Source organism: Sorghum bicolor, chromosome 4 (genome assembly GCF_000003195.3).
Source record: "Sorghum bicolor cultivar BTx623 chromosome 4, Sorghum_bicolor_NCBIv3, whole genome shotgun sequence".
Lineage (NCBI taxonomy): Eukaryota > Viridiplantae > Streptophyta > Magnoliopsida > Poales > Poaceae > Sorghum > Sorghum bicolor.
Genome location: NC_012873.2, coordinates 49881042 through 49952704, shown reverse-complemented (window position 1 = coordinate 49952704; position 71663 = coordinate 49881042). Strand labels below are relative to the sequence as shown.

General features: G+C 41.5%; 4 protein-coding genes and 1 long non-coding RNA gene across 8 annotated transcripts; 2 read left to right on the top strand and 3 right to left on the bottom strand.

Moving 5' to 3' along the window:
* LOC8056794 lies at positions 33872 to 36847 on the top strand. 3 transcript variants are annotated; one of them, XR_002452038.1, is made up of 10 exons: positions 33872 to 34042; positions 34533 to 34612; positions 34701 to 34762; positions 34867 to 34936; positions 35007 to 35062; positions 35309 to 35648; positions 35725 to 35791; positions 35895 to 35978; positions 36154 to 36414; positions 36495 to 36847. It is a non-coding gene; the product is annotated as an uncharacterized LOC8056794 (long non-coding RNA). The 3 variants fall into 3 exon arrangements; XR_002452037.1 differs by having other exon boundaries at positions 33874 to 34042; positions 34533 to 34607; positions 35020 to 35062; XR_002452036.1 differs by having other exon boundaries at positions 33874 to 34042; positions 35020 to 35062.
* LOC8059589 (probable U3 small nucleolar RNA-associated protein 7) lies at positions 37992 to 46042 on the bottom strand. 2 transcript variants are annotated; one of them, XM_021459998.1, is made up of 8 exons: positions 45722 to 46042; positions 45544 to 45612; positions 45315 to 45404; positions 44243 to 44375; positions 43788 to 43906; positions 40626 to 40693; positions 39949 to 39997; positions 37992 to 39332 (listed from the first exon to the last, which is right to left on the bottom strand). In XM_021459998.1, the coding sequence occupies exons 1-8, from the start codon at positions 45749 to 45751 to the stop codon at positions 38310 to 38312; spliced, it is 1581 nt and encodes a 526-aa protein (XP_021315673.1). In that variant the 5' UTR covers positions 45752 to 46042; the 3' UTR covers positions 37992 to 38309. The 2 variants fall into 2 exon arrangements, with proteins under 2 accessions (XP_021315673.1, XP_002452164.1); XM_002452119.2 differs by having other exon boundaries at positions 45544 to 45609.
* LOC8056793 (serine/threonine-protein phosphatase 7 long form homolog) lies at positions 52368 to 54813 on the top strand. Its single transcript, XM_021459535.1, has 8 exons — positions 52368 to 52624; positions 52711 to 52905; positions 52998 to 53370; positions 53445 to 53573; positions 53659 to 53861; positions 53925 to 54216; positions 54307 to 54399; positions 54475 to 54813. Exons 1-8 carry the CDS (start codon positions 52374 to 52376, stop codon positions 54811 to 54813), a joined length of 1875 nt encoding a protein of 624 aa, XP_021315210.1. The 5' UTR covers positions 52368 to 52373.
* LOC110434807 lies at positions 55805 to 56977 on the bottom strand. The gene is made up of 3 exons (XM_021459534.1): positions 56857 to 56977; positions 56431 to 56767; positions 55805 to 56346 (listed from the first exon to the last, which is right to left on the bottom strand). Exons 1-3 carry the CDS (start codon positions 56947 to 56949, stop codon positions 55805 to 55807), a joined length of 972 nt encoding a protein of 323 aa, XP_021315209.1. The 5' UTR covers positions 56950 to 56977.
* LOC8059588 (glycerophosphodiester phosphodiesterase GDPD1, chloroplastic) lies at positions 61559 to 65734 on the bottom strand. Its single transcript, XM_002452118.2, has 7 exons — positions 65315 to 65734; positions 62968 to 63027; positions 62777 to 62857; positions 62480 to 62680; positions 62307 to 62402; positions 62007 to 62203; positions 61559 to 61899 (listed from the first exon to the last, which is right to left on the bottom strand). The coding sequence occupies exons 1-7, from the start codon at positions 65597 to 65599 to the stop codon at positions 61671 to 61673; spliced, it is 1149 nt and encodes a 382-aa protein (XP_002452163.1). The 5' UTR covers positions 65600 to 65734; the 3' UTR covers positions 61559 to 61670.

The window sequence follows — 71663 nt, the reverse complement described above, 5'->3', positions numbered from 1 at the left end:
CACCGTTGCTACCACGACCATGCCTATACCGTTGCCATCGCCTCCAACTATGCCGGCTCCAACTCTACCTCTAACACCACCGCCAACACCTACAACCACGTCGTTGCCGCCAGATCCTCCTACTAGCCACCACCTACGCCACCACCATGGTCTCTATGTTGACACACTATGCGGATAGGAGCAGCAGTGTTGACGACTCTATTCTATTTCGACGCAATAACTATCATGCGGATTAGGTCTGGGCGTTCGGTCTGACCGAACCGAACCGATCGGTTCCTCGGTTATTTTGAAAGTTCGGTCATCACAAAACAAGGACCGATCGGTTAGTTAAAAAAATAAAGACCGAGCAATTTCGGTCTCGGTTAGTTCGGTTCGGTCTCTGTCACGACCGAACTAACCGGACTAGCACATTTGTATCAAATTTCAGCAGCATGTTTGCACAAAATAATACAAATATCTTGGTTCTCCTTATTCAAATACTAACTATAGTAGCATCTCACAACTCACAAGTCACAAACTCACAATGACACAACAAAAACAACACACAATCAAGTCTTTTAAAAGATAAAAAAATAGTTTAGGACTCCCAACAGAGAATTTCGGTTAGTTCGGTTAGTTCGGTTAACCGACACCTATACCCGAACTAACCGTATAAAGTTCGGTTAGTTGGAAGCCGGGACCGAATTTATGACCGAAAAGTTCGGTCTCGGTTAGTTCGGTCTCGGTCTCGGTTAGTTCGGTTCGGTCTTCGGTCTTCGGTTAATTACGCCCAGAGTGAATGCGGATAGGCGCAGACGCTATGTGAACAAGTCAGTCCTTAATCTCAATGTGATGTAGTTACTATAAATAGATAGAAGATACACATTATTCAACAACACAGTAGTAACCTAGTGGTAAGCACCTCTTAGTGGAGTCAAAAAGGTCCTAGTTTCAATTCCTAGATCCACTACAAATTAGAGGACAAGCAGGTGGGTCCTATCTTTCCTAATTTTTTTTATATATTATACCTACCCATGGAGGATCCACATGGACGTCCATGTCAACTCCATGTTGGACGCTCATCTGTGACCAAACCAAGCCATCTATCATGGATTTACAACTCAGTTCCCATACTACTCTATGATGTCCAACTATGACAAAAATAAAACTAGCCATCATAGTTGTATGACCCAAAGAATGAACCGTCATAGATAGTAGAATTCTATGACATTTCTGAGAACGTCACCACAAAATAGTCATGGAAAGCACCATTTCTTGCAGTAGTGATCATCCGATTATGTGAGTGAGCGATTCTAGTGCGATTGCATCGTGAGGTTGCATCGAGTGGCACTAGGTGTTTGTGTTGAAAGTCGGTGGTGCTTGTTACTCTTGGAGGTTGCCACCTCCTAGATGGCTTGGTGGCTTGTGACTCTGTCGAAGCATGCAAGGAGATTGTGTAGTGCTCTAGAGAAGAGATTATGAGGGAAATTGTGCTCGCGCCATGGGGATTGTGAAGAGAAACTCTAGTGGAGCGTGTCATTGAGCTACCACACTTGCGGTAGGTTCTTGCGGTGCCCTATGTGAGGGCTCGGTTTGTGGGAATACCAATTAGTCACCGAACCACGAAGTGTTGGTCGTCACAATGGAGAAAAATAAAAGTAGCCATCATAGTTGTATCACCCAAAGAATGAACCATCACAAATAGTAGAATTCTATGACCATTTCTGAGAACATCACCACAAAACTACCATGGAAAGCACCATTTTTTGTAGTAGTGATCATCTGATTGTACAAGTGAGTGATTCTAGTGTGATTGCATCGTGAGGTTGCATAGAGTGGCACTAGATGTTTGTGTTGCAAACCGGTTGTTGATATTTGGTAACGCAATCAGGGAATGATCCGCAATCGCACGGATATCGGTGAGCGTTTCACCCGGGAGGTTTTCCAGAGTTATCGTATTTATATTTTTACCACTGGGAGAAAGGGTGCATCTGACTAACCAAATCTATTGCTACTACCCCTTTAGGCTACAAAGAATGTTTCTCGATGTGAGTGATGTATAGAGAAGACTGCAACCGTAGTCTCGTTCTAACCTTGGTAAGGATGATCTACTGTTCTATTGGGGAGGCTCACAGAATCGAGACAACACAAAGGATGTTCGACCCGCACCTATAAACCTACCCGTTCTGCTAACAAGATATAGGATACAAAGGTAACTCGGAAATGTCACGTTCCTCGCTACTACCACGGTCCAGCTAGTCAGGGGATATCTATGAGTACCCTAGCCTAAACACCACGTTTACGCTAGCAAGTGATTACTCTAATACTCAACCGGAAGAGGATTAAAGTAAACTCATAAACCAAAGAACAATAAAACAAGAACTTACTAGTATTAGAAGTCGAATTACTAAAGAATCTTAGAAGCAAGCCTCGGGTTAGAAGACTTGATCCCGTAGGTACAACTCGGAGTAGACACCGACAGGCCGGCCTTCCTCCGATCTACACCTCCACTCTATCTCTCTCAATCTAGTAGAAACTAGAAGATCTATTTCTACTTTACATTGGTTGCTAATCCTAAAAAGAAATATTATTTAGAGAAGAGGTTTTCCTTCGAGGGCACCCCTCAATCTCTATGATAATTTCTTGTCTTCTCCAGGGGCCAGGGGGATCTCCTTATATAGTCCTCCTCTATGCATTTTTGGGTCGGTAGGCGAGGTGGTACTACATTATCTTTGATCTATTAGGTCGGTGGAACGTCGTGTGCGAAGAGAGTCCCGAAAGGCTTCCAGAGGTGGGCGGGCGCCCAGGTCCTCAGGGCGGGCGCCCTGGGCCTGGCCCCTTTCGGCCTCTGCTTTCTTCCCATGGCTTCTGGAGTCTTCTAGATGGTAGAAAATTGCGCGGTGCGTTGATATCTCTATGTAATCCCGATATGTGGGCCTTTCTTCCTTATTTCCTGATAACCCCCTGCAGAAATAGACAAACACCAAAACTCGTGGAATTCTGTCAGATCAAACCCTAATTCTAGGTGTTGGTTGCATTTGGATCCTTTTCTTTATTTATTTGATGATTATATTTGGTACTTAAGGACTGTCAACAACTCCCCCAAGCTTACCTCTTGCTCATCCCTGAGCAAGGATGAACTCAAGAGTTTCTGCAGTGGTTTCATTTCTTAAAAGTACACACGCATTCATGCAAGATCTCATCTCTGAGTTAGAATAAACTGTTAAGACTTAAAACTTACTCATTTTACCTTTCACCATGGGGCTTGTAACCGTCACTTGTGTCTTGAGCAGTTAAAAGATAGAACGGTCAAGTCAAGCGCCATGTCTCTTATTCTTGATCAGCTATAGCTCTGGGGTTTTTGCAGATTTTCAAATAAAACTCAGAGATTCCTTATATAATTCTCTCAGATCTCTCTTTTGTGGTATTTCTGGATCCTTACCAAGGCAGTAATGGTATATGCCTTCTCTCAAAGTATGTGGTATTTTTGGTATGAGGCATAGTGATATTGCCTTCTCTCTCACCCTACTCTAATAAGGTTTTGATATCTGGAGCTCATAGGTGGGAGACAGATAATACATACTTACAAGACATTTATTGCATAGTCAAACCATGGATCTAGAGAAACAAGTCAATAAGTCAAATCAAGATGTGCATGTGTGGCGAATGAATGGTGTATGGTGATGATGATGATAATAATGGTGAAAGTCTAATTCTACTTTTGCTCTTTTAAGGGGATACATACCTTTCTTGCACTTTGAAGCTTTTTGGGGAGAATGAGATGCTCTATATTTTCTTTTTCTTTCCTCTCAGGTGGGTATCTTGTACCCCTAATTCTACTGTCGGACACTTGTCCATTTTTACCTCTCGTCTCACTTTTTCTTTTTCTTCGAGGTTCCGGGCACTTGCCCCTTTTTATTTCCTCGTATTAATATTTTTTTCTTTTTTTTAGAGCACTCATCTCCTGAAATAATGTAGCAAGTGGTAGTAACCAAAATAACTGGAGCATTTATTTCACAGGGAATAACAGGGATAGGAAAATGTTTTTGGCTATTCTCTCCCGGATTAGGAGTAGAATAATTTTGGGTGAATCTGGAGATGGAAATGAGTGGATATATGTGGATGGTACTTCCGGAGTAGAAGTAGCATGTATGAGTGAACGTGCAAGTGAATCTTGATTTTAACCACATGACAAGCTCCTAAGGGTCTACACAGCTTGACCACACTCAATGCTCATAAGCAGTAAAAAGTAAATATGTGGCTCAAAGTCTAGCAAGCATGTATATATGGCTGTGGTAGGAATTTAAACTCTCATCATATAGGAACTCATCATGTGTTATTTTAAAGATTTTTTAAAGATAAAATTCTCCAGAATTCTAGCATCTCTAGGAACAGATAAACAGCAGCTCAACCTTCCCATATCATATCCGTTAACGACTTAGACTTTAGATCAAGTACTCTTCCCACAAGTTCAGGTTTAGAGCAAATCTTACTTCATAACAGTCATGTCTAAACTTGAGAGAGATTTCAATTTTAAGAACTAGTCATGGCAGAGCAACTATTCATCATTTCCATGTGAGAGTTTATCATGAGGGTTCATAGCAAACTTTATTTATTTATTTATTTAGCAAACTAAGCAAAAATATATAAAAGCACAAAATCTTTATTTGGGTTTTCATGATTATGCATCTTTTATTATTTGAGTAAAGTATAAACGCGAGTAGAAACACTTAGCTGGATAAATGGGGGTGCTCTCCCCCAAGCTGGATTTTGACGTAATTTCTTCTGATGTAGCTAGCAGGTGGCAGAGGTGTATTTGAAAGTCAGTAGCATTCTGACAGCGATTAGAATGTCCTCCGTCTGCTAGTCTTCTTGATTCTTAAATTTTGTGGAGCTCAAATAGACAACAAAGCTTTGTGGAACTGGTTAAGTGTTAGCATAAATATCTAGCCTTTATCATGTTGAGCCTCCTCAATAAATATTACTTATTTAGCAGGATCATGCACTTATTATTTTTATATTTTTATTGTAAGATGAAAACTTATTTATTTTATTTTTATGCCACCACAGTGAATGTACTTATGGGTTTTATGCCATGAACATACTCATATGGGGCTTACTATATTTTCTTTTCAAGATAGCATGAACCTGATTAACTAAGCAAACTATTGAATGGAAAAGGATAACTACCAAGTTTACCTATTGGCAAGGCGTTCGATGTTTTTAAGTCCTCGGAACGGGACTCTCCGTTTTCTCAGTCGTCCTGGGATTCGTTGGATGGCGTAGTCGGCGATTTCGGCGGTGCCTCCTCTTCGTGTGTAACTATCATCTCTCTCCACACCTGACTCGGTGCTACGGTCTCCTCAGGACAGTTCTATTAAAGCTGTATGTCTTCAGACCTTATCACTTCTCCTTCATAGTCTACCCATTCGTCCTTGATGATTTGCCTCCTCTGGTTTCGGTTGCGTCGCCTTCTTCTTGTCTTGACCTGCTTAGAGTCTTCAACTAAATAGTTAGGGTCAGTAAAATAGCGGCCCACCTTCTCAGAGAGGAAGTGCATGTGGACTTCTCTGGTTCCAATATAGATGGTAGCCTTGATAGTGTTTGAGGAACGGTCTTCCAAGGATGGTAGGTGGATTATACTCGTCTTCTACCATGTCAATGACTCGAAAATCATCTGGAGCTGAATATATTGGTTGTAGGGGCATAGTTCCATGCAGGAGCTGATAAGTGACTGCGGCCATTATGTTGTCGTCAGATCCGGTGTTGTAGAGTGTCTTCTAAAAAGGGTATCTGTTGATTGTGCACTCAATGCTTGGAACATCAGGGTCGTACTTCTTGATCAAGAAAGGTGACTCGAGTCGACGATCTTGACCTCCTTGAGCTGCAGTGACCATCTCAGCTGACTCGGTCCACATTTGCTGTTCTTGTTCCTCCTGTTGGTCCTCTTTCTTGGTTTATGTCAGGATTGCTCTGAAGTTTGTGCAGTCTTGTTCCTGAAGGAAAATCTCCTTCTTCCCCTTGATGTAGAGACTGATCTTGGCAGCATTAGCGTAGATGACAGCTCTGGTGTTTAGGAATGGCCTCCCTAAGATGATGGGTGCCCTCTCCTTAGTACCAGTTGTTGACGGTCCTTAAGTATCAAATTTAATTATCAAATAAACAAAGAAAAGGATCCAAATGAAATCAACATCTAGACTTAGGGGTTTATCTGACAGAATTCCACGAGTTTTGGTGTTTGTCTATTTCTGCAGGGGGTTATCAGGAAATAAGGAAGAAAGGCCCACATGTCGGGATTACATAGAGATATCAACCCACCGCGCAATTTTCTACCATCTAGAAGACTCCAGAAACCACGGGAAGGAAGCGGAGCCCGAACGGGGCTAGGCCCAGGGCGCCCGCCCTGAGGACCTGGGCGCCCGCCCACCTCTGGACTCCGTTCCGGACTCTCTTCGCACACGATGTTCCACCGACCTATTGGATCCAGAATAACATAGTACCACCTCGCCTATCGACCCAAAAACGCATAGAAGGGGAGGACTATATAAGGAGACCCCCTCTGGCCCCTGGAGGAGACAAGAAATTATCATAGAGATTGAGGGGTGCCCTCGAAGGAAAACCTCTTCTCTAAATAATATTTCTTTTAGGCTTAGCAACCAATGTAAAGTAGAAATAGATCTTCTAGTTACTACTAGATTGAGAGAGATAGAGTGGAGGTGTGGATCGGAGGAAGGCCGGCCTATCGGTGTCTACTCCGAGTTGTACCTACGGGATCAAGTCTCCTAACCCGAGGCTTGCTTCTAAGATTCTTCACTAATTCGACTTCTAATACTAGTAAGTTCTTGTATTATTGTTCTTTGGTTTATGAGTTTACTTTAATCCTCTTCCAGTTGAGTATTAGAGTAATCACTTGTTAGCGTAAACGTGGTGTTTAGGCTAGGGTACTCATAGATATCCCCTGACTAGCTGGACCGTGGTAGTAGCGAGGAACGTGACATTTCCGAGTTACCTTTGTAGATCACATCTCGTTAGCAGGACGGGTAGGTTTATAGGTGCGGGTCGAACATCCTTTGTGTTGTCTAGATTCCGTGAGCCTCCCCAATAGAACAGTAGATCATCCTTACCAAGGTTAGAACGAGACTACGGTTGCAGTCTTCTCTATACATCACTCACATCGAGAGACATTCTTTGTAGCCTAAAGGGGTAGTAGCAATAGATTTAGTTAGTCAGATGCACCCTTTCTCCCAGTGGTAAAAATATAAATACGATACTCTGGAAAATCTCCCGGGTGAAATGCTCACCGATATCCGTGCGCTTGCGGATCATTTTCTAATTGCGTTACCAAATATCAACAAGCATTTCTGGCACCGTTGCCGGGGAGAAAGACGGTTTGCTGAGATAACTTTGAGTCTTGCTATTATCTTGTATTATACTTTTATACTTTTATTCTTTTATCTTTTTATTTTTATGGATAACTCAAATTCCATACCTATTATTAAATTCTTTGCACCTTCGGAGACCAGCCATAGACCATGGGAGTCAACACGTCCTGCCCCTAATTATGATCTGTGTCCGGAGTTGATTGCAATATGTCAAAACCAACCCTTTTCTATAGCTGAGGTCATATCTTTTAATCAAAAAGATAATGCACTTTTAGCTACACCTAGGGAATCTATTAATCTTTCTATAAATTCTGGTTTAGACCTAGCCCTACAAGACCATGTTTTTCCTAGATATTTTCACATTGGTCTTAATCATATAACCTTTGGTAGAGTCCTTCTTTCTTTATCTATTAGTAAAGGAAGGTATGTCTTCATTTGTGGACATCCTTCTTGTACTAGTCTTCATAAAAAATTCCTAGAGATAGAGAAGGAATCATCTCCCAGACAAGGAAAGGAAGTTTCAATAGCCAATTTCCAAACACTTCAATCCCATGATTCAGCTATCAAACCCTTCCTTGAGCTTAATAAATACTACTATGCTCTTTCTCTTAAACCTCCCGATAATCCTATGAATCTCTCTAGACATCCCATGCATAAGAAGGAGGATCGAGAAGAGCAACATCAATGGCTAGAGGGCATTAAAAATCCATGTGCTATCACCATTGAATGGATAGATAAAACAAACTTGAGAGACAATCCTAGAGGAATTTTTAGCATTCATGAAGAATCATCCTTGGAGTTTGAGAATGAGAGAAACAACAGTGAGCATGGAAGTTATTTCATAAATACCTTACCCAGTCCTTGCTCATATAAAACATCTCTCCAATCAATCGGTCTCTCCATCATCACCACATTTGAGATCTCCAACCCCCTCTTCTTTTCTATTTATAAAAACTTTAAAAGGGCGGTTGTCGATGCATATGTCTATAATAAATATTGTAGATCTCGATATAGGTAGGTGTTGGAGGGGAAACCACTTCACCAACATAACTTGATGGTTTCCCAAGGATAAGCTTAGCAAGCACTTATCAGATCGTAACATGAACTTCTAATTATTTACAACATTGCCTTGTGTATTGAGCATATTGAGATAATTGTAGAAATATTCCTTCGGGTATTCTTGCCACTAACCTTTCTAGGATTGGAGCAAGAAGATCGGATGAATGACAAGCACAAGGTATGTCCAACCAATCATCATGCAACATTGAATTAAATTTATCCAATCTTGAATTTTGCAAAATTCAAGCTTGGGGGAGTACTTCACATAAAAACATCATTTGCCATGTTGCTATGTTGGTTGTCCTTACCTTTGAGACATGCTCAATTTGTTAAATACTAATTACACTACTTCACCTCCACTTGAGTAGATCGCTATAAATGCTCTCATGCTACCTTTATTTGCTTTAGTATATGTCTAGGTTTGGAGTAGTTTCATTTATCTCTTAAATCAAGCATGGTGCTTAGTTTAGGAATGATGATCTTACTTCCAAAGGATTTTTAAATTAAGCATGGTGCTTAGGTTAAAATGCCCTCCTAAATCAAATTAGACATGGTGTCTAGGTTGATTTTTGAGCCGATAGTATGCTATAGTAGATATGGGATATTTTGTTGGACTAACCCCTGCAGGAAAACTTTCAATATCAACCTGGGAAGTCCTGAGATACAAACTCATTGGAGATAAAGGAGACACATGAAGTTTAACAATTTGCACAAGAAGGACATAGCTCATTCATCATAAAGAGATGATCCATGGAGGGTGCCACAAACACGATGCACAACCGCTAAGAAAGGAAAGCTTCCACAAGGTGATACTGTACCGTCACTCTTCAAGTAAGGTAACATTTTAAGGTACTTGACTATCACTTTTATAAGCTTCTCCTTGGTTCCAGCGTTCACATAAAATAAAGAGACAAACATGTATGATTTGTAGCTCCAAATTAATCAACCCAATTAATTCAACATGTTTAGTCCTTTAATCTTTGTTCTTAGTACTACCTTCGTGATCCCACACTCTTAATCATATAAGCTAAAGTATTGCACATTCAATCTTTGGAAGATATAAACAAAACATAAATATAGATAGATTATCTTTCCATTAGGTTGAGTCATCTGATCTAACAAATGTTTTAAATGCTACACTCATGATCCATCAACTTTGTCTTGCTCACTATGCTTAAGGTTAGAGAAGAACAAATACACTTTTGGTTCTGTTGGTGTTTTCCACCAACAGGGCCCATGCACTTGATCTCTGCCTTGTCTCTATGAGCAGGACACATTTTGAGAAACGTGAAGGCGTTTGACAACTCACAGATTCCATCAAGTGAAGAACCGGGATCTACGAGCACAAACACAATGAAGATCAGACACTTAGTTTCCCAAAGGAATATTGAAGAACCTCTGTGTCCGAGTTGGTACCTTGTACACTCCAGCAAACTTCATGGTGATAGAGACTGGCACTGAGGAGAGGGCACCCATCATCTTAGGGAGGCCATTCCTAAACACCAGAAGTGTCATCTACGCTAATGCTGCCAAGATTAGTCTCTACATCAAGGGGAAGAAGGAGACTTTCCTTCAAGAACAAGACTACACAAGCTTCAGAGCAATCTTGACATGAACCAAGGAAGAGGACCAACAGGAGGAACAGGAACAAGTAAATGTGGACCGAGTCAGCTAAGATGGTCACTGCAGCTCAAGGAGGTCAAGATCGTCGACTCAAGTCACCTTTCTTGATCAAGAAGGACGACCCTGGTGTTCCAAGAATCGAATGCACAATCAATAGATACTCTTTTCAGAAGACACTCTACGACACCGGATCTGACGTCAACATAATGGCCGCAGTCACTTATCAGCTCCTGCATGGAACCATGCTCCTACAACCAAGATACATTCAGCTTCAGACAATTTTCAGGTCATTGACATGGGAGAAGACGAGTATGATCCATCCACCATCCTTGGAAGACCGTTCCTCAGCACTATCAAAGCCATTATCTATATTGGAACCGGAGAAGTCCACATGCACTTCCCCTCTGAGAAGGTACGCCACTACTTTAATGATTCTAACTATATAGTTGAAGATTCTAAGCAGGACAGGACAAGAAGAAGACAACGCAACCGCAACCAGAGGAGGCAAATCATCAAGGACGGATGGGTAGACTATGAAGGAGAAGTGATAAGGACTGAAGACATACAACTTGAACAGAACTGTCCTGAGGAGACCGTAGCACCGAGTCAGGTGTGTAAAGAGAACATAGTTATACACAAAGAGGAGGCGCCACCGGAATCACCGACTACGCCACCTAGCTAATCCCAGGACGACTGAAAACACAAGGAGTCCCATTCGGAGGACTTAAAAACACCGAACGCCTTGCCAAGAGGTAAACTTGGTAGTTATCCTTTCCCTTTCAATTATTTCAAATAGTTTACTTAGTTAATCATGTTTGTATTATCCTAAAAAGAAAATAAAAATGTGAAAAACAGTAAGCCCCATGTGAGTAGACGAGTGGCATAAAACCCATAAGTACATTCACTGTGGTGGCATAAAAATAAAATAAATATTTTTCTACTTTATAAAAACAAAAATATAAAAACAGGGAGTAATAATTATTAAGGAGTCTCAAGATAATAAAGGCTAGATATTTATGCTAACACTTAATCAGTTCCACAAGCTTTGTTGTCTATTTGAGCTCCACAGAATTTAAGAATCAAGAAGACTAGCAGACGGAGGACATTCTAATCGCTGTCAAAATACTGCTGACTTTCAAACACACCTCTGCCACCTGCTAGCTACATCAAGAGAAATTACGTCAAAATTCAGCTTGGGGGAGAGGACCCCCATTTATCTCGATAAGTATTTCTATCTATCTTTATACTTATACTATATTAGAATATAAATACACATAACTATGAAAAACCAAATAAAGATTTTATGCTTATATATATTTTGCTTAGTATGTTTAATAAATAAATAAAGTGGCTATGATAATCTGTATCTAATAAAACTTAAGCATGGATATGATGAATAGTTGCTCTGCCTAATTTGCAAATTTGAAGTTCTCTCTCAAGTTTAGATATAACTGTTATAATTCAAGGCTTGCTCTAGACCTAAACTTGTGGGATGAAAACTTGAGCTGAAGTCTAAGTTGTTAACGGATACGATATGGGAAGGTTGAGCTGCTGTTTATCTGTTCCTAGAGATGCTAGAATTCTGGAGAATTTTATCTTTGAAAATCTTTAAAATGTTGCATGATGAGTTCCTGTATGATGAGAGTTTAAATTCCTACCACAGCCATATATACATGCTTGCTAGACCTTGAGCCACACATTTACTATTTACTGCTTATGAGCATTGAGTGTGGTCAAGCTGTGTAGACCCTTAGGAGCTTGTCATGTGGTTAAAATCAAGATTCACTTGCACGATTACTCATACATGCTACTTCTACTCCGGAAGTGCCATCCACATATATCCACTCATTTCTATCTCCTGTTTTACCCAAAATTATTCTACTCCTAATCCGGGAGAGAATAGCCAAAAACATTTTCCTATCCCTGTTATTCCCTGTGAAATAAATGCTCCAGTTATTTTGGTTACTACCACTTGCTACATTATTTCAGGAGATGAGTGCTCTAGAAAAAAAAAGGGAAAAAAAAGAAGAAGAAAAAAAATAAATAATATACGAGGAAATAAAAAGGGGCAAGTGCCCGGAACCTCGAAGAAAAGAAAAAGTGAGACGAGAGGTAAAAATGGACAAGTGTCCGACAGTAGAATTAGGGGTACAAGATACCCACCTGAGAGGTAAGAAAAAGAAAATATAGAGCATCTCATTCTCCCCAAAAAGCTTCTAAGTGCAAGAAAGGTATGTATCCCCTTAAAAGAGCAAAAGTAGAATTAGACTTTCACCATCGTTATCACCATCATCACCATACATCATTCATTCGCCACACATGCACATCTTGATTTGGCTTATTGATTTGTTTCTTTGGATCCATGGTTTGACTATACAATACATGTCTTGTAAGTATGTATACTTTATCTCCCACCTATGAGCTCCAGATATTAAAGCCTTATTAGAGTAGGGTGAGAGAGAAGACAATGTCACTATGCTTCATACCACAAATACTACATATCTTGAGAGAAGGCATATACCATCACTGCCTTGGTAAGGATCCAAAAATACCACAAAAGAGAGACCTGAGAGAATCATACAAGGAATCTTTGAGTTTTATTTGAAAATTTGCAAAAAACCCCAGAGCTATAGCTGATCAAGAATAAGAGACATGACACTTGGCTAGACTGTTCTATCTTTTAACCACTCAAGACAGAAGTGACGGTTACAAGTCCTATGGTGTAGGTAAAGTAAGTAAGTTTTAAGTTTTAACAGTTTATTCTAACTTAGAGATGAGATCTTGCTTAAATGCGTGTGTACTTCTAAGAAATGAAACCACTGCAGAAACTCTTGAGTTCATCCTTGCTCAGGGACGAGCAAGAGGTAAGCTTGGGGGAGTTTGTTGACGGTCCTTAAGTATCAAATTTAATTATCAAATAAACAAAGAAAAGGATCCAAATGAAATCAACATCTAGACTTAGGGGTTTATCTGACAGAATTCCACGAGTTTTGGTGTTTGTCTATTTCTGCAGGGGGTTATCAGGAAATAAGGAAGAAAGGCCCACATGTCGGGATTACATAGAGATATCAACCCACCGCGCAATTTTCTACCATCTAGAAGACTCCAGAAGCCACGGGAAGGAAGCGGAGCCCGAACGGGGCCAGGCCCAGGGCGCCCGCCCTGAGGACCTGGGTGCCCGCCCACCTCTGGACTCCGTTCCGGACTCTCTTCTCACACGATGTTCCACCGACCTATTGGATCCAGAATAACATAGTACCACCTCGCCTATCGACCCAAAAACGCATAGAAGGGGAGGACTATATAAGGAGACCCCCTCTGGCCCCTGGAGGAGACAAGAAATTATCATAGAGATTGAGGGGTGCCCTCGAAGGAAAACCTCTTCTCTAAATAATATTTCTTTTAGGCTTAGCAACCAATGTAAAGTAGAAATAGATCTTCTAGTTTCTACTAGATTGAGAGAGATAGAGTGGAGGTGTGGATCGGCGGAAGGCCGGCCTATCGGTGTCTACTCCGAGTTGTACCTACGGGATCAAGTCTCCTAACCCGAGGCTTGCTTCTAAGATTCTTCAGTAATTCGACTTCTAATACTAGTAAGTTCTTGTTTTATTGTTCTTTGGTTTATGAGTTTACTTTAATCCTCTTCCGGTTGAGTATTAGAGTAATCACTTGTTAGCGTAAACGTGGTGTTTAGGCTAGGGTACTCATAGATATCCCCTGACTAGCTGGACCGTGGTAGTAGCGAGGAACGTGACATTTCCGAGTTACCTTTGTAGATCACATCTCGTTAGCAGGACGGGTAGGTTTATAGGTGCGGGTCGAACATCCTTTGTGTTGTCTAGATTCCGTGAGCCTCCCCAATAGAACAGTAGATCATCCTTACCAAGGTTAGAACGAGACTACGGTTGCAGTCTTCTCTATACATCACTCACATCGAGAGACATTCTTTGTAGCCTAAAGGGGTAGTAGCAATAGATTTGGTTAGTCAGATGCACCCTTTCTCCCAGTGGTAAAAATATAAATACGATACTCTGGAAAATCTCCCGGGTGAAATGCTCACCGATATCCGTGCGCTTGCGGATCATTTTCTAATTGGGTTACCAAATATCAACACCAGTCTCTATCACCACGAAGTTTGCTGGAGCGTACAAGGTACCAACTCGGACACAGAGGTTCTTCAATATTTCCTTTGGGAAACTAAGTGTCTGATCTCCATTGTCTTTGTGCTCGTAGATCCCGGTTCTTCACTTGGTGGAATCTGGGAGTTGTAAAACTCCTCCATGTTTTGCTTGAAGTGTACCTGTTCATAGAGACAAGGCATAGATCAAGTGCATGGGCCCTGTTGGTGGAAAACACCAACAGAACCAAAAGTGTATTTGTTCTTCTCTAACCTTAAGCATAGTGAGCAAGACAAAGTTGATGGATCATGAGTGTAGCATTTAAAACATTTGTTAGATCAGATGGCTCAACCTAATGGAAAGATAATCTATCTATATTTATGTTTTGTTTATATCTTCCAAAGATTGAATGTGCAACATTTTAGCTTATATGATTAGGAGTGTGGGATCACGAAGGTAGTACTAAGAACAAAGATTAAAGGACTAAACATGTTGAATTAATTGAGTTGGTTAATCTGGAGTTATAAATTATACATGTTTGTCTCTTTATTTATGTGAATGCTAGAACCAAGGAGAAGCTTATAAAAGCGATAGTCAAGTACCTTAAGGTGCTACCTTACTCGAAGAGTGACGGTACAGTATCACCTTGTGGAAGCTTTCCTTTCTTAGCGGTTGTGCATCGTGTTTGTGGCACCCTCCATGAATCATCTCTTATGAGCTACGTCTTTCTTGTGCAAATTGTTAAACTTCATGTGTCACTTTCTTCATCTCCAATGCGAGTTTATCTCAGGACTTCCCAGGTTGATATTGAATGTTTTCCTACAGGGGTTAGTCCAACAAAATATCCCATATCTACTATAGCATACTGTCGGCTCAAAAATCAACCTAGACACCATGTCTAATTTGATTTAGAAGGGCATTTTAACCTAAGCACCATGCTTAATTTAAAATCCCTTAGAAGTAAGATCATCATTCCTAAACTAAGCACCATGCTTAATTAAGAGATAAATAAAACTATTCCAAACCTAGACATATACTAAAGCAAATAAAGGCAGCATGAGAGCATTTATAGAGATCTACTTAAGTGGAGATGAAGTAGTGTAATTAGTATTTAACAAATTGAGCATGTCTCAAAGGTAAGGACAACCAACGTAGCAACATGGCAAAAGATGTTTTTATGTAAAGTACTCCCCCAAGCTTGAATTAGACAAAATTCAAGTTTGGATGAATTTAATTCAATGTTGCATGATGATTGGTGGGACATACCTTGTGCTTGTCATTCATCCGATCTTCTTGCTCCAACCCTAGAAAGGTTAGTGGTAAGAATACCCGAAGGAATATTTCTACAATTATCTTTATATGCTCAATACACAAGGCAATGTTGCAAATAATTAGAAGTGCTTGTTTTAGGACACTAAGCTTGTCCTTGGGAAACCATCAATTAACTCAACGAGATCTACAATATTTATTATAGACATATGCATCGACAACCGCCCTTTTAAAGTTTTTATAAATAGAAAGGAAGAGGGGGTTGGAGATCTCAAATGTGGTAATGTTGGAGAGACCAATTGATTGGGGAGATGTTTTATATGAGCAAGGACTTGGTGAGGTATTTATGAAATAACTTCCATGCTCACTGTTGTTTCTCTCATTCTCAAACTCCAAGGATGATTCTTCATGAATATTTAAAATTCCTCTAGGATTGTCTCTTAAGTTTGTTTTATCTATCCATTCAATGGTGATAGCACATGGATTTTTAATGCCCTCTAGCCATTGATGTTGCTCCTCTCGATCCTCCTTGTGGTCTTGGTGACTCTTATGCATGGGATGTCTAGATAGATTTATAGGATTATCGGGAGGTTCAAGAGAAAGAGCATAGTAGAAATTATTAAGCTCAAGGATGGGTTGGATAGCCGAATCATGGGATTGGAATGTTTGGAAATCGGCTATTGAAACTTCCTCTCCTTGTATGGGAGATGATTCCTTCTCTATCTCTAAGATTTTTCTATGAAGACTAGTACAAGAAGGATGTCCACGAATGAAGACATACCTTCCTTTACTAATAGATAAAGAAAGAAGGACTCTACCAAAGGTTATATGATTAAGACCAATGTGAAAATATTTAGGAAAAACATGGTCTTGTAGGGCTAGGTCTAAACCAGAATTTATAGAAAGATTAAAAGATTCCCTAGGTGTAGCTAAAAGTGCATTATCTTCTTGATTAAAAGATAGGACCTCGGCTATAGAAAAGGGTTGGTTTTGACCTATTGCAATCAACTCCGGACACAGATCATAATTAGGGGCAGGACGTGTTGACTCCCATGGTCTATGGCTGGTCTCCGAAGGTGCAAAGAATTTAATAATAGGTATGGAATTTGAGTTATCCATAAAGATAAAAATAAAAAGATAAAAGAATAAAAGTATAAAAGTATAATACAAGATAATAGCAAGATTCAAAGTTATCTCAGCAAACCGTCTTTCTCCCTGGCAACGGCGCCAGAAATGCTTGTTGATATTTGGTAACGCAATCAGGGAATGATCCGCAAGCACACGGATATCGGTGAGCATTTCACCCGGGAGGTTTTCCAGAGTTATCGTATTTATATTTTTACCACTGGGAGAAAGGGTGCATCTGACTAACCAAATCTATTGCTACTACCCCTTTAGGCTACAAAGAATGTTTCTCGATGTGAGTGATGTATAGAGAACACTGCAACCGTAGTCTCGTTCTAACCTTGGTAAGGATGATCTACTGTTCTATTGGGGAGGCTCACGGAATCTAGACAACACAAAGGATGTTCGACCCGCACCTATAAACCTACCCGTCCTGCTAACAAGATATGGGATACAAAGGTAACTCAGAAATGTCACGTTCCTTGCTACTACCATGGTCCAGCTAGTCAGGGGATATCTATGAGTACCCTAGCCTAAACACCACGTTTACGCTAGCAAGTGATTACTCTAATACTCAACCGGAAGAGGATTAAAGTAAACTCATAAACCAAAGAACAATAAAACAAGAACTTACTAGTATTAGAAGTCGAATTACTGAAGAATCTTAGAAGCAAGCCTCGGGTTAGAAGACTTGATCCCGTAGGTACAACTCGGAGTAGACACCGACAGGCCGGCCTTCCTCCGATCTACACCTCCACTCTATCTCTCTCAATCTAGTAGAAACTAGAAGATCTATTTCTACTTTACATTGGTTGCTAAGCCTAAAAAGAAATATTATTTCGAGAAGAGGTTTTCCTTCGAGGGCACCCCTCAATCTCTATGATAATTTCTTGTCTTCTCCAGGGGCCAGGGGGTCTCCTTATATAGTCCTCCTCCTCTATGCGTTTTTGGGTCGGTAGGCGAGGTGGTACTACATTATCTTTGATCTATTAGGTCGGTGGAACGTCGTGTGCGAAGAGAGTCCCGAAAGGCTTCCAGAGGTGGGCGGGCGCCCTGGTCCTCAGGGCGGGCGCCCTGGGCCTGGCCCCTTTCGGCCTCTGCTTTCTTCCCGTGGCTTCTGGAGTCTTCTAGATGGTAGAAAATTGCGCGGTGCGTTGATATCTCTATGTAATCCCGACATGTGGGCCTTTCTTCCTTATTTCCTGATAACCCCCTGCAGAAATAGACAAACACCAAAACTCGTGGAATTCTGTCAGATCAAACCCTAATTCTAGGTGTTGGTTGCATTTGGATCCTTTTCTTTATTTATTTGATGATTATATTTGGTACTTAAGGACCGTCAACACCGGTGTTGCTTGTTACTCTTGGAGGTAGCCACCTCCTAGATGGCTTAGTGGCTTGTGACTCTGTCGAAGCATGTAAGGACATTGTGCAGTGCTCTAGAGAAGAGATTATGAGGGGCATTATGCTTGTGCCACGGGGATTGCGAAGAGCAACTCTAGTTGAGCGTGTTATTGAGCTACCACACTTGTGGTAGGTTCTTGTGGTGCCCTACGTGAGGGCTCGGTTTGTGGGAATACCGATTAGCCACCAAACCACAAAGTGTTGGTCGACACAATGGGGAAAAAATAAAAACTAGCCAGCATAGTTGTATCACCCAAAGAATGAACTGTTACAAATAGTAGAATTCTATGACAATTTCTGAGAATGTCACCACAAAACCGTCATGGAAAGCACCATTTCTTATAGTAGTGATCATCTGATTGTGTGAGTGAGTGATTCTAGTGCGATTGCATCGTAAGGTTGCATCGAGTGGCACTAGATGTTCATGTTGCAAGCTGGTGGTGCTTGTTACACTTGGGGGTTGCCACCTTCTAGACAGCTTGGTGGCTTGTGACTCTGTCTAAGCACGAAAGAAGATTGTGCAGTGCTCCGGAGAAGAGATTGTTAGGGGCATTATGCTCGCCCTACGGGGATCACAAATAGCAACTCTAGTTGATCATGTCATTAAGCTACCACACTTGCGGTAGGTTCTTGTGGTGTCCTATGTGAGGGCTCGGTTTGTGGGAATACTGATTAGCCGCCGAACCACGAAATGTTGGTCGACACAATGAGGACGTAGCTTGGTGGCAACCAAGTGAACCTCGGGAGAAAATCATCGTGTCAACATTGTTCTTCCTATTAGTTTGCAAGTCCCTAAAACAAGTTTGTATTTACATTCATATACTTGTGATTGTGTAGTTGCTCTTGTAATTAGTCAGCTTGTGTAGCTTGCTAGTTACCTTCTTGCTTGTATAGTTAGAAGTAGTTTTATTACATGGCTAGTTTGGTTTGTGTAACCTTGTTAGTCATATTGCTTAGTTTGTGTAGCTAAGTAAGTTGTGCTCTTTAATTTGGCTTTAGTTGCCTTTGTTATTGAGCTTTGCTAGTGAGCTTAAGAGCTTTGTGTTTTTGCTTACTACTCCCTCCGTCCTTGAAAGCTGCTATTCCTAGAGCCAAAATTTGTCCACTAAAAGATGAATTTGTAGAGTACTCCGTCCACCACCCGGTTTAATATCTCCTCGTGTTCCCCCATCTAATTATTACGGAGTACTACTCCTTGACCGTGCCTTCTCTCCTCTCTCTCATCTGGACCACTGTTGACGGTCCTTAATGCTCACATTTAACCGTCAACTAATCATGGAAAAGGACCTATATGCAACCAACACCCAAAATTAGGGTTTCATCTGACAGAATTCTACGAGTTTTGGTGTTTGTCTATTTCTGTAGGGGGTTATTAGGAAATACGGAGGAAAGGCCCACACGTCGGGTTTACATAGAGATATTAACGTGTCGCGCAATTTTCTTTCATCTAGAAGACTCCAGAAGCCACAGGAACGAACGGGAGGCCGAGCGGGCCCGGGGGCAGGGCGCTCGCCCTCCTCTGCTGGCCAATCAGCATGAGTCTCGCGGATTATGCTCCACCGACCTAAAGGATCAAGGATAACCGTTCAATCAATGTCGGTTTGATCCGACGGCCCAGATTCACCTAAGGGGACTATATAAGCAGACCCCCACCAGCCCCTGGAGGCATACCTCTTCTACAGAATCAAAGCTAGGGTTTCAATTCTTCATCCAAGTAGAGAGGATCCCTCTAGTTCATCTAGTTCTAGTTCTAGTTCTAGTTCCTCTAGTTCTAGTTCTAGTTAGTTCTAGTTGTAATCTAGAAAATAGGGAGAGAGAAGAGGAGAGCGGAGGAGGAGGAGCCGGATCTGTCGGATCTTCCTCAACATTTTACTTTTGCAGCAACTGGTTCGTTCTTCATCGTTCACCAGGTTCTTCAATTCATAATTCCTGAGTTCTTTAATTACTTTTATTTACATTCAAGTTATTTATTGGATTCCCGCTTGCATCAAGTGCTCTAGTCTTTGCAACGCTAGAGTAGTAATTAATAGATTAGACGTGGTGTTTAGTCTTGCAATTACCTGGAATTGCACCCAATCCTACGGATTGTTGTGGTAGCCCTAGGGTAGTGACAGTCCTAACGGTCGACGTATTCCACCTCGTTCGGATCGGTGTTTGTAGGACCGTAGTCAGAGCTTCCTAGCCCCCTTCTCATCTCTTTCTGTGGTTAGTGTTCTGATGTCTCAAAATAAATAATCTTTGAAGTAATTCTTGATTCTTAGATCAACTAGAGAACTCTCAGGAAACTTCCTCTCTTCCCACCAAAAAATAATTATATAGTTATCCTTGGGCGATCTTGAATCTTAATTAGTACACTCACGTTCCCTGTGGAAAATCGATACTCTGGAATACTCTTAGGTGAAAGCTACATCGGTATCCGTGCGCTTGCGGATTTTTCTGTTTACGTTTAAAATACCCAACAATCTTTAATTTGGCTTTAGTTGCCTTTGTTATTGAGCTTTGCTAGTGAGCTTAAGAGCTTCGTGTTTTTGCTTACTACTCCCTCCGTCCTTGAAAGCTGCTATTCCTAGAGCCAAAATTTGTCCACTAAAAGATGAATTTGTAGAGTACTCCATCCACCACCCGGTTTAATATCTCCTCGTGTTCCCCCATCTAATTATTACGGAGTACTACTCCTTGACCATGCCTTCTCTCCTCTCTCTCACCTGGACCACGCATCCCCCTCCCATCGCAGGTTAACAGCCGCTGGATGAGTAAATGAGAGTAAGGTCAATAATAGAGCCAAGTACTTAGCTATAAGCTAAGTGATTAGAGCCAAGTTATACAATAAGTTGTCTCATACTTGTCTCTAAAACACATTCTCTTTCCTACTTCTTCTCACAACACTTAATATTTGGATCCACTATTACCTATGCATTCGTACCCAGCTTGGTGCTTACATAAGAGCCAAGCTATCATCTCTCTCCTCTCTTCTCTCCTCCACATCAGCATTAGCTTGGCTATAAGCCCATTATTGTACCTACTCTGATTGCCAGCACGTAGCCCGAAGCAGGTTAACAGCGCATGGCCCCAAGCAGAAAATCAACGATTCATGTGCACTTAATGAGGGGTAGTATAGTCTTTTGGCAGTTCCACTAATCTATCGGAATTTTGTTAGGAATAGCAACTTTCAGGGACAGAGGGAGTATGTGTGTAGGAGCTCCTCCGGTTTGTAAAATACTAGTGACATAAGTTTGTGTGACCTTACTCTTAGAATTGGTTAGGTAGGCTCTTGCTAAGGAAACACTTTGTTTACTTGTTTAGGATCTTTTACAATGTGCTAGAGAACTTAGATAGAGCGGTGTAGTCTTGTCTAGACTAATAGTTTTATTTCCGCACTTGTTTCGGTTAGTCAGCATGATACGTTTTAGAAAGGACTATTCATCTTCTCTCTAGTCCGCCATCTCGACCGTTCACCCGGTTCAGCATAGCTCTGCTTCACTAGTGGAATAACTTTTTGGCTTTGCTCCATAAGCAGCTCCGCTGGTGGTAGATAAAACTATTTTGGTAAAATATTTGGCAAAACAAATCTTTATGATATATAAAAAAATAAAATGACCACAATACTTTTATCTTTTCTTCTTCTCTTTTACTTTTTACCTTATCTTCTTACTCACATCCTCTGTTTGTTCTCCTGGCCCCTCTACTCTTTTCTTTTTCCACATCTCTTCTGACGCCTTGTGCTCTCGTGCTTTGGGCCTCGACGCCCCCGCACTAGGATGCCTCGAATGTGACTACAGCCATGTTGGGGCCCACCTGAGCAACAGGAAGCTGAAAGAAATTGGTATTTTCAGCTCTATTCAACTCACACCCTCTCCTCATGTGAGAGCAGATTTTCAAAGAATCTATTTATGATTTTTTTTGAAAAAAACCCTCGTTTAACAACAACAAAAAACAGCTCTTGATAAAGTTGCTGAAGGTGTGCAACGGGGCCTGATGCAAACACTGTGTATCGTAAAACCCTACTCGGCCACTATTGTATATCGCACATGACTACACTTTTCGGATTGCCACTTGCCATGCCATGAAGTTCGTTGTATCATCATTTAGCTAGGGCCCATTGACTCATCATGCAATTTTTTTAATAAAGGCTAATCATGCAATTAATCTTTACAAAAAGAGACGTTTCAGAGCATCTTTTAGTTGAAGAGATGCGGCCGTTGCAACATCGAAACTGAACAAAGTCTTTTCTTTGCGGTTGCACACTTGTCATCATCTCAGCACATATAAGATACTCCAATTCTAAATTATAGTTCAGTTTATTTTTTTTCTCTCTAAGTCAAACCTTTCTAATTTTGATCAAGTTTGTAGAAAATACATCAATATATAGATCATTAAATTAGCTTTATTGAATTATCCATAAACCTTTTTTGTGACTTAAATTATCCACAAACTATGTTTTTATTATTTGAACTTGAAGATGTTCTAAAACCTTAGTTAAAATTGGAGATCATTAACAGAAAGACAAATTGAACTATAATTTGGAAAGGGGAGGATCAGAGAAGGAAAGTCAAATACCCTGCTTTTGCTGCATGAAGACAAGATCAGTTAAACAAATCTATCAGATCAGCTAGATTCCCATTTCAGCGACATTTGATTTTCACATGCACTGGTGGAATATAAGCACGATCGGTCACTTGCACCGATATACAGATGGAAAGTTGCTAGGCAGTGTAGCATAAATATCATGCATGTCAATTGGGACCGAGAATGTCAAAAGGACCGGCAAAATGTCAAAAGGAACTAAGGATTTGAAAAATGCCGAACAAGTGGATGGTCAGAAACCACGATCGAATTTGAATGATAGAGCTAATTGTAATAGACATGTTATGGTAGGTCAGATACTCTGGTAGGGTCCTAATGCAGGTTACTTGGATGCACTAAAGCTGAAGCTCTGCTGTTAATTTGCATCAGGTAAATTTTATATATTTTCTCTCTTATAAATTTATATACCCTACCACTTTTATAATATTGTTTCTCTTTTGTAAATTTGCATGACGAACCATTTCTTACTGTTTGTTCTTTTCTACGCCGTTCTATCTTTAGGTTGGCAAATGAATACGCCAGAAAGATTGGAAGTTAAGATAGAGAGTTGTTGGAGACCAATTATTTTGATCTTGCCAAAATGTTCAAGATTGGGAGTGGTTTTTGGAAACTCTTGGTGATGCTCTAATTGCGCGGATATATATGCATGTGTATTCATTAGCTATTCTAAGGTGGAAGAATGTGGGAAAGAATTAAGAATAGGACAAGGTTCTGATGCAAATATACAAGAAAGAAAGTGTGATTTAGAAATAGTCTGGAATTTCTAATGTAAAATTTTCTTTTATATTTTGAGAGAATTCCCTATGAGCTACCGTAAAAGATCACAATTCCTTGCGAGTCACTAAAAAAGTTCAACGGACTTCAGCGTTACTACTCTAAAATTTTTTGCCCTCCAGGCCACTGCCGTTAGGTTAGGCTCTAACGGTGGGTGTGAAAAGTCAAAAATACCCTTAGATGTAAATATGTTATTAATTTGTTGAGGATCTTAATGACTTTAAATGGAAAAACTCAAAACTAAAAAGTTATAGATCTCGTCATGATCTATAATTTTCATATAAAAATTATTTCCATTCAATATCGCAAAAAAGATATATTTTTTCTAAGATATATATTGACCATATCAAAACATATCTTTTTTGCAATATTAAATAAAATAATTTTTATATGAAAATCGAGATCTACAACTTTCTAGTTTTGAGTTTTTTCATTTGAAGTCGTTAAGATGCTAAAAAATTTAATAGTATATTTACACCTAAGGATATTTTTGACTTTTCACACCCGCGGTTTGACACCATTAGAGTCTAATCTAATGGCAGTGGCCTGGAGGGCAAAAAAAATTGTAGTAGTGGCGCCCAAGTTTGTTGCACTTTTTCAGTCTCACAAGGAATCATGATCTTTTATAGCAGGGAATTCTCTCTGATCGAAATTTTGAAAACCTTCGGAGGAACCAACAAATATGTTCCCACCTTTTTTTAGTCACTTGGAAAACTCATTGATTTAACAATTTCTTTTTTGGATCTATTAGAGATTGATGCTCTTACCTATCCCTGCCGGTTCTAGAAGAGTGATGCTATTTCCACAAATCATAAACAAAAAAGAATAAAAAACTTCAGCCCACCACAAACTGCAAACGGTAGAGAGAGTAGCATTATAGCGAAATCCAAGAGCATCTCCAACAGTTATGCAATTGGACTTTGCATTTCTTGAAATTTGCTAAAAACTTTAAAAATTGCTCTCCAACAGTTTTGCATTTGACTTATGCATTTTGGCAAACTTGGCATTTGATGGACCAAACTTGGCATTTTTGCATAGGCACAATGGCTTGGCAATTTTGATATCCCGAGAATCTTGGACTCCTTGTCATACCCGTACTTCCTACGTCGCGGTAGTTTCCCGCGAAATGACTCCTCCCCGTGCGCGACTATTTTCTTTTCCCCGCGCGCCGCCTCCTTTTTTCTGCGTGTCGCCTTCTTTTTTCTTGCGACCTGGATGCCGCGGTGCACCCTGGGACTGTTGCCTCGATCGGATCTCGACGACCTAGACCAAGCGGCGACGTGGACCAAGCGGCGACGCATGAGAGAATTGGCGGCGACGGGCGCCGCGCGACGCGTGAGAAAATTTCCCGCGAAGATGAAAGATTCCCGGACAAAAATAGTTGGGTCCACTATTTTGGGATATGTCAAGTCAAAAATGCCAAACACTTGGAGATGAACTTATTTTTCCTTTGGCAAAACGTTTAGGGACTTGGCAAACTCCAACAAATGGCAAATTCTAATTGTGGAGATGAGAGAGTCAGAGAATAGATTCTGATGGTACAAGAGAAGTTTATACAAGTGTCAAAAAAGTTTGAGGGGAGGGGCCAAACACGTACTCGTCAAACATTATGGTACAACTTGATTATTCCCTGCATATATACATGCATCTCCTTATCTTTTTTGAAACTTGCATCCCCTTTTCTGCGAGCTTTTTAACCCTATAAATACTTGAAGAACAGAGTGCATGCAAACACACAGGGTACAAATTCAGATCGGAGAGGAGAGCCTTGCATGAGGACCAGAGCTGATTCGTGCAGTAGCCAAGGATGACTTGCCTAGCTATATGCCTGAGAGCCTGTCTCTTGGTGGTAAATTTGTATGTGCTGAGCATATAGGCATGTCTTCCTTGGCTACTCGGAGCGGCTCTAGTCATCCATGGAAGGCCTCGGTCTTCCTTGTTGAAAAGATCATCAACCTACTATTTCATACATAAATATACGGTAGAATCTAGCTGGCTCTTCCGACCAATATTTAGCATCCATCACTGTCCACGGAATTTATTGTCATGGTCTGGTTTGGATATTTAGCAAGGTTTGTGGCATCTTATTGTTTAATTCTACTCTCTGCGTATAGGATTTAAAAGTCGTTTAGGACAGCGATATGATCTCCAAAACACAATTTTGACCTCTTATTTTTATAAAAATATTTAGGAAAATGATATATGTATATTTTTATGAAACTATTTTCAAGACAAATCTATTCGTATAATTTTCACATTTCCAAACTCAATAATTTAAAAGTTATTGATGATTTATATTCTCAATGTTTGACCCAAACCTTATCTAAAACGACTTTTAAATCCTATATAGAGGGAGTAGTTAAATATTTAAAGTTTGATCTCCATTATGCTTTTATGCAGCAACATGTTTATGTGTGTTCTTTTCTTTCATGTATAAACTCACCAGATCTACTATGTGCTAGAGCTAGATTTTTTATTAGAGTGTACTCCCTCTGTCATGTAACATAGTGTATTCTAGAAATTTGAAGATAAATTAAGAGAATATAAAAGACGTATGTATCTTTATTTTATTTTCTAATTAGACATTGTCATTAATGTGATTAATGGTGATTGATTGATAAATAGAAAGTATTTAATGTGAAATTGGATTTTGTCATCTAGAATACATTATGTTTGAAAACAAATTTTGAATACCAAAATATATTGTATTATATGACGGAGGAAGTATGTTTTAACATACGGGGCATGTGCATGAGCTCCTGGTTCGCAGTTTGCACGTACGGAGGAACGAGCATTGGCAAGCTCCGTGCATCCTGTTGTGCCGTTTTTTTAACACAAATGCTCTCACGTGATTTAACAAATGTACATGATTAATTTGCTTGTTTTCTATACAGTTAGGGCATGTTTACAACATAGGAATTTCACAGGAATTACGCAGAAATTTCAAAAGAATCAGTTTAATTACATAGGAAAAACGTAGGGATAGAAAAATTTTCCTGCGTTGATGCGTTCCAAACAGGCGCTTAGGATTTTTCATCTGATTTCATACATTTTCACCAAAGTTTAGTCAAATTAATCCAAAATAAAAATTTACCATTTTCTCCAATAATCACAGGACCATTTGCACTAAAAAAATCTACCAAGGAACGAGCATTGGCAAGCTCCGTGCATCCTGTTGCGCCGTTTTTTTTAACACAAATGCTCTAACGTGATTTAACAAATGTACTCCCTTCATCCCAAATTATAAGTCATTTTAAGAATATTGAAGAGTCAAACCATCTTAAGTTTGACCAAATTTATATGATAAGATAATAATATTTATGATGTTAACTTAGTATCATTATATTGTTTATTAATTATATTTTTATATTATATATATTTGATGTTATAAACCTTTGTAATTCTCTCTATAATTTTGGTCAAAATTGAGATACTTTAACTCTCCAACATTCTTAGAATGACTTACAATCTGGGATGGAGAAAGTACATGATTTGCTGGTTTTCTATACGGGTGTGTTTGGTTTGTTTCTAATACTAGTCTGGCTAGTAAAACTAAGTCAGGCTAGCTTAAGCTTGGCTTGAGCAAGCCAAGGTGAACTTGTTTGGTTGCATATACTATCTAAGCCTGGCTAGCAATTGGGTGTGTTTGGTTGGCCGGTTTGTTTTGCATAGACTCACCTCTTCTTTAAGCTGGTAAGTTCACCTCTCTCTCAGACATACTATCGAACAGGTGGAGAGCGATGTACCATGTACTAGCCCCGCTCCTCCTTCGTCCTTGCCATGGACGGAGGCTCCACCTCCACCTTCCCTACCGGCGCTGGCTCCACCTCCACCTTCCCTACCGGCACCGGCACCGGCTCCACCTCCACCTTCCCTACCGGCGCCTCCATCTCCACCTCCACCTTCCCTACCGACGCCGACGCCACCACCTCCTCCACCCAGTCGCCCCTCTTTCCACCCCGACGGCGGGGGGCAGCGCCAGCGTGTGGCCGGGTGGCGAGGGAAGGTGCAGAGGAGGCGCCGTGGTGTAGATCTCGATCCGCCGGGCGCCACCTGGTGTCGATCTCCTCATCCACTGGGAAGGTGCGGAGGAGGCGCCGTGGAGTAGCCGTTGTTGGAGTGCGGGAGGCGGAAGAGGAGAAGTAGCCATTGGTGTGCGTGAAGGCTGGGTCCGGCACAGAGGACGACAGTGAGTGGAGGTCGCCCCAGTAGGGACGGTGGTAGCCGCCCATGAGCGCCGTCGGTGGCGGATAGTGCGCGCGGTGGGGCTTCGGCCGGCGGGGGCTCCAACGGTGGTGTGTCGGAGAGTGGTGGCCGGCGGGGGCTTCGGCCGGTAGAATGGTGGCCGACGGGAGTGGTGGTCTTCATCACCGCAAGCTCAACCGCGGGCACCGGAGGTCACCCGAACGAGTACAGAGTGCTGGCCAGAGCCTGGCTCAGTTGGAAAGCCGATTTGGGCTTTCAAAGCTGGCTATCTCAGTACGGCTGGCCCAGCTTGGCCATGCCTCAAGCCCTCTTCACCCAACCAAACACCCAATTTTTGACCCAACTGAGCTATGGCCACATGTGGAATGCAACCAAACACACTCTACAAGAGCAAGTGGAAGATGATACTTGCCTTGGCGGGTGACTTCTCCAAGCTTGTCTTGAAAACGTGTCGGCTTAGGTAGTATCTTTTATGCCATTTTACCATCTTGATCTTCTTTGAGTTTGGTTTGGCAGGTTTGTTTTGCCTTGGAGGTGCAGGATTGACTTGAACGCCATGACTGAGGGAGGTTTTCTGAATGTTGAAGGTGTTGTTCGTGTCTATTTATATGTGGCTTTTTAACGTATTTAGCATGACAATAGGTATTGCCCTATTTAGGCTAGTCTCAATGTATATTTCATGAGAGTGTCATGCACATTAAATAGTGTGTCACATAAGCAAAATTGCTGACTTGCCAGTGTCATTAAATGAAGGAGTTTCTCACACGAGAGAGAAGTTTCATCTCCATGAAACTCATATGGCTCGGTTACCTAGTTTTAGTTTACAGTCTTGGTAACTGTGCCATGAAACTATGCATTGAGACTGATCTTATTTGGCTGATAAGCCACGACAGAAAGTATTGTTCGTTGATTTGTTGTGAGAGAAAAATACTATGACTGGCAGATTCGACTTATAAGTTCAAGCGAACAGGGCCAATTCGTATCATTATATCACCCAGTCTACGGTATTATGTTTTAGGCACTTTGACTTAGTGACAATAAAAAAGTGATATGTCACAAAACAAAATGTCATACAACTAGTACAATTTTATCTAATGACGATATTTGCTACGTTACACAGGCATTTTTTGTGTCACAACATCTAATCTACAATTGTTTATTTCTAATCTCAATTTAATAGGTTTGTGATGTAAAGAGGATACGTAGATAAGAAAAGTGGAGAGATGAAAATTAATAGATATATACGTCTATAGCTGTTGTGTATTCGATTTTGTTTTTGGCTTGACGTCTTTTTCTGCCTTTTTGTTCTACATGAATTTTTGGAGGTCGACTACGAGGAGCCCCAGAAACAGAACACGCTTGCCCCCAAGATCAGAACATAGAACATGTTGCGCAGGATCTAGAACCTATGGAGCACAGATACACAGTTTCTGTATTTTTGTTGTCACATAAAAATAAGATACAGATGCAGTGATTTCTTGGTAACCTTGGTCTACTTTCATTCTAAATAAGATGCATATGCATTGAAACACTTGACTATTTGGAATTGACATTTAAGGATCTGAAATTTGAGGAAACTCCGAAAGCTCTCTGACTTGACTACTTTTGATGATGTTTTTATTTATGATATAGCTCCAAATTTTTTGTATTTGTCATTGAATTATTATGGCCGTGTGAGAGTGTATGGTCATAAATTACTACCGGTAGCCGTGCACTTGTTCGAATTGTTATGATTAATTAGTTTCAACTTGATATTGCAGACCGCAGATCTTCCGCCGGTACTTTTCTTGCACTCCTAGCAGCTGGATGCAACCGGCCAGGCCCAGCTAGATTTTTTTTTGTTAATCTACGGTGCTAAGCATTTGTCCATTAAGTCGTATTTTCATTTTCATGCTTTATGTAGAGCAATATAAGTGTGTGAAGTCGCTGGTGGAATGAATGTAAACATATAGTATATTATTGATTTGATAATGTATATGTTGCTGAATTGATGGGCTATAATATGTGTTGTATGGGCCTTCATATGTGTGAATGGGTAGGCGGCTGTACTTGTCAATGTTATTTGGGCTGTCGGCTGTACAAGTGGGCTTTGCCCAATTAATAAAGTATCGTAAATGATAAGAAAAAAAGTCTACATCACCCCCTTAACTATGGGGTGGTGTCTACTTTACCTCTCGAACTATAAAACAGTCTAATTTACTCCCTGAACTATCGAAAACCGTTCAAATCACCTCCGGTGGTTTTTTTATGGCGGTTTTGCTACAGTAACTGTGGTTTTGACAGTATGAAATATTTACTATAGCTCAAGCATAGAATAATTAGTCCACCATAAAATTTCACCACAATTGGACCACATAAGCTGCAGCTATGAATTATTCCAATTAATTAGAGATAAAATTTGATTTTTCTAACTAATTTAAAGCTACAGAAAAGATTTATATTAAAGTATAGCATATTATATATTCATTGCGTAGATCTACTCATGTGGAGTGTAACAAAATTAGATTTTCTATTTTATGATTTTTCAAAGATTATATGAAAACAAACAGGAAAAAAGAAAAAGTCAAAACCACGGTACTGTAGCAAACCCGCCATCAAAAACCGTCTGGGGGGTGATTTGAACGGTTTTGGATAGTTCAGGGAGTAAATTAGACTGTTTCATAGTTCGGGGGTAAAGTAGACACCACCCCATAGTTCAGGGGGTGATGTAGACTTTTTCCAAATGATAATAGACCAAAACTAATAATAAAATTGGTGCATGATAATAGGTCTGGCCAAAAAAAATTAAAAATGAGCTTGGCCCAAAAAAGCTATAAAATGAGTTGGGCCCAATTAAAGCCTGTCTATTGCATGGGCTTTTAACACGCCATATTTTAATTTCGTGATTTTTTTGACCAACCAACTCAACGCCACATCATCTCCCTACATGTCATGGTTCAAGGACTAGTGACAAAAATCAAATGTCATTACTTGTGACACAATGTATAAACGTCATATAACAAATTTGTGACGGTGGCTTTTTGATGTCGCCAACTAGATGTCATAAATCTTAAATTGTGACATAAATTTCATATATTATGACATAATAGAATGTCAAAAAGTCACACATTTCTTGTAGTGAAGGTCATTATAGCATCTCTAACAGTTTGCTAAATGAGGTTGTCATCCTTCAAAATTTGGCAAAATAAGAAAATTTGCTCTGCAACAGTTTGTCAAATGAGGTTGGTATTTTTAGCAGGTTGCTATCAAGGGCTTCCGCGCGCCTATCTTTACACGTGCGTATCCTACTCCGTATCGCATCCCGCGTGGCGCCGCCTTCCTTCCCACGCGCGCGTGGAAAGATCCGCAGCACCATCCCACGCGAGGCAACCTGGCCGCCATATATCTCGATCAGTCCGCGCGATGATCTGTTCATGGCCGCATCCTTCCTCGTCGTGTGAAGAGGAAACCTCTGCTCGAGATTGGTTCCACGTCGTCGATCCTCCTCGCGTGTCCTGGCGTGAAGGCCATTGTTCCTCCTCGCGTCAAGGAACCTCCGCACGAAGGCTGTCCGCGCGAAGTTCGTCGCCGCCGTCGTGACCAGGTTGGTGGAGAAGATGGCCAGCTTGAAAGAAGAGACCACAGAGGAGGTGATGGGCGTCGTGATGGACCTGCGACAGCGCCGCCGTAGCTTCATGTATGTGCAGCGCGAGGAACACCACGAAGCGATGGAAACAACCCTGTACGTACCTGTCAACAACCTTGTGTGGTGGGCCTTTTTTTATTTTGGCAAGTTAAAAATAGGGAACTATTGGAGAGAGCCTTTTTTTAACTTATCATATGTTTTTAGCAATTTGATAAAACACAATATTTACCAAGCAATTTTTGGCAAACTGTTGGAGATGCTCTTATGGAGATGTTTGGTTGCTAGCTATAGTCTACCACAACTAACTTTAGGCAAGTGTGGCAAGCCATAAAAAGTGTGGCTAGCAAATTGGTTGTCACACTTTTCCATGCCTAAAGAAATCTTGTCATACTTTTTAACTCTATGACATATGGAGCTCAATGAATCATGTCTAAACTTAGTTGTCAACCAAACACTTGCCAACTTGGTAAAACTTGTTTAAGATAAAGTGTAGCAAATTGTGGCTAGCAACCAAACAGCCCCTATATTATCCTTGTGGAAAGATCATTGGACAACACATACTCGAAGGATTGTATAGATATTTTGAAATGAGGGGTGTTGGTATCTTGATAGTTAATGGTTCTATCTACGGTAAAGAAAAGTTGACCTCAAAAAATTATATTAGTTAGCGTAGATCCAATAAGACATGTTTTAAATTTCTTCTTTTAATTGTTTACCATATTCTACCAAAATTTCATGACAAGGCCAAGATAAATTGCATAAAAATAATAAGGGACTTTGAAGTATGCTCATAGCGGATCCCTGAAGGATTTAATCTCTCCTTTGTATGATGTGCAATATTATTAACATGTACTATATGCCTTGATTTATCTCTTGATATGAATTAACTTAAGACTTACCCACTTAATTTTGATTTATTTTGCAAGGGTTAGTCCATATATACTACCAATGTATATAGAAGTACTACTTATCGGTTCAATGATCAAACTAGACATGTGTCTAATTTGATTAAGGAATGTTGTTAACCTAAGCACCACACTTAATTTTAAAAAAGCCTATGAAAGTATGATCATTACACACCAACCTTAAACTAAACACCATGTTTAAAGTAAAGGGTCTATGAACAGACCCAAACCGAAGCATACTAAAATAGAAAGAGGAAGCATGAAAGCATAATCAAGAGTTACTCACATGGAGATAAAAAGAGAAAGAAAGTGGTGAAACAAGGGGTTGTACTTATTTTTGTTATTTTTTATATGGAAAAGGATGTGAAAATATAAATGATTGCACCTAAACAAACTTGTAGTGGTCTTGGAACAACAATTACGAGGGATATGCATGAACCTCAAGGTTTATCCTTTTCTTGTAGAACAAACAGACTAGACTGAATGGCATAACCAGACATCTAGGTTTGTCAGTCTCGTATAACATACATGTACTATGGAATTGGACTAAGAACATTGATAGGTAGGTAATAACAAAGAGTTTTCCATCTATATAGACTAGATACACTGTCGGAATACAACTTAGAGTTTATGAGCCACCCAAAGAAAACGCTAGAGATGTAATGATTCAAGAAAAAATTAACTGGTAAGAGCGAATGCAAAAATGTTAAGCATAGCTATATATCTGGAGTGCATGACTTAACAAGTTGAGGATGTCAAATTTTAATTTTAAGTTTATGGACCAAAGTGGCATATAGCTATAATTTCAAGGGTCACCACTGTATTTAACTTAAAATAAATTTAGCAGAAATATTCTACTTGAGATAAATATGAACTTAGCAAATAGAAAAATCTAAATGAAGTGGACAACCACATAAATCTATCTAGCATGAACTAACCAAAGCACATCGTATTTGAGGTACAAAAGGAATACTATTCGAATATATGAGTTTATCCCGAATGGATAATTTTTAATTATTTGAATAAATCTCAAAGATCCTTTTTTAATTATTCTAATAAATTTCATAGGTCTATTTATGTGTATATGAAGGAAATGGAGGAACTTTAGTCACCTACTAGTGAAATTGGACATTCTCATACTAAAATATGGTCACTATGTCTAGTATGGGGGGAGAGAAAGTGACTCCACATGCTCGCTCGCCGGCCCGCCTCAACGTACGGGCACAAGGGTAGGAGTTGTGTGAATGGTTCACCTAAAATTCAATCTATGACCTTGGAGAAGCACGACCATCTTTTGAAGTCTTTTTTTGTTGATCGTGACACGAGATCGTGTGAGACTTCTCTGTATAAATGACTTATCGGTCACCACAAAAACACATATATTCCAGTTAGGGGTTTCCATCTTTTGATTGTTGTGCCATCATATTAGTTTCTCCTTCACCTATGCTACTTTTTAGATTGATAATATTATTAGGTTCAATTAGTATGTTTGAGTTTTACATGTTACTCCCTCTATTCTAAATTATAAAGTTATAATAAGGAGTTCTAACTTTTTAATATATAATTTTTATTACACACATAGATATATAATAAATGTTGGCCCTGTTCGCTCGAGCTTATCTTCCGAATCTGCTAGACATTCAATAAATTTTTTTTCTTACAATAATTCAGCGAATAGTACTTTTAACCATATCTTTTCAGCCAAATAAAGAAAAATTATGATTTTATAATTTATAATGGAGAGAGTAATATCTATATTTATAATGAAAATTGCTTAAGCTACTGCGTGCCTAACTGCCTATGCAATCAAACAGCCACTGCGGTCTGACCGTCTGCCTGTTCTTCCAATTCCACCGCTGCTAACCGGGCCCTAGGCCCTCGCCCAACCCCATCCCCCAAACCCGACTGGCGACAGCCGCTGCCGCCCTAGGCCCTACTCCAGGTACCCCGGTCTTCTTCGGGCCCTTCGCCGGCGACGAGCACCACCAGGTACGCCCACTCCTTTGCCTTCCCTTTGAGCACCAAACCTTGGATTCGGATCTTGTCTAACTACAAGTATATACATGTATTATGCGCACTAACTTCAATTGTTTTGCAAAACATATATCGGGTCATGTGTACATCCATGTGGCCATGTCCTCTACTGGGTCCGCCCCTGCTTGCCACATTTGCTACCATCTGGGTTCTTAGAAACAGTTGGATACTATAGCTTCGATGGAGATATGTTCTTGCTAGCTATTCTGTGGAGATTCAGTTAGTGCACATTCTCATATGGCGGAGTACATTGCAAGAAATTCCACATAATCTTAGAGAATATTGACAGATGACCAATTTTTTAAAATATGGCTTTGCATTTAAAGACATTATTAAGAAACTCTTAAAGTTGAATTTGGACTAGATGTGCACTTATTTAGTTAATTTATCAATACTTGTTTGGCAGATGTACATTCCCCTTTACCCTTTTGTTTCATTCTTTCAGGTATTCCAGTTGGTCTTATGGAGAACAATGATGCAGACAAGAAAGAGACTGATGAATCCACTCCGCAGCGTCGCTGTAAAGTCAGAAAGTCCTTAGTTGTATATCATGTTGATGCATGAGTTGATGATGTCTGCTGCTTACCTTTTCTTTTCATTCTTTTTATTGCAGCCTAAAGTTAAATTTGCACCCAAAGTTCTTCCTAAGAAAATGCCAAAAATCATCCCTAAAAGGTAAATCAATCTATTATTTATTGTCGTCATATGTTCTCAAGTCAAGAACTGACATTTAGGTTAGTACGTTATATGTGGAATGAAAGTTATGGTGTGTTCTTTAGGGAACCACATGAGGAGAACAAGGTTTTGACAATTGATAAGAAAGTGATGACTGGAATTGGTAGCTTCCAGGTACTTAAATGTCTAGTTTTTTTTTCCATATATATGTTTTGCTTTGGTAGCACATACATACAATTCCTAGTTTCACATGGCAGATAACTGATAACCCCAGAAGTGGAGCTAAGGCTGAGAAACAAGGTGATTATATTTCAATCCTGTGTTCATTATAACAATCTTCTTAACCTAGTAAGTTTGATCTCATACTCAATATGCCTATATCCTGTGGGAATTAAGTTGATTAGCTCATCATTCAACGTGAGCTGCTGCCAGAATGAACTTCCTTAAATTCGAAAAGCACAACCTAGTTTTATCAGTTGTAGCATAGGATGCTACTTGACAACTTGTGTCACAACATAATGCCTCAATGCTTGCACCTTGACACAGGAACCCCTGTCAGGTTTCATTTGGACGAGCAGACCCTTCAGTTCCAAGGACTTTCCCCACTCCAAGAAGCACTTCAACAGGCATTAGTTTCATTTTTAATTTCACCTTCACTTCATACTCACAAATTAGTTTCATGTGTCTGGCAAATTAGCAAAGAAAGTTATACTTTGTCATTAGTATAATCTTTGACATATATGATATACCTTTACTATATCTACTTTTATTCTTAAGTACTGTGCAATTGTTAACTGAAAAGATAGTTATAGAGTTTGTTCCATGTGTATTCACTATTTAGGTTCAACTGCTGTAAAAATTACTCAAGGAGCATGACGAACCATGGGTACGTATGTACATTAAAAACACAAACATGGACATTCTTTTGTCATTGATTTGATATATGTTAGTAATTTCTGCAGGATTACAATAAATGTACCAATTATCCTGTTACTCTACCACTGAGATGGCCCAACTCTGGAGATACAGGTTCTCTTGTTCCTGTTTCTTACTTTCTTCTGTGTTTGGCAGCGTTATGCTCACTAGGTCACACTGTCTGGTACTCATTAGCTTCCCACTACATGTATGACAGAGTCTTGACGAAGAGGAATTCAGCCGTTCTTTGAGCAAAGCCCAAGATGGTGAACTGACCGCAGCTGAAGAACTTGGACTGATGGTATGTATACCATATTGCATGGTTCCAACACCGTAAAATCAGTTTGTTGTGTTTCAAATAAAATCAAAACACTCATGTTAATCGGACTGCCCTGATTTCGTATTCTGTCTTGTACATACAACTTTCTGTCTTAGCTTTTATCTTAACTTAATTTTTTATTTTCTTACGCTGACAGGAAAGGGTGGATATGCCACATTTGCTCTTCTTCCAGTTTCCTACTTCTCTTCCTTTACCAAGGGAAACTGACCCAGCTGCTGAAACAGAGACAAACACCATTGTGAATGGGAATGTGAAATCCATGGGGAACTATAGGAAGAGGATGCTTGACTCAGGCAATGCCTGTAATCTGAAAGAGCTGTCAGGTGGTCTCATGGGAAAGATACTCATATACAAGAGTGGTAAAGTGAAGATGAAGCTCGGTGATGTGCTCTTTGATGTAAGTAATCGGTAACTTCTGCAAGGTACATTTTCTTTCTTTCATGATCCTGCTGTACTCAAAATTGACAAATTGTACAGGTTGCTGCTGGCTCCAATTGCATGTTTGTTCAAGAGGTTGTACCGATTGATACTCGTATACTTTTTGCTGTAGCATTGGGGAGCTTGGAAAACGTGCAGTTGTAACACCTGATATCGACTATTTGTCAGGTTCTATTGAGAAGATGTAGCCTGTGGTTAGGCATAAGTGGGTATATAGTTTGGTTGGTTGGGGGCTCCTTCTGGTATTACAGAGCGATATTGCTAGGTTCAATCCGGAGTACTTCAGACAGAGTTGGTCATTGTTATTGCTACTGTTTTGCAGTGAGCACTATGAAGTTGCAAATCTGCAACAGGAAAGCTAACGAAATCAATACTGATTTCAGATGTCCAAACACTTGACTGATGTCAGGAGTTAACGGGCAGCTACCGGAACAGGCAGGCTAGTGCATGCTGTTTTGGTTCATTTCATGAACGAAGGGAAACATGGTTGATGGAAATTGCTGCGCATAAAGACGGGCGATATTCTCGCGATTTCATGTGGAAGGGCACAGGGATGTATACAGGCTGCTTAAACCATGCATGTCATTTGACCCCTAAAGCCTTGTTTTTGAAAAGATTGCTCGAAAATGTAAAGTTGGTATTAGCTACTACCCTAGTAGCATAACGGTAGTGCATGCATTAGAGCAAATTCAAGAGATTAGCTAAAAAAACTTATCAAATTTATTGATTCAGGTATTCTCTAAATTAAGTCTTAAATAGAAAAGCTAAATTAGTCCAACACACTATGTAAAAATTGACTCCATATTCATACCTACCACCAAGACTTTGCGAATCCATCGCATTGAGGATGTCGAATCAACTACACCTTCAGCAATCAGCACTGCTTAGAACTCAAGCATCAACAATAAACCAAATTTTAGTGAAACGAACAGAGAAAAAAATTGTTAATAAAAGGATTAAAAAGTTGATTTCAATATTAACTGTATAGTATCTATATGTATTCTTAGATTAATTGTTAATCAAAAATTAAAAAGTTTGAATCTTGAGTTGCACGTGCCTTAAAAAGGGGAAGAACAAAGAATAGATGGACTAATAACGAAAAGAAAAGTGGCTAGACCACTCCACTTGTTGATTTGTACTCGGCCGATTTCCGCAAATATCTTCAGTTGAGACTTGAGATCCTGCTGGCATACGTTCCACGCTTCCTCAGTCAAACAACGTTACTGCAATTTTGGTCTTGTTTAGTTCCCAAAAAAAATTTCAAAATTTTTTAGATTTTTCGTCACATCGAATCTTGCAGCACATGCATAAAGCATTAAATATAAATATAAATAAAAACTAATTATACAGTTTACCTATAATTTGTGAGATAAATCTTTTGAGTCTAGTTAGTTCATGATTGAACAATATTTGTCAAATACAAACGAAAGTGTTACAGTGACCATTTTAAAAAAAATTTGGAACTAAACAAGGCCATGTACAAGCAACGCCTTTGCCACATGGATACCGCAGACAAACCAAAGCTCAAGCGTAATGGGCAGTAGCGAATCAGTGCTTCTGGTTCAAAGTTCTGATTCTTCGGTGCTTGACCACAAAGGCACGTAGCCACTACTCAGAGTGCCTTTTAAGACTTTAGATGATCCACAATAAACTCTACGAGAACCAAGGGTAAAAAAGGAAAAAAAAATCAGCTGACACGGCCATGCTCACTGGAATACCAAAAGTTCAGAACAAAAATTTCGGCTCATGCAGCACCGTTTCCTAACGGGGGAATTTTACATACTTGGCAGTTAAATCATAAAGACTCACTAGCGACGCATAACGAATGTGAAATCCCAACAGTGTTAACTATGATCATGACTGTGGTTTCTTGGCAAACCGCTGCAAGGCTTTTGGGAGTTCGACCTCTTCGCCTATCCGCTGCTTCTTGTCAGGACGTCCATTGATCTCCTCGGATTGCTCCAGGAAGGGCCTCTTGGCTTTGAAAACATCTTCCTCTTTCTTCTTGGCCCGCTTGCTGGGTTTGCTCCTACCCTTGGTCTTCTTCTTGCGCTCAATGTTCTTGGCAGCTTCAATGGCATCATCCATCTCTTCCTCAATCTCTTTCTTGGTCTTCTTCTCTTTCTTCTTTGGAGCTCTTACAGTGGCTATCATGTTTGGGTTGAGCATGATAGTCTCCGGCGGGAGTTTATCAAGGAGAGCATGTACCTCCTTCTCACGTTTCTGCTTGGTAGTTTCCATGGGGTTGTCAACAAAGGTATCAAAGTTCGGCTCACCAGAACCTGGAACAAGTATGGAAGAAAAGCCCATCGAGTGCCCAATTCCCAGAATATCTTCATAGGGGCGGAACAAAACCTTCCCAACCTGATAGCCCTTCAATATTCTGTGCTTCATGTAAAGCTTATAATCATGCCCACCAAAATCCCTGTATATCTCTACCTGAGATCCATTGCTGCAGGCCAACAGCCCCTTCTGGCTAAAATCCAAGGACTGAGCACGCTGTGGGTAAGAGCGCACAACCTCATACTTCCTCAGGTCCCAGATCTTTATCTTCCTGTCAACACCTGCTGTTGCCATAAGATGGCCGCCCCTGTCAAATGCAACAGCAGTCACTGGGCCATGATGGCACAGCATAGTAACAAGGGGTTTCACACTGGTTGGTTTCCACATGGTAACTTTGCCACCAGCATGCCCAAGACCAATGACAGCATTGTAAGGATTGGCCCGCATAACATCGGTACGCCCCAGACCTGTCCTGTAATTTGCAACCATTTCACCAGTGCTCACATCTTGGTAGTGGAGCTGCCCAAAGCTGTTTATCGATGCCAAGAGGAATTGTTTAGACAGAAATTGGAGTTTCAATGCTTTTCCATGTTCCTGCCAACATAGAAGCAATCAGACTCACAAAAGGAAACATCTTTACAGAGTTTAGAATGATACCACATCTATCATCGATGCAATGAGGACAGGCTGAGACCGATAAACATCTCTAAAAATCTATGTTGCTAAACTGTTGCCATGCTCATCAGCGCACAGTATTATATTCCAAAGAAATTCCTAATAAGTTCATTTGGAGGCCCAGTGGGATTTAAAAGGAAAATAAAAAAGATACTGAATTGATCAAGTGACAGATGATCTCCTGGATGCAAGGCATTTGATGACTGAACTGTGAAGTATGTGCTCATTTATTGTCTACCGTAGGCAAACTTTTATTTTCAGTATTGTGGAAAATTAGCCAATGGAACTGTAAGTTATGTGTTCTTGGAAAATACCAATGTTATATTGAGACTCAGTCACATGTAGCTGAGATCCACTTTCAGTTTGACATATAGTGCAGTTTTCATGAATGCAAATAAGACAAATATGATTATATTATCGAATATTTTCTTCTATAATTTTCCTATAAGCATGTGAAAACAAACTTGAACAGTAATATCGTCACAGAAATATCACTACTCTTATATTCACCAAAAGATATTTCCATCATGCTTACCTTCAGACAATGAATTTCTGTACCATGTCGATTATATATGTAGGGGTACCTGTTTGAAAAATATTTCATGAGTAACTATGAAATGTTAATAGTAGACAGGAAACAGAAACCAACAGCCATATTCAACTTCCTAGAACAATAAAGCACCAGCTACAACCATATACAATTTTGCTTGATCTAACCTAGTACAAACATTTCAAATTCTAGAATAATTCAATGGCTTAGTAAAGCAATGACGAACAGTTCCAGACAAGCAATTCAGATCAGTCAGAGCAGCCCAGGCCTCAAATGGCAATTCTCATCTGTTTCTACCTCACATCATCAAGATTCAGATTATGAAGTTCAAAAAGAAAAATCAGATTATGTACTCAATGGGCTGCCAGAAATAGGCTTATTGCTCACAAAAATGAAGGTTGCTGAAATAATGACTTCAGGATATTTCTGAGGAATATACATCAACCATTTCGAAATAATTTTATGACCTAGTTGATCAATAGGTTTCACAACAATTTGGTATATGTTCTCATTTGGGACCCTGAACAGCGATTTCTGTGAATTTTAATACTCCTTTATTTCATATTTTCAGGCCAACAGTTAATACTTAATACATGTTATAAATATTTTATAAGCAATGATGACATAGTACACAGTTCCAGCAAAGTAAAAAAAAAAATTACTTTTTTTGAGCGACTGCATACAACTGCTCATTGTGTAAGAATGTCACATCGCGAACAGTTTCCCTCACCTAAAGAAATAAAATCAGATCAGATAAATGTATTATCCATGAAGCGCATGAAAAGAAATAAGAGATGCTAATTGCGATTACTCATTATTAAAACTGTGAAAGTGGCCAAAAATGGATGGTGCTGGCAATATTTCAACAGAAATTGAAAGATACATCAGCATTAGTGCAGGACCATCGAACATTGATCAAAATAATGGAGTTCATCTTAGTAAACATGGATCATAAACACAATGGAAAGGACAGGAATAGTCTCCTACTGTTCTAAGAAACTGACAAGCCTGGACTAGGCCTGGACTATAATAATCAAACTTGGTTCACGTGTAGCTGCCACCATTCAAAGCATATGAAATGGGGAAAAAAATAATCAGTGTAGAACTTGCACCTTGATAGCTGTTTAAAGTTGCCCACGTAATATTTTAAAAGTGTTCATGCAAACCCTAACAGACATGATCGAATGTGTGGCAAAGGGGAGGTTGACCAATATATGACTCAGCCTCCATATATGCCCATTCGTAAACCCCCCCCCCCCCCCCCCTTCCTGGAGGTTAAACGGAATTAAGTGTTTTTTTCTTTTTTTTCTGGGGTGCTTGAGTGCATCTCTAATTTAGCCCATCCTTAATAACAATAGACCCATGAGTGGCCCAAGCCCATTAAAGACCCTACACCCAAACCGCATGCCCTCCCATCCTATTCTCCTCATGTCTATCGAAAGCACACATCGCCCTCCGGTGCTGCACTTCTTTCCTCTTTTCTCGTCCCAGCGCCACACGCTTGCACCGAACTGCCAGCTGCAATTTGCATACCATAAGGTCTTGCATCACAGGCCTCGGGTGGCCAGGCCTTGTGATAGCATGAGTCAGTGGGGGCTTGGGGTTGTGCTGTGTTGTGCCGGCAGCGACACAAGAAGCTCAAACTCGAGTTTCCTCTCACAGTCAGTAGCAACGCAAGAAGATGTGATGACGACGCCTGCAGCGCAAGAACTTTGCACAGGAGATTTTCCCCCTTTGATAACCTTAGCCGCAAACCCCTTCCCTAATCTACCTCACTGCACTTTCATGCTACCACGTTTCTTTTTTCGAGCTCACCCACCTGCCCACCCATGCCCATGCCAGCCTGGCTCGCTCCCGATTTTCCTGGCTTCTATGCCACTTACCTGCTAGGCTGCATTTAATCAGACACCTGTGGCCTAGGTGATGCACCAGGGTTCAGCCTTGCGCTTAAGCATACCTGCCTAAGTGAGTGTTTAATTGCGCTTTTTCTGAACACTGTGTGCAAGTTAGGCCAGCAAGTCTGATTTTGGCATGTAGAGGATGGCAAAAAGAAGTTCCAACAAATTTGAGTAACTTTCAAGATCCTCGCTCTGGTTGCAACCATCTCACAAGTTCTTACGTATATACCTTTTTTTGTGTGTGATTACACAGTACAATGCAAATGTTCTAATGTATATGCCTAATTGCCTATATGGTGCAATTTACTCCAATACATCTTCCTCGCCATTCTTCATTGAGGATAGCATAAAATAGCCATTTCTAGCATAATTTTATCTTTCACTCCTACTACTCATTGTTCTTCTCTAGCATATGGTTCCTCTATACTTAAAGAAAACAACACCAGTGTAGCAGAATTAGGAAACTTTTCCCATAAATAATTTTATTTTAATGAATAATTGTAGACCTGGGTGCTACTTCTATGAAATTGCAAAACTAGCAGCCTGCTGGCAGTGCAGAGGCAAATAGGCCGCCTATCGGCTCTCCAATTGCCGATAGGCCTGTGTGGCAGCCAACTGTGGTCATTCAAGTCAGCATGTTGGCCAGGAGCAGACTCCTATCGACAATCCATGGGCCGACAGACAGCCTGGAGCAGACTCCTATCAACAATCCATGTGCCAATAGCTCCCATTGGCTCTCTAGTTGCCGACATGTAATGCAAATTCATTTTCCCTTTACTTCTTTCTCTTATAGATCCAAAATAAAGAACCTCGGGACCTCCAAAAATCATGCAACTTTCCCATAGATACTAAAAATCAAGTGATCCACTTTCCAAGGATCTGGCATCATAACATTTGTAGTTTTGAAATTAAAATTCTTCCCAAAATGCTGCATGCATTCATTTTCCCTTTTTTAATTATGACTTCTCTTATAGATCCAAAATAAAGGAGGGGGACCTCCAAAATGCATGTAAGTTTCCAAATAGATGCTAAAAATCAAGCATGATCCATTTTGCTAAGAGCTGGCATCATAACATTTGTAGTTTTGAAATTAGAATCTCTTCCCAAAATCCTATATTTCAGTTTTTTGGTTAAAATGTTTGGCTCTAAAATGGTATCCAAAAAAATACAAGAAAAATCATCCAAATCCATGGTTTAAAAATTAGTATTGCCATATAATTTCACAGTATATGTGTGTTCAGGTGAAATCCAAAGTTCCTTAACAAAACAAATGCTCAAAATTAGATGGTAGATACTAAATTAAATAACAAAGTTCCATAACAAAGCATGTATGCAAAAAAAACATGACAAAATACTAATTTTTAAACCATGATAAATTATTTTCCAATTTTTTGCAAGCCATTTTAGGGCCAGACAACTTAACCAAAAACTCAAATATAACATTCTGAGAATAATTTAATTTAAAATATACAAAAGCTATGATACCAGATCTAAGCAAAACGGACTTTTCTTGTTTTTGTTATCCAATTAAAAATTACATGATTTTTAGAGGTGCCAAGGTTTTATGTTTTGAATTGACAAAAGAAAATAAAGAAAGAGATCTAATCAGCAACTAGGATGCTGATAAGTCCTATTGGCAATTGTAGGGCCGACAAGTCCTACACCAGGCCGTTAGCTGACATGTAGTCTTCTTATCGGCAATTAGAAGGCCAATATGCATGTATCGACCTGTGAAGGGCCGATAACTCACCTGTTGGCTGCCCAAGCCGACAGGCTACTAGATCTACAATTTTTAGAATTTACCATCTACTAGTTTTGCAATTTTCTATTGAAATAATATTATTTAAAAAAAAGTAGAATTAGAACCTGGCATAAACAAGGGTAAACCCATGTGGACGGAAATACTTCAATAGTAAAAGAACTTACCTCAAACTCCTTGATAAGATCCATATGCAACATATCCATCATTGCAAGATGGCCTTTTCGTCCGCCTACTAGCATGTAGCGGCCATTTGGTGTGTATCCTATATTATAAGGACCGAGCACTGCACAATACAAGGGTCAGTCAGACCCCATAGTACCCAGTGATCACATATTCAGAAAAGTTAATAGTGAGGTAGACTAACAAAGTTGAATGTGAAAATTTTCTGGATCAAACAAAATTGGCACTGGACATGAATGTGGGATTCGGTACAGTATCATGTATGAAACTATAAATATCAGCAAAAAGGGCCTTTTTTAGATATTTTTTACTCTAATAAAGGATCATATAGAATCAACAAGGTTGTTATTATCAAACAGTTAACGGTTGGTTTTGGTAAGAGCGACAGATAAGTTATGTTGACAGAAATTCTAACACTAACATTGACTAACAGATTTACCAGGTAAGATCATATCAAATGGTTTTCTTGAACTCAAAAGATCCACTTCCGTCAATATATCCCTTTGTGAAAATCTATATGTCTTCTCCAAATGATCAGGCTCTAAAATACCTCCATCATTCGGCATAAGCCACTGCAAAATGGAGTAACGGAAATCAGACAAGGACATATCTTTGAAATTAATAACAATTTTTTTAACTCAAACAGGCAGGAGAGCTGTCTGTTATTTCATTAAAGAGGAAATTAACAGCAGCTAGTTCAAGAGTATAACCATCAAGAACAAAGGTCATGAGAAAAGTGAGTCAAACTAAGAAATCTAATAGATAAACATATTTAAGCTATGCAAGGTAGCCCCTCATACTGTCTTCAAAAAGGTAGGCATGCCCTTTCACAAACAGCTACTTCCTCTTATCACAAATAACGTCCATCTAGGTTTGTCTTTAAGTCAAACTTTTTTTATTTTCAACTATCAATATCTAAAATATTTATTTAGATATATAGGACTAGATTGGCATTACTAGATTTATTATGAATACTACTTTCATAATGATACCTCTATTTAAGATAATATCTTTTATAATATTGCTAATCAAAGTGTTATATTAGAGACCACGTCAATGTCCAAGTTCTGCTCAGAGGAAGAATTAGGAGCTCATCTAATCTAAGATAACAAAGCTCTGCTCCAAAGCATCTAAGCAAGCATGTTTCAACTCAGCAATAGTACTTTTATAGCAAGCCAATATGCATAAAAAATTTACATACAGATCTTCCTGAGGCTCTGTCCTTTTTGACAGTAATAATGTTATAGCGACTCATATAATGCTTCAAATGCTAACCCTCTATGTGCAAATACTCAGCTCATCCAAACTGGATTCCCTTGAAGTCAAAACAGCTAAACAGCTATTGCGTGGTACAAACATACATAAACAATAACCAATCACAAGTTTTTAATATCAGATTCTCTTGTTTCATCCACCTAATGTTCACAACTACACCTAAGATTTCTAGTGAGACACCAACTTGCATATTTTGCGATCCAAATCCACAACAATGCAATGAAAAGAGAGCTGACCTTTTCGGCCTTTGCAGCAGCTTTTGCAGATTGGCCATATAGCTTTTCTTTTACACTGAGCTGCCCTTTCAACTTCTTGTCCCCCAGCGCCTACAAAGCCATTCCACACCAAACTAGTCAATGTGCAGTTTCAAGAGAAAATGACAGTAGCATAGCTGGCTAGCATAAAGTATAGAAGTAGAATGATTAACACTTGCAACTTGTTTGCAAGAGCACAATAATGGATTACCTTCAAGTCAGCACCCTGACCCCGCGAATACTTGGCCACCTTCACCTCCAGCTCGTGCTGAGCTTCCTGCTGGATGATAAAGAGGACCATGAGATAACCGCATGAACCGTGAGCAAAAACAAGCAAATCTCTTAGAAAACTTTTTTAAAAAATGAAGAAAATCGAGCAGCAAAATTACCTTCTCGGCATCCACCCGCGCCGGCGCCATGACGAAGCCGCACCACAGAGACGGCGGAAGGCCGGCAGTGGGGCGGAGCGAATACGCCCAGTGAGGCAAGGGCCGAAGGAAACGAATTGGGGGGAGGGGGTGGACTGTCTCACAGGAGGTGCCCGGTGGAAACGGGGTCGACCCGACGAGTCCCAAGCGACGGCCGACGGTGTCGAGGGAGCCGCCAAGCGCGGCAGGTTTCCCTCTCTCTTGCCGTTGCCGTGGCAGGGCGGCGGGCGGCGGGCGGCGGCTTTGTGTGGTTTCGACCTAACGGGCTGCCGGGCTGAGTGTGCGCTTGGTTGGTGCTTTGCATTCTACAGCCCAACAAGAGGAAAGGACTCGTTTTTTAATTTTTTAATAACATTTTTATTACTTGATATTTAAAATGTAAGCTAAAATACTCCCTCCGTCGTTAATTAATGTTTTACCTCCGTCCTTAAATAATTTTTAGGGTTTAAAATTTATCCCAAAATAAAAAACATTCTATACATGGAACACTGTCTCCTAATACGAAAACCAATCAGGGAGCGTATCTTGTGGAAACCACAATCTTTATGAAAACCAATGCAAACCACAGCAAAAAAGTCATCTAAATTCACCAATAAAAATCACACGCGTAGATAATGTGATGATACATAACCTTGTAAAATATCTTGTCCAAAATCGAATTCGTTTATGAGATATAAAAATAATAATTTTCTAACAAATCTTGTGGACAGCTTTTCTAGCTTGAAATTTGTTATTTTTATATCTCACAAATGAATTCGAATTTGAAAAGATATTTTATAAGATTGTGTATAATTATATCATCTATATTTGTGATTTTTTGGTGAATTTGGACAACTTTTTTGCCATCGTTTACACAGATTTTCACGAAAATTGTGGTTTCCCCTAGATATGTTCCCAACTCACCATGGATGCATGTAAACAATAATTGCCAAATCTAAAAGATATCTTTCGGTACATACACCTTGTACCATCGTCCTTAATTTGTATAAAATTTTCAAAACTTATTTATTGTGGAAGGGATGGAGTGTTTTTTCATATCTCAATGGTTTGACAGCAAAGGAGTCAGATTTTTTCAAAGTTCCGCTAGGCGCTCGCCTAGGTGCGACTAGGCACAACTAGTCGCGAATCGGAGGCTCCCCGCCTCGCCTATGGGGGTAGGCGGAACCTAGGCGGCGGCGGCGCCGGTGGGGGTGGAGAGCATCCGGCCGAACTTCGGACGTGCACAGACGGCGGCGAGGCCGCGGGCGCGAGGAGGAGACAGTCGCCGGCGGGGAGGAGCAGCGCGGGCGACGACGTGCGCGGAGAGAGGGAGCAGCGGGAGAGGGCGGCGGCGGGCAGAGTCGCGACTCGCGATGTGGCTTGCGGGCAGACGGGGTCAAGGGGGCAATGCGGGATGAGAGAGTTGGGCTAAAGTGGGCCATTAAATGGGCCTTCTATTCTTTCTCCCTTCCATTACTACTACTTATCTATTGTTTTTTCTTTTTCTTTTAAATGTTTATACATGTATTAGTCACCGTCTAGCAAAACGCCTAGGAACGCCTAGGCGCGATTACTCCCGACTAGGCGCTAGGTGGAGGGTCAGCGCCTAGATTCCGCCTAGCGCCTAGCTGATCTTTGGATTTTTTATTTTATTATAAATAAATATTTCTTAGTTACTAATATCTAAAAATATTATGACATAGGTGCAATAAGCTACCGTTTGGTACAACTTCTTGACCGGCTTCAAAAGTTGTTTTGAGCCGGTCCCTTATGTAAAATGGGGTAAAAAAATGGTTTTACTCATGGATCTCTTGAAAACCTGCTCTCACATGAGTTTGGGATGAGATGGATATAAAAATAATGGTTTCACCTACACCCGATCCATGCTAATGGTCCTACTGTGTCATGATGTGAGGTTTGCCCCTAGCCTAGGAGGGCTTGTGGTCATCGGAGGCACGGCCTTAGGCCAGTCTCAGTGGGGGTTTCATCAGAATGTCATGTACATTTATTAGAGCGCCATGTCAGCAAAACTGTACTTTTTGCATGAAACGAAGAGGAGAGAGAAGGAAGTAGTTTCACCATGGTGAAACTCTGTTGGCGTTGTTTCCCACGCGGTGAAACAGGATGAAATCCCCACTGAGGACTAAATCGTTTCACCATCTTGCATGTGATCCAATCATTTTGCAGTAATTAAATGTTTTGCCCAGTCTAGGAAACATCAAGGTGAAACTCATGCATTGTGGAGGTTGTTTCATTGTTTGTTTCATTGATGCTCTGTCAGCAGATTTGTTTTGGAAACAGTGCATTGAAATAGACCATTGAGACTGGCCTTAGAGCATGTATAGTAAGGCTGATTCAGCCGGCGAGAAGGAACACCACGTCAGAACAAGCTCACGTGGAGGAGGGAGAAAATAAGAGAGAGAAGAAAGCCGCCGTTTATCTCTTCGCCGGGCTGAACGCATTGATCGAGGACAAAACGTCGGCATGCAGCCCATAGCAGGGGGAAGAGCTGGCGCTGTGCTGCCCCTCCCAAATCTCGTGTGCACACATGTACTAGGCAATAAATGTTTATATGCTAATGCAGTCAACTCATGAGTTACTCTATAATACTAGCTGGCTATATGTTACGAGCTTTATATGACATGTCACCTGTTACAGCCTTCAGCTGGCTAAATTATTAACCTTGCTCTTATCAGGACGTGGCCTCTAGGAGGGAGGGCACGATCACCAAGGAGGGGCATACAACTGTGAGCCACGACGTCAAGGAGGAATTTTTTTTTTATTTTTAGCCCATTTTTAAAACAAATTTCAATTTTAGCCGGTTTGCAAAGATTTTTCAAATCTAGGCCGTTTGGCCCCGCCACCATGCATGGCGGGGCAAAATCACTGCACCCCGCCATGCATGGTGGCGGGGTTGATGTGCCACGTGGCGCCTGGGTGGGCGGAGCCTGCTGACGTGGACCCCGCCACACGCCATGGCGGGGTACAGGGACCCCGCCACCGATCATGGCGGGTTGCAACCCCGCCGCGCATCATGGCGGGGTGCACCCTGCAGTGATAAGGCCGCGGTCTCTGTTTCAAACGCGTCCTCCCCCACACCCCGCCGCGCACGCACCCGCCGCCGCCGCGCACCTCGCCCTGCGCCCGCGCCGCCACCGCCCCAGCCCCCGCGCCCCGGCCCCAGCCCCGCTCCCGCCGCCGCGGCGCGCACCCCGCCCCGCGCCCCCGTGCCCGCAGGCCGCGTCCGCGCCCCGCCCCTTGCCAGCCCGCCGCGGCCGCGGACGTGGCCGCGCCGAGCCGCGCCTGGACGCCCCGCCGGCCGCGGGCTGGTACGGGGGTCCCCCTCGGCTGCCTTGGAGGCCGCCCGGCTCCGTGCCCCATCTCTCCGTTGAGGCCTCCGGTGAAGGTATTTTTTTAAATTAAACTATTATTATTAGCTATTTATTATTATTATTTAACAATTATTATTAGTTTTTTTAATAGTTTAACTTTTTTAGTTATTTAATATTATTAGAGTTATTAATTTAGGGTTTAGGTTAGTTAGTTATGTAGTAATTACTTAGTAAGTTAGTTAGTTAGTTGATAATTTAGGTTAGTATAGTTGATAATTTAGGTTAGTATAGTTGATAAAGTTGATAATTTAGGTTAGTATAGTTGATAATTTAGTTATTTATTATTTGGGTTAAGGGTTTAGTTTGTTAGTTATTACTTAGTAAGTACTTAGTTAGTTATTTAAAATTTAGTATATTTGATGATCGGATGTTAAATCGTTTTGTAGATGGATTACGGTGTAAGAGTTTTTTACGGAGGAAGTGTTAGGAGAGAGGATTGTCAGTTTGAGGATATGTCTGAGGATTTGGAATGGTTTGATGGTCCCCCTAGTTTTAGTGATCTATGTGAGCGTTTGAGTTTGAAGTTTGGCGATTCTTTCACACTAAAGGGTAGGTTTGATGTTGGAAAGAATAGGGCACACTATGTGATGATGGAGTTGTGCAACCAAGCTGAGTGGTCCCGATACAATAAGGTCATCCAAGGTTCGAATGTAGGCATGGCTGAGTTGGTGTTGGAGACTGTTGAGAATGAGGAGCCGTCCTTCGACGACGGTGGTGATTGTGGTGTGCAGGTCCAACAAACTATGGAGAGTATGGACTTGGATGGTAATTGGACGCAGGAGCGGGTTCAATCTCCTCCAGTTGGTCAAATAAGAAATGATTTTGATGTAGACGAGTTTGAACAAGAGGAGAATGAGGCGGCAGAGGATGAAATGATTGGTGATGATGTTTGCTCTGATTCTGAGGAATCAGAAAATGAGGAAGTAGGTTCACCTGGCATGTGTGCATCGGTTCGTGGCATGCCCTCAGGAGTTCCGCTTGAGGTACTTCATGCAACGCACACTCACGGCAATTTAGCCACAGGGTATCCAGTTGATGGAGAGGAATACGAAGGATGGGGTCGGGTTCGAGTGGCGGAACCTTACGTTGCACCACCCTCTTATACATCGGCAGAGCTTACACAGCTGAGGGAGGCTGGCTTGCCCTTTACCGGTGTTCCAAATTATATGGATGTCAGCATGTCGCATATGGCGGTTTGTGACACGGGTTTGCAGATTTGTAAGGAATCATTGTACAACCATGAAAATTTAATACTCAGGAAGGGAATGCTTTTCAATACGATGTCTGAGATGAAGTTGTTCCTTCAGGACTATGCTGTGTATCATCATAGGCCGTACACGGTTCGGCATTCCGACAAGGAGGTAAAATTTCAAATAGTATGCAAGGCAGGGTTCCCGTGCACGTGGAAGTTGAATGCACGGAAACGGTCGAGTGATGGGAAGTGGAAGGTAACTTCAGTGGAGCAGCCGCACAGATGCCAGACTAACAAGGGCAAACGGTACCATCCCCAGTTGACGGCTCGGTACCTTGCTCGCCGTATATTGGGTCTTGTAGATGCGGACAACGACGTATCGGTGTCTTTCTTGCAGGAGACCATAGCCACTTTTGTTGGGTATGAGGTAACATATGGAAAGGCCTGGCGGGCAAAGCAAATTGCCCTGGCAATTCGGTGGGGTAGTTGGGAGGAAGCCTATAACAGGGTTCCACGCATTTTGTGTGCAATGCAACACTTCAACCCTGGCATGAGATGGTTCATATACACAGGAGGGTTTTATCTTTAGAACCCGTTGAGGCATATTCTGTACCGTGTGTTCTGGTATTTTGATCAGTGTAAGCGTGCATTTCAGTATTGCCGGCCAGTTGTTCTAGTTGACGGCACATTCCTCACCGGCAAATATAGAGGTACATTGATGATGGCTGCTGCTGTAGACCCTGAGAATCAAATTGTGCCACTGGCTTTTGCTTTGGCAGAGGGGGAGAACAATGATTCGTGGTCATGGTTCATGCGTCTGCTCCGTCTTCACGTCCTTGGTCCTTCTCGCACCATTTGTTTGATATCGGACCGTCACATTGGAATTCTTAATGCTGCCGGTGAACACATTGATGGGCACCCACCCCTAGTGCATCGTTGGTGCATGAGGCATTTTGCCGCTAATTTCTGGCGCCGTCAACGGAAGAAGGAGGTGGCAGACAAGTTAAAGGAACTTTGTAATAAACGTACGGAACACCAGTTTAAGGAGACAATGGCGGAACTACAGAAGATGATGAACCGAGCGGGCAAGGAATGGTTAGATCAGCAGATGGAAAATAAAGCGAAGTGGGCATTAGCATATGATGAGGGTGGGATTCGGTATGGCATAATGACAACAAACTCCTCTGAGTCTTTCAATCGTGTGTTCAAAGGCGTTCGATCTCTACCAGTGTCCGGTATTGTTGAGTTCTCTTTTAAGAAGTGCAATGAATATTTTGTTACGCGGTATGGCCTAGCCCTGAGGAATGAAGAGGAGCTTGGAAGATGGGGGAAGGCTGCACACGAATATTTGCAGGAGGCTGAGGAGTTGTCCAAGCAACAGGTTGGTGAGCCCTATGGACGAGAAAGACTTGTTTTTAGCGTACGAGCTAGAGGGGGCACAAACCTTGGCGGCGAACGATTTGGTGGGCGAACGTACCGTGTGGATCTCGAAAAAGTAGAATGCAGTTGCAACGTACCTCAGATCATGCATGCCCCTTGCTCACACATGATTACGTCTTGTCGGCTTAGAGGTTTTGACCATACAGTTGAACCATACATGTCACCCTTGTATCTCCGTGCCAACACCCTAAATGTTTGGGAGAAGAGTTTCGAGCCGTACCTTGACGAGTCGCAGTGGCCTCCATATTATGGTGAGGACTACGTGCCTTATCCGGATCTAAGAAAGGTAGGGAAGGGAAGGAGGAAGAAGAAGCGACTGAAAGGCGATATGGACAATATGAAAGGTTATGGCGATGACATGTATGGTGGCGGTGACTTCAACGAAGAACGTGCGCAGAACCTATGCAGCATTTGCAAGAAACCTGGTCATAACGCTAGATTTCATAGGAGGGGTAGACAAGAGGTTGTTTATTAATCTTTGTGCTTATCAAAATTCTTAGTAATCATGCATTTATGTTATTTGTCTTCAAATTTACTTGCTTTGTCTTATTACTAATGTTAATAATTGTACTAATGTTGTTTATTTCATTTTTGAAACAGGCGGGCTACGATGGCGGCGCGGGCACCTCATCCCCGCTTTAGCCTCATTGAGGCGGACTACGACAAGGACCACCGGGCCAAGGCCTTGTCGGAGCAGCAGAGGCCGTTGTGTGTGCTTCGTGGTCGCACGCACCACGTACACAGCTGGAACGAGCGATACGCGCCGTACATTCGTCGTGCAGGCTTTCTTGAGATCGTCCGGGTCTACAACAGTGGACTTCCCACTCTAGACCCTGCAGTTCTTACTGCTTTTGTTGACAGGTAACATAGCATTTTACATTACTTTAATTTGTTTGTTAAATATGTGCCCTCAAATAATTGATATACACAACATTATAACGATGCAGGTGGAGACCAGAGACGCACACCTTCCACACACCTTGTGGAGAAATGACTATCACATTGCAGGATGTGAAGATGATATTGTGTTTGAGTTTGTCTGGTCATCCGGTGACTGGGGTCGTCGATGAGTCTACTTGGCTAGACTTGGTACAGGAGTTTTGTGGCAGGCGGCCATCAGATGCTGAAGTTAAAGGCACCAAGTAAGTTCATATTTGAGTCCCATTGAAATTACTAATACAACCATTTTAGATACATCTATATTTATACAATATTGGTTTACTGGTAATTGCAGGAAGACCTCAGGAGTCTCGACGTCTTGGATTACGCAGAACTTTGGTGCAGGACCACCACCTGATGCTCCAGATCATGAGGTGGAGATGTATGCAAAGGTGTGGTTGTGGCACTTCTTGGGGGGTTTCTTGTTCCCTGATTCCTCAGGAGACAGCATCAGCTGGATTTTCCTGAGGATCCTTATGCAGCCACTGGACAACATTGCCGGCTACAGTTGGGGTACCGCGGTGCTTGCATGGACATACCGTCAGCTTTGCCAGGCCTGTCGTCGCCAGTCTTCGAATGGAAACCTAGGTGGCTGCTCATATCTACTTCAGGTTTGGATTTGGGAGCGTTTTCCAGTTGGAAGGCCCACTAAACCTCCGGGTTTGCCTGTAAGTGCATTTGCTATTTCGATTTGTTCATAACACTTAAGGCATTTGTGACATTATGTTTGTGTTAATTGCAGGTATGGGTGCATGAAGATGTTGGACCCACCGCCCTTTTCCTCTGGACAGATGCTAAGGTAGTCAGGGGCGAAGCAGACAGGAGGTACAGGCAGTACACTGACGAGCTAGACATGTTGACACACAACTACGTAAGTTCAATTCACTTTTAGTACTAAATGCACTATTAATGCGTTTTATTTTGAAATACTAAAAATAAGTTTACAAATTTTGCAGGTCACATGGTCACCGTGGTCTCGGTGGGAGCTAGAGGGGTACCTTAGTCCATGCTGCGAGGAGGAGGATAGCGATTGGCTTTACGATGGCCCACTCATCTTCTTCCACGTGGTCGAGATGCACTACCCTTGCAGGGTTTACAGACAGTTCGGGAGGCTGCAGGGGATTCCACCGCTGTATTCCACAAACGCTGAGCTGCATAGGTATGATGGCACTTTGTTTGTTTCCATAAACTGGCTCGTTGCTAATGCAATATATTTTTGCAGGATTGATCGTAGGTTCCGGTCCACGCAAAAGGATTGGGCGGTCAGGCACGATGCACATTTGCAGACTTGGTATCACAGGCAGGTTCCCCTCGTCAACTCACTACCACCGCACGACCCGGCCAGATGGATGGAGTACCTACAGTGGCTGCACCGGAGTACGAGGACTCATATCATGGTCCCGTACACCAACACCCCTGCAGATGAGGGTGGTGAGGATGACATCACCGATGCGTTCGACGAGGCGCAAAGGGTTGACAAACAGGTTCTTAGGGCCCCCTTAAATAGATATGTGGTAAGTACCTTGGACTTTCATGTATTATTTGATGTTTATGGCACAACAGTTGTCCAAATGATCGAGTTAATGTTGTGTGTGATGTTGTAGTCACAACAGTTGTCTAACTACTCCGAGGAAGCTAGTAGGCAACTGTTCCGGAGTAGAGACGACAAGAGCAACCCTCTTCGCAGCTTTGTGAAGGTACTTTCGATAAAAAAATTCATTATTACAAAGCAATTACAACTGAATAATGCATGTTGTCATTTTAACCTGCAGAAAATCAAAAAGGGCTGCAAGAAGTTAGCGGCTAAGCTGAGCTGTGCAGACACGACATATGCGCCTCCGTTGCACCCCATGTTGTCTAGGAGCCAGACGGCCTCGATGTCCACCAGAGCTACTTCGGCTAGGGCCGCTTCCTCCTCTGTACGTACTCCGCAGTACACAGGGAAGGGTCCAGCGGACGTGGACGATGACGACGAGGCCCTTCAGTACTCCACGACTAGTGGCGACGACGACGACGACGAGTTACAGTGGGAGTTCACCGGTCACGAGGAGATGGGTACCTCACAGCTAGGCGGTGCTCCTATTGGTACACAGGGGGTGGAGTACACATAGGAGGAGTACACACAGGGGGTGGAGTACACACAGGGGGTGGAGTACACACAGGGGGTGGAGTACACACAGGAGGAGTACACACACGTCGAGCACCAGGTGCCTATGCTGTGCTTTTACTTTTCTATATTTGCATGATTCAAAAATTAAAATTGCTCATTAGGGTGCTTGTTTGCAGGGTACTTCGTCCACACAGGAGATGGAGCGTGTCCATAGGCGGCAGCGCGAGAGGCAGCGGCGAGACCGCACGGACGTGGGGTGGACAAGCAACGTGGTGCCTACCAATCCTAGGAGGCGACGGAAGCCGCGAAACCGCTACATCCCTGGCGATGATTAGATTATACATGTTTAGCAGTTGGGACTTGTCATGTAGTACCTGTGACATATTGTTATTTCCAGCACGTTGGTAACTGACATATTTCTAGATATTTGATGTACCTTTTTTAAGCATTAGTGAGAATTATTTAAGTTGTTCGTTCTAAAGTATCTTTGGTATTTACGTAAAAATCTCAGTCTTGCCAAACCAGCTGCGAACCAGGACAATCGGTTAACAAAAACCGAACAAAGACACTGCAGCAAAGGTTCTGGCCAATTTCTGGCTACCCCGCCATGGCTGGGGGCGGGTTAGGGGTACCCCGCCATGGGGCATGGCGGGGTACCCCTAACCCGCCCCCAGCCATGGCAGGGTAGCCAGAAATTGGCCAGAACCCCATGTACCTTTCATGGCACTAATCAAAGTGACTTCCTCTATTGCTTTTTAAATATTACACAAAAAAATAGCACCTAAACACGCAAGAAACAAAACTTTTAATTGTTATATTAGTTAAACATATTAGAAAATCTTTTTAAATTGTTATGTTAGTTAAAACATTCTGACAGCTGTGGACTTTGGCGAGGAGCGATCAAATTGAAATACGTCGGAGTACAAATTATTACATGACAAGTTTCATAGTACAAAAGTCTCATCCCTAAGCCACTCACATACATTACCACATCAATCAAACTGCGTGCACCACTGCGTAAGCAACTCGTCCTCGGACTCCCAATCGTCCACTACAGCCTCCTTACCCATGCTCGCCTCCGCTGCCTTGGCCTCACTAGCCTGTCTCTCGTAGTAAGCTGCCTCCGCCTCTTCTGCCGCCTGAGAGTATAACTGTCCCTCTTCCTCGGTCATGTCTGTTGGCCACCATGAGTCGTAGACCGATGTCTTCTGGTTGTGGTATGCAGCCTCACCCTCCTCTGAGGCACCGACAGGCATCGGCCCTGACGCCTCACCCTCCTCTGAAAGACGAAGTAGGTCGCCTATCCTTCCCATTTCATAGTCATGCTCCTCCTGAGGGTACCCCAATTCCTCGGCAAGACGAATGAGGTCGCCTATCCTTCCGGTGTCGTCGTCTTCCTCCGCCTCGGCCTCCTCTTTGACCACAATCGGACGGCTAGCAGTGCCACCAACTGCACCGTCCCGCCCTAATATCATATTCTCCGCGTACTTAGCACGGCCCACATCTGCTTGCCAGTTTCCGGTGCATCCAATCTCTGTAAGTACAAAATTTAAAGAATTAATAACATATTCATTTCAGAGAAACAAACAGTTTCACTTTCAAAAATTAAATGACTCACTAGCACATAATGAGGCAATAGTATCGTTCAAGCATTGCATCTCAACTCGCTCAGCCTCCTCCGCAGCCTTCCTTGCATGCTCTTCAGCCTTGCTTGCACGGTACTCCTCTATCTCCTTTTCCCTCTCCTCGGACCACTTCTTCCATGCAATACTCGCAGGGTTACGAACACGCAACTCCTGGGCGAATGCAAGCATTTTCTTCTTATGGTCCTTCACAAAATCAGTGACGTAGTTTGCAGGATAACCTCTCGTCTTGCGAACTGCTACTCTTGCCTTATATTCATCTTTGAACTTAAACACATCATCAGATGATTCCCATTTGCATTTCTGAGTGCTCTGTTACGGGAAATATATGAATACAAAGTTAGCGTACAAAAACAAATATATGAGTATAGTAGTACTAAATGTGCACAGTCCTAGCAAACCTCATCATAGTCGATCATGTGGCCACAGAAGTGGCCAATCCCAAGACCTGAAGGAACTAGGCCGTAGCTAGCTTCAACACCACATTTGCACATCACGGGAGGCGCAATAGACCTCCGCTTCTTCTTCCACTGTAGAACCTCCTCCTGCTTCTCAGGCTCTGGCCAATGGCTCTTTGGACCATAGATCCACTCCTTGAAACGGCACTTTCGAAAACCACGATCCTACAAAAAGAACACATTAGAACACACATATACCAACTGAAATTTTAAGATTGAATCAAAACTTACTTCACGCCGCAGAGGACAAACAAACTCTAGTTCATTCCGTGGATTTATCACGGCTTGTTCTCCGCAATGACACTTCGGAGGATCCTCGAGCCGCCGTGCAGAGGCGACGGCCTTCTCTTCCTCCGTCATAGGAGGAGGGTTAGGGGGGGCGGAACCCAGCGAGTAAACAACTCACGTTTGCAATGATCAAACTTGTCCGGCCCGTCGATCCATTGGAAGAAAAAGCACCGGAAGTAGGGCTACAAAAGAGTTTCAATTGTCTCATTGGGAATAAAAACATAAAAAACCAATAAGAAAAATAAAGGGCACAGTGACTTACGCTATAACTATAACAAGTATAGAAGCAACGTGCCGCAGTATCCGGATGTCTCGACTGGCTCACGTGTGCCGGATGTCTACAATCACAGTTAGGAATAGGTTCCTCGGGAGGCACGGGGGCATCCTTGCAAGACACATCGGGGTACAACTCTCTAGGACGACCATTTTTTCGCCAAATCGACTCACGATACGAGTCCTCCATCTAAATACGCGAAAATAATTCAACACAAATCACATAACTAAACAAAGTAACGTAACAAGAGACTTACTAAACATATTAAAATAAACAATTGAAGTTATTTAAACTATGAAAACGTAAAGGTTGTAAGAAATTTACCTTCTCCAAACGAGGGGTGGCCGGAAAAACAACCGTGGAGAACGACGAGGTGGGGAATACGCAGCGGAGAGGGACGCCGAGGCGGGGCAATGGGGGTGAAGGACGACGCGGAGGGGCACCGGAGAAGAGCGGAGCTTGGGTGTGAGAGAGGGAGAGAAAGAGAGACCCTCGGGCTGAGTGAGGGAGAGAAATGAGAGAAAGATGGCCGTTCGGCCGGCTAAGTAGGGCGCGGGCATACCCCGCCATGATCCACGGCGGGGTACCCCTACCCCGCCATGATCCACGGCGGGGTCCACGTCAGCCCACTTTAGCCACGAGTGCCATGCAAATGCCACGTGGCAGGGTGTACCCCGCCACCATGCATGGCGGGGTCCAGTGATTTTGCCCCGCCATGCATGGTGGCGGGGCCAAACGGCCTAGATTTGAAATTTTTTTCAAAAACGTGTCAAAATTGAAATTTGTTTTAAAAATGGGCTAAAAATAAAAAAAAAATTCTCAAGGAGCACGCACGGGGCACTTGCGATGGGGAGGCCACTTGAACAAGCTCGAGTACAATCGGTGGCATATCAAGTGGATGAGATGGGCACCTCTAATCCACTGTCAAATAAATTAGGAAAGTGAGTTAAGACGGTAACAAAATATGTTGGGTATAAAGTGTGAGCTTCCTGTACACTTTGCAAATTGTGCTCTACTTGCGTGAGATAAAACTTGGTTCATGGCGGTATGTATTTCATGCATTGCGCTAGTGGAGTGCACAAAGTAGGGATTAGCGTGGTGAATTGGCCTTAATCTAGTCAGTCAAGAGAATGACACTTGGTTTAGTTGGATTAACCTGGACAGGTCCTTGCAAAATGATACGTGATGCTACATTGTTTCTGTTTAATTGGCTATTATCCTATTTAAATGCCCATTTTGCCGGTTTAAGTAGTCACTTAAATAACATCTAAATGGCAAAGTGACCCATTGTTTAGCGTTTAGGATAATATCAGGCATATGAGTGGTTGTTGGTTAAAAGTGAACTACACAGCAAATATATACCAACAATAAAAGATGAAAAACTTCACTTTGAAATCCTGAATCTGTACCGTTTTTCATCGCATGCTTCGCAACAAGCACAAGTTTAATCTTGTACCGTTTTTCATCGCATCCTTCTCAATATGCATAAGTTTAATCTGACAATGCCAAGCCATGCACTGGAAAAATTATAGAGTGTAGGAATAAGAATAACTCAATTCTAGATGAGCCTTTAAGGAATAAGGGTTCAAGAAATAAGTCAACTCCTTTGATTCCTCATGTGAAAATGAGGTGATGATGGATCAACTCATTCTAATTCACAAACTAAAAAAAGAGTGAAAAGATGATAGACCAACTCATTTCTCAAACCAAAAAACATCATATTAGAGCATCTCCAAGGGTTCCCACTAAAGCCTCCTAATCTAGGATTTTTTGCAAGAATAGAAAAAACCCCATCTCCAAGAGGTCCCAATACTATCTCCTAATCTTTTGGCACTTGGAAAAAATCACACAATGAGCGCAAAGATGTGTGGTCCTTATCGGTCTCCCAATCTACAGTGGAAGGACAAAAAAATAGTAGCAAAAGGTTCCTGATGCAAATGTCCAAGACAGAAAAATATATAAAAATGGTTGGGATAATTTAGAAATAGTATTATGATTCCCGATGTAAAATTGTCTTCTATATTTTAGGAGTGAGTTATTGGAGAAAAAATATAAAAGTGGCTAGGATAATTTAGAAATAGTATTAGAATTCATGATTTAAAATTGTCTTCTATACCTTAGGAGTGAATTTATTAAAAATGTTAGAGATGGTCATATTTTTTCTCCCAATTTTTTTTGGTGTTGAAAAACACATTTTTAGAATAAATTATTAGGTACTGTTGGAGAAGCTCTTAGAGCATCACCAAGAGTTCCCCATATTTTGTTCCTCAAAATATGATATTTACCAACTCCTAAATTATTATTAGTAGGAAGAAAAAAGAGAGGAAAAAGTCATCTTCAAAAGTTTTCTATTTTTTTATCTTGAAAGCTTTTTTTACACTTTTTTCTACGATTTGGTCTTATATTTTTGCGTCAGGAACCCTGTATTTTTCTCCTTTTATTTTTCCACCTCCTTCTACTTCTTCTGTAGAAAAATGGGAAAGAGATATGAGAGACTCTTAGAGATGATTTTTTCTTTTTCCTGAAAAATATGGATGAGGAAGAAATATAGGGCACTCTTAGAGATGCTCTTACTCCCCACTCTTGGAGATGCTCTTACTGCTCGTACCAATTCCCAACACATTATGGATTATTTTTTTTTTGAAAGCATGTATCTGTATTTCTAGATAAAGAAAACATACAAGTACGGGTACAAATACAGAGACATACTATAAGGATGCATGAGCAACTGTGCTAGCCAAACTACGCAAAGGACCCCGAGAAAAGAAAAAATTACAATCCAGTCCCCAGATCCCTTGCAAACCGACGAAGTCCGGAATCGCCATCGCCGTCGCCGATCACCGCCAACGGAGAAGACGCCCGGAGCCACCATGAGCTGGAGAAGGCCCATCGCCCTCTGGCTTTTAAAGGAGTCGAAGAACACACCCATCTCAGAAGATGGGATGATGCCTACGGCGGTCGCACATCGACCGGGGTCACGCCCCACCCCGTCCAGCTCCTGGGTCTGCCATCGCCGTCTACGAAAAGCTCCGCCAAGGGGAAATCGATGCAGATCCATCCGGCCATCAACCACATCACCCAACAGCCGCACCACATCCTTGAGCAAAAGGACCAGCAACAACATCACCTGAGTAGGAAGATGCGTCGCCGGCCATGGACTCCAGAATAGGGGATGCCTCGCCATTGACGCCAAGAGCAGACACCAAAGGGGCGAGGAAGAGACCAGAGGAATTTATTCCCCTGCGACCCCGTTGCCACCGCCTCGCCGGCGCCACCAGGAAGACGCAGCCGCGAAGAAGAAAACTTCCCCCGACAAACTCTAACTCCACCGTCAACAGTTAACGGCGAGCACAACCTAGACCTAGGGAGACATCTACGAAACCTAACTACACCCGAGCAGCGATTCCCCGACCCTCCTCCATCTCCAGCACCTACGCGGTCGCCGAAGAGGAGAAGGGGCGGTGGAATCGCCACCAGGAAAACGCGTCGCCTCCTTGTCACCTGTAGCAAGGGGAAAGGAGCGAAGAGTCGAGAAGAGTCACGTGGATTCAACACATTATGGATTAACTCAAACAGTTCCTTGCACTCAAGACTCTTTATTGGGTCTTGTCATCAGAATATTTGGGCCAGGCCTCACAACACCCTCCTCCCTCGGGCAATGCAAACTAGTGTAATCATGGAAACCATTTATAAAATTATATTTAGAAGTTTTCAAAATTTAAAACTATGCAGCCAATAGTGCATATTCAAACTCGTTTTATAAAAATTAATATGAAAATAACAAATTTCATTTGCATATGCACTAAAGTCCGTGCATATGCAAATGAAATTTATTACGTGCATATACAAATAAAATTTGTTATTTTCATATAAATTTTTATAGAACGAGTTTGAATCTCAATTTCTGTGGCAATGTACATCTATAAATGCACTATTGGTGTGCATAATTTTAAATCTTTTGAAAACTTTTAAGTATAATTTTAATTGGGTTTTTATGGATTGCACCGAAGATGTGGTTTGCACTGAATATTTTGCCAGCATTATCAAATCCCCATTCCTATCACCAAAAGTAAAACTGGGACCAGGACAAACAAATACCCTGCACAAGGGCTTCTTTTCTTGTATACATGCATATCACTAGATCAGTAATACATTAGATGATTCATCCATGATAGACATCCTGGAAGTCTAGGCATTATTGGACAAGCTCAGGAATTAGCCTCAGCAAGAACGAGATCTCGCGCTGCGAGAAATTCGGTGTTGTGGCTCCTCTAGCTGCCTGGTTGCTCAAGTTGTCCACTTCCAGGTCAGGCTCGGGCAGGGCAATGAGCTCCGAGACTGCGTCGGTGATCTCCGGCACCAGGTCGACGATCACCCCATTCACTCCCATGAGGTGCTGCATGTACACCGCCTCCGGCACATTACTGCGACAAGGATATACAGATGACAACTATGACTATGAGCATCTAAAATTCAGGTAATGCAAACAAGGCAATGCTACAAATTCCATCTATTTTCGTGAACCACTTACTTCAATGTTCCATAGGTTAGCAGGGAGAGGTTAGCCTCTTTGATCTTTGGTACAGCAGCAGGGTGCCTGAATATCCCGCGGGCTTCTGAAACTATTCCTTGCATGCCACTCGCGAGGCAAAGCTTGACGGCCTCCTCCAACGAGTTCCTTCTCACGTCGGTGTATAGCTCTGTCCCTCCGTTTGTCAGGAAGTAGACCTGATACAAGAGCATGAAAGGGAAGTGCTGTTCATAAAACATGAAAAAACAAATGCTATGATGTTTCACGCATGCTTGCACTGTGCATGTTCAGTTTACTTACAGGATATGTGCCTTGCAATTTACGCATGAGCTGTGCAGCATCGGGCTGAAAACTAGAGAAAAGTATAGGCCTATCCTTGGCATGCTCAAAAATCACCTGGAAACTCGAATGTACCACGCAGTTAGATAGGAACCTCTCAATAAACTTTTGAAAGAAGTATGTAGGATTTATACCTTGAGGATGGCCTGGAGGATGCGAGTGAGCTCTTCCTCCTGGTATTCAAGACTGTCATCAAATTTCAGCTCAACGTTGAAGCCCAATCTTGTATTGACCTTCTCGAACGCTTCTTCAAGTGTGCAAAGAGCATCCTCCGATTGCACATTCCAGTTCACCATCCTACCATCCTTCAGCCTGCGAAGCAGGGGCTTCCCAACCTTCATTCAGGAGCAAAGAAAAACAACATCATCAGATGGTACTGGCTAATGATTACTGTCAATCTCATAAGTAAGCAACATGGTGACTCGCCGTACCTTCCCCTGCTCATTCTGGGGCCCATACTGGAGGAAGTCTTCCAGATGAATATCGGTCACACGCTTCTGTGAAATTTTACCCTGAAAAAAAAAGGTCAAAATGAAAAGATTTAGCCTCTGTATCAGTACCGGTATAAACTAAAGTTCCGTGGTTTAACACGTTAATGAAGTAGTAGTACGTATGCACTTACATCTTCTTGGGTGAAGATGAAGTTGTCATGGAAGATGATTGGGCATCCATCTTTAGTGACCTGCAAAATTGGTATTCACGGTTCTCTTCTCAGCATCTTTGCATTGCACACCGAATTATTGAAGAGACGAAGAGTAGGAGTAGGAGGAGGAGAAGCAAAAGTAGACAAATCAGTATGTTTCTTGCAACACATTCAGTATAATCTATGTACTCGTGTTTTGAGCAAACTACCAGAGGGAACATTCATCACTAAGTATTACTGCGACAAGGATATACAGACGGAGTATTAATTAGATTAAAACTCTGAAAACACACTTTTGAACCGACTTGTTTGGAGTGTCTACGACACCAAATCAGACGTGATCTTTGGACACCAAATGAGACGTAGAGCTGTCCGGTGGATGGTCTCTGCTCTCAAGCAATTGGCATCGATTATTAAAGTTATCGTGGAATTGTTTAAAGCAAACGGGACCAATTCATGCGGCACCGGCAAAGGAAGTCACGGTGGAAACCACTAGCGAAGTCGAAGTCGTGTTTTTGCTGCGGTATATAGTAGACGAAGTGGTTTATAATTCTTCTAAACTTTAAGGACAAAAGTTGTGTAAGGCTGTGTGTAGTTACTCGTCCAAAAAATTTTCATCTATCCTATCGAATCTTTGGACACGTGCATGGAACATTAAATGTTGATAAAAAAATAAACTAATTACACAGTTTGGTTGAAAATCGCGAGACGAATTTTTTAAACCTAGTTACTCCATAATTAGCCTTAAGTGCTACAGTAACCCACATGTGCTGATGATAGATTAATTATACTTAATAGATTTGCTATGTAATTTGTTTTTTTATTAGCTTGTAAAAACCCGCCTTAAGCAGGATAATGTCCCGTACGCAGCAGGTATATATATTAGTAATAAAATGACGACTCGCGAAATCCAGTCTCAATGCATAGTTCGTGTCACAGTTACCGGAACTCTAAACTAGGTAACCGAGCCATAAGAGTTTTATGAGGATAAAACTTTCATGGAGATAAAACTTCTCTCTCCTCTGATGAAATTCCTTCATTTAATGATCCTACCAAGTCAGCAATTATATTTATATATGACACCCTATTTAAATGTGTACGAGATAGACTAATACGTCACGACCCGGTCTGGACGTCTGGTGCGGCGGCGCACAACAAACCGGGGCGGGGCTGCGCTGGTCTGGGCACGTTGTTTTGCAAAGTTGACACGACACTGTCCGCAGCCTCCGGCAGCGCTGACGATGGGGTGGCAGCCACTGCCAGATCGGGACGCGACGCGGCACATGGAGCAAGCGAGTGGAGGCGACCACCGCCTGGGGCACGGCACGTGACACCGGCCTGCCCAGTCACGTGACAGATATCGCAACCGCACGCCACCCGTGTCCCCACTTCCGCCGGTGGATCTGCCGTCCCCGTCAAACAAGCTCAGATGCTCGCCTCGGTAACCGCGACCCTAATTAAGGCTTTGTTTAGGCCTTGTTTAGTTCACCCTGAAAACCAAAAAGTTTTCAAGATTTCCCGTCACATCGAATCTTGTGGCACATGCATGAAACATTAAATATAGACAAAAACAAAAACTAATTACACAGTTTAGCTGTAAATTACGAGACAAATCTTTTGATCCTAGTTAGTCTATGATTGGATAATATTTGTCACAAACAAACGAAACTGCTACAGTACCAAAAATTTTTCACTTTTCGGAACTAAACGAGGCCTTAGTTCACCTAAAAACCAAAATCTTTTCAAAAGTCTCCATCGCATCAAATCTTACAGCACATGTATAAAGTATTAAATATAGATAAAAATATAAATTAATTGTATAGTTTACCTGTAAATTACGAGATGAATCTTTTAAGCTTAGTTACTCTATAATTAGATAATATTTGTCAAATAGAAACGAAAGTGCTACGGTTCCAAACTAAACAACAATACCTAAGGCAGTAACGGGAAGAAGGCGATTAAGCGCTTTTCTCTCTCTCTTTTTTCTCCCCGTGTTTTATTCTTCTTCTTCGGCTTTATTTAGATGTGAAAAAATTTTAAATTTCGTTACTGCAGCACTTTCGTTTATTTATGATAAATATTTTTCAATCATAGAAAAAGATTCGTCTCGTGATTTATAGTCAAATTGTATGATTAATTTTTATTTTTATCTATATTTAATGTTTAATGTATGTGCCGCAAAATTCAATACGACGAAAAATCTTAAAAACTTTTTAAATTTCAGAATAAACTAAACAAGGCCCAAGGCCTAGTTGGGAAGGAAAGTACTGCTACTCGACGTTACTGAGGTAGGTTTGGTAGGTTGTGCAATGAATGGAATGAGTACCTGGACGTCGAACTCGACGTAGTCGACGGGGAAGCGCGCGGCGTCGTTGAAGGACCGGACCGTGTTCTCGCGCACCTCCTGCATCCGCGGGTCCGCCGACGCCAGCGCGTTCATCCCCTTGCCGCGGTGCCCGATCACCGAGAACCGCCCGCCGCCGCCGCCGCCGCCGCCGCCGCTCTTCACCATCGTCGCCACCGACGCCGTGCCCGCCTCCACCACCAGGCCTGGGGCCACCACGTCCAGCGTGGGCACGTCGGCGACGCGCGCGGCTTTGAGCAGGGCCATTGTTGTGTTTACTGAGGATGTTTACTTCTACCGATCGGTTGGCGAAGCGAAGATGGGCGAGGCGTTGGATGAACTGGGTGGGTGGAATCGAAATTGAATTGGGTTGGCGAGGCCGCGACGGGGAAGGGAAGCGGAAGGTGGCATTATATAAGGCAAGGCACGCAGCCGAGGCCGATGTCGGGTTGGGTGGAAATCGAAGCGGACGCGGAATGGCGGGAATATTCCGGGGTGCCATCTTCGTCCTTGGGTTTATCCTCCAGGATATTCGGATGGGGTCATCAGGTTCCGTTCCGGACAGGTTTCCGTTTCCCTGTCCTCCCCTCTTTCCCAAACCAGACCCCCTACTCAAGTTTTTTCCTCCTCTTCCGTCCCAGAGGAATTAATACTAAGGCCCTGTTTTACACACCTAAAAACCAAAAAATTTTCAAGATTTCTCGTCGAATCTTGCGGCACATGTATTAAACATTAAATATAAACGAAAACAAAAACTAATTACATAGTTTAGGTGTAAATTACGAGACAAATCTTTTGATCATAGTTAATCCATGATTAGATAATATTTGTCACAAACAAACGAAAGTGCTACAGTAATAAAATCTAAAAAAATTTCACATCTAAACAAGGCCTAACTCTTTTTTTTACGCAAATCTTCCGTATAACGCAAAACTGATACACACGTACGTTAGGTCCGTACGTACACATACATAAATATATAATAACTTATATTTTTTAGGTTGTTTGTAGTTGTTATATAGTAGATCCATAGTCATAGGATGTATTTTTGATCTTTGTAATTGCTTTTAAATCAGTCTTAATGGTATTTCATCATAGTTTTATGGTCATTAAATATGCTAATATGATATTATATTAATGAGCAGAGAGATGATAAGAGTTTTATAGGATAGAGAGAGTTGCATGGGGATAAAACTCTTCTACATTGTTTCCAAAATATGGATATGTTAAAAACTGGGTCATAAAACTCTCACTAAGAATGTCTTTATATCCTGTTTGGAATGGATTCTAAAATCCGAATTTTGAATAAAAAACAATATTTGTTGTTTATTGAATTTTGTTTCTATGCCTTAGGCCTAATTTAGTTTCCCCTAAAAACCATTTTTTTCAAGATTTCCCGTCATATCGAATCTTGCACATATACATGAAGCATTAAATATAGGTAAAAGAATAACCAATTATACAGTTTGCTTGTAATTTGCGAGACGTAATTTTTGAGACTAGTTAGTCTATGATTGGACAATAATTGCCAAATAAAAATGAAAGTGCTACGGTATCTAAAAACTTTTCACCTCCTCAAGTAAACAAGGCCAAGGCCAGTCTCAATGGGGTTCAAATACAGTTTCATGGGCATTAAATATGCTGATGTAGCACCATATTAATGAAGAGAAATATAAGAGTTTCATATGAGTGGAGAGAGTTTCATGAGGATAAAACTCTTCTGTACATTTTTCAAAATATGGATATATTGGAAACTGGATCATAAAATTTTACTGTTTACTTGTCTGAAAAGTCATGGCTGAAAATACTGTTTACTAATTTATTGTGAGGTTAACAGAAAAGTACAACTTTTAAGATAAGCGAACAAAATCTAAAATAATTTTTGTCATCCGTTTCAAGAGAGATCCTTGAAGTTGCCTGCAGTCGAGGCCTTGTTTAGTTTCCAAATTTTTTTAAGATTTCTCATCACATAGAATTTTTGGACACATATATGAAGTATTAAATATAGATAAAAGAAATAACTAGTTGCATAGTTTGGCTGTAATTTACAAGATAAATCTTTTGAGCTTAGTTAGAGCAACTCCAACAGATATGCTATCAATGTTATCTAGGCTATTTTACATTTTTAAAGCAACAATTAAAAGTCCAACATGTTTGGTATCTGGTTTGCTAAAATAGTAAGTTTGCTATCCCTAAACTTTCGTTTGTCATATATAGCATGTCGTCCTTACTAGCTATCCACAATGGTATTGTGGAGCTCTATACTTTGAGTAAGTTTTTATTTTACACAATAGCTAAATCTTACAGTTTAGAATATAATTTTACCTAGTCTTTTGGAGATGCTCTTTGTCCATGTCTGGACAATAATTGTCAAATACAAACAAAAGTGTTACAGTAGACAAAGACAAATTTTTTCTCCAACTAAGTATTTTGGATCTCTGAAGTTGTTTCATGTCTTCTTCAGGTCTAAATGAGCGTTTATCCGACCTTAGGGGCCATATGACAAATAGGACCCACATGTCAGTATTGTTCGGCTGATATTGATTTATTTTGAGAAAAAAACATTATTCTGCGGCTGATACGCTCAAGCGAACAGAGCCTAAGTTTGAACCTTAAAAATTATATACTTTTCGTATGACCTTGGATGAAGATGATTTTTTATATGAAAATTACAGTCATCAATGACATCTACAACTTTCTAGTTTGAGGTCTTTTTTTCATTTGAGATATAAAGTTTTGGCAAGATATTAATCACGTACCAAGCCTGTTGCCTTAGAAAAATCATGTCTTTTTTTATGGTGTCAGATGAAGATATTTTGTATATGATTTGTATATAAAAATTGTAGCTCTCTATGAGATCTATAAATTCATAATTGTGAATTTTGTGATTTGAGATCAATAGAGTGGTTAAAAATAATATAAATTTTCAATAGCATATTAATTGCATATAAAAGTTTGTTGCCTTAAAAAATCATATCTTTTTGCACGGTGCCGTGTAAATTTAATGTTTATATGAATTTGTCGCACTTAGTAAGACTATAACTTCTAGTTTTGTGTTTGTCTATTTAAAGTTCTTTATATTTCTTTGAAAAGGATAAAAATCAAGAGCTCGTGGTCCCACTAGAAATATATGATTTGTCTAAGGCGACAAACCATGATATGCGATTAATACACTGCTGAAATTTTGTATTACCTTTTATTATCTTAACGATCCCAAATGACAAAATTCGAAACTATAAACTTATAAGGCATCCCAACTTATAAATCTCATGAAGAGCTATAATTTTCATATACAAAGTATTTATATATGACACTATACAAACTAGAAGGTTGAGCCTTATGGTTGACAACTCATCTATCATGTCCATGTAAGCATTGATTCGACATGCCACGTTAACTAGTGGGTTGGATGCCCGTTTGGATTTGGATGAGACCTGAATCAATTTCAGTGATTCAAAAGAAGCATTTTGGAACTTCGAGGACATGACACATGCAAACAACTTCAAAGATCTATATTAAGGCCTTGTTTAGTTCACCCAAAAAATCAAAAAGTTTTTAAGATTTCCTGTCACATCGAATCTTGCAGCACATGCATGAAGCACTAAATATAGACGAAAACAAAAACTAATTACACAGTTTGTCTGTAAATTGCGAGACGAATCTTTTGATCCTAGTTAGTTTATAATTAGACAATATTTACCACAAACAAACGAAGTGCTACAGTAGCGAAATCCAAAAAAATTCGCATCTAAATAAGGCCTAAATTTTACTCATATTTACACACACGCGTATACTCCTTCCCTATAACTGTACGCGCACACGCACCCTTAGTACACTGGATTCTTTTTTTCACGATCTGGAATATATAGTCCGTTCTTTTGTTAAGAGTAAAGTGCAGCAGGAGAAACCATTGCGTTGGGACATAAGCACACACACACAAACATAGCTAGGAGCTTCGGCGCCGTCAAATGCGCGCGGTGGGGACAAGCAGAGTGCATCAAAGAAGCCTTCAAGAAGGACATGACGTACTCAGACGCCAACTCTGTTGTGAGGATCACCCAACAGAACTTTTATCTCCAAATTAACTTGCCCCAACAGCTACAAATTGAGCATATGCCGACACTTCCAAGAAGGTGGTGACGCTAGTACACCACCGTCGTCGGCCCAAGGCACGAAGCCTGGTGGGATTTTCACCTTGTTCATCGTCAGTCCCAGCTGCCGCCGAAGGGCAGTAGGCCGGCCCAGCCAAGAGTCGGCCACCAATCCGCCAGATCAAGCCCCAAGAGGGCAGATCCAACCACCGGAGAAGCTAGAGTAGGGCCACCACCGCCTAGGCAGCCACTTGGCCCAGCATCCGGTGTAGGCCAACCCTGCCACAACCCAGTGCCAGGGCATGGGGGCTAGCCAACGAAGCACTAGATTCAGCCCTAGGGGTAGATCCGGTCGCTCGCCGCTGCATCTGAGGGGAGGGGTGGACGACCACCGCTGTGCCACCGATCACCAGCCTGCCAGCCAGAGAAGGCTGCCCTGGCCCTAGCCCAACGCTAGAGGAGGAGGACTAGCCACCTGCGTGCTAGATCTGGCCCCAGGGGGTGGATCCGGTCGGTCGTCGTCACACCAGGGAGCATGGGGACGATCGCCACCGCCCAGCTGGAGACCGCCATGGCAACTAGAGTAGGCTGCCCGGCCACCTTCGTGCTAGATTGTCACACCCTGGCTTTTAAAATAAGACCAGAGTCGTTATATGTGTGCCCAGGAAGTCCACACATACAACAAAGAATAGAAATATCAAAAACAATGTTATATATATAGCGGAAAACATATTTATAATAACACTTACAAACATCAGAGTACGCGGAAACAGTAGCTAAAACTTCTCAGGCTCCATTCTTCTCAGAGACGGTTGACTGGGGGCTCCGTACGCCAAGCACTTCTGATAAGCCTCTAGAAAACTCCATAGCATCTATGTCCTTCTTCTGAGCAGCACTTTACTACACACTGGGGTGTGGGGGAAATAGCAAGGGTGAGTTCATGTCGAACTCAACAAGTACAGGCGGGAAGTATAATGACATGCAAGGCTTAATCAAAGGAAAAGCTGACACTGTTTAACTGCAAGTGAGCTTTTAAGTTGGTAAACTTTTATTACAATTCTTTTATTAAAACAACCTATTACTAAACATGAGTAAAGCATCCCAACCCTTATTTAGATGAAGGTTAATTAGCAATATTATTAGTCATCATTATAATTACTATTATTATTAAGATCACCGAGGTAGCAACCTCGGATAGTAACTCGGGGTAGCAACCCCATTAATATCATGGGATAACAATCCCAATTAAGAACATAGGATAGCAATCCTACCAACACGGAATAGCCATTCCGCCAAAGCACGAGGTAGCAACCTCAACCAAATTTCGCCTCCAAGTATCCAGTGAATCCAATTTGCTCATCAAGTGAGGGTCTGGGCCGCTCGTGACCGTGAGCACGGCTGATATATCAGTTTTACACTCTGCAGAGGTGTGCACGTTCACTCCAAGTCGTGATTCCCATTTGCCCGGGGTCGCGACTCCCCAAAACACTTCCAAGGTGAGCAGGCAGGGTTTCACTACGAGACCTTTCACAGAGTCCAACTAATAGGATGCCACTCGTAAGTTTTTGCCGGGGCGCGCGGCAGCCGTGCCCATAGCAATGGGACCCCGAACTGACCGACCTCTTAATATGAATACCCAAGCTACATTCCTTACGCCTACCCGGAAAGTAACACCCTACCAGTGGAGGTCCTGCTAATTAGTCAAGCCAGAGCCCATATAGCTTGGAGCTGCACTGTAAGTCCCAGGGGGCCGCTCCCTGACTAAGTCCTTACGGAGAGCAGAGACGGGTACGCCCGGCAAACCGGACCACCAACAGTACCCGCTCCCCCTTTCCTCAACCAAAACACGATGCTCGCAAGCACCGCAACATCTCCATCACCGAAGTGACCATTGTTCACCATTTAATCATTAATCATCATTGAAGAATTTATTAAGCAAGATCATTATTTTTATTATTATATAGATTAGATGAGTAGAGCAACTAAGCATATCTACTGTTCACTATACTACCCATGTATAACCCAGGCATACAAGGAATATAGTAGGAGGCTAGTCAAGTCCTTATGGTTTGCAGTATTAAGACACATGCAATGGAAAGTAAATATATTTAAAGTTCATAGGTACAATATGATCAAAGGGTGTCTGCACTTGCCTTAATTCCCAGTGTTTAACTGCTCAGAAATCTTTGACTTCCTTCTTCTGATCTCCAACTTCTGCTTCGACTGTCGGTCCTCAGCTC

Coding starts and splice junctions, on each gene's coding strand:
- LOC8059589 (XM_021459998.1), bottom strand. CDS start 45,751: ATGGCGCCGGCGCGGGTGGATGCCGAGAAG. Junction 39,998..40,625: donor TATGCAGTCGCTCAAAAAAA/GTAATTTTTTTT, acceptor TTTTTCAAACAG/GTACCCCTACATATATAATC. Junction 39,333..39,948: donor CAGAAATTCATTGTCTGAAG/GTAAGCATGATG, acceptor CTATGTTGGCAG/GAACATGGAAAAGCATTGAA.
- LOC8056793 (XM_021459535.1), top strand. CDS start 52,374: ATGGCGGCGCGGGCACCTCATCCCCGCTTTAGCCTCATTGAGGCGGAC. Junction 53,574..53,658: donor ACATGTTGACACACAACTAC/GTAAGTTCAATT, acceptor CAAATTTTGCAG/GTCACATGGTCACCGTGGTC. Junction 53,862..53,924: donor ACAAACGCTGAGCTGCATAG/GTATGATGGCAC, acceptor ATATTTTTGCAG/GATTGATCGTAGGTTCCGGT.
- LOC110434807 (XM_021459534.1), bottom strand. CDS start 56,949: ATGTGCAAATGTGGTGTTGAAGCTAGCTACGGCCTAGTTCCTTCAGGT. Junction 56,768..56,856: donor ACATGATCGACTATGATGAG/GTTTGCTAGGAC, acceptor TTCCCGTAACAG/AGCACTCAGAAATGCAAATG. Junction 56,347..56,430: donor TATTGCCTCATTATGTGCTA/GTGAGTCATTTA, acceptor TTGTACTTACAG/AGATTGGATGCACCGGAAAC.
- LOC8059588 (XM_002452118.2), bottom strand. CDS start 65,599: ATGGCCCTGCTCAAAGCCGCGCGCGTCGCCGACGTGCCCACGCTGGAC. Junction 63,028..65,314: donor ACGTCGAGTTCGACGTCCAG/GTACTCATTCCA, acceptor CCAATTTTGCAG/GTCACTAAAGATGGATGCCC. Junction 62,204..62,306: donor AATTGCAAGGCACATATCCT/GTAAGTAAACTG, acceptor CTCTTGTATCAG/GTCTACTTCCTGACAAACGG.